At 41.4% G+C, this 72,089-nt stretch overlaps 1 protein-coding gene across 1 annotated transcript; it reads left to right on the top strand.

The window, feature by feature from the left end:
• The first annotated feature begins 12,833 nt into the window (after positions 1-12,833).
• LOC106885750 (amine oxidase [flavin-containing] B-like) lies at positions 12,834-70,803 on the top strand. Its single transcript, XM_014938198.1, has 16 exons — positions 12,834-12,956; positions 31,937-32,031; positions 33,052-33,189; positions 48,557-48,661; positions 49,396-49,487; positions 52,469-52,610; positions 53,926-54,075; positions 54,722-54,881; positions 56,327-56,423; positions 57,198-57,251; positions 61,606-61,663; positions 62,675-62,772; positions 63,870-63,981; positions 65,361-65,423; positions 65,832-65,992; positions 69,295-70,803. The coding sequence occupies exons 1-15, from the start codon at positions 12,911-12,913 to the stop codon at positions 65,985-65,987; spliced, it is 1,566 nt and encodes a 521-aa protein (XP_014793684.1). The 5' UTR covers positions 12,834-12,910; the 3' UTR covers positions 65,988-65,992; positions 69,295-70,803.
• Positions 70,804-72,089: the final 1,286 nt, after the last annotated feature.

Here is a 72,089-nt window from a genome sequence, read left to right as displayed (position 1 = left end):
ACCATCAGGTATCAACCATCCCCCAGAAGAGCATGAGAGAAAGCAATGGCCACTGCATAAGAAAGGAGGTAATCAGTCAAATGCATGTGACGGCTTAGGACCAAAATTTTAATCCCAACAGAGAAAATGCAGATGGCTCCCCTTGATTTTCTCGGCCATCTTCTGTGAAATGATAAATGCCAGAAGAAGGATCACTGTAGTTCTTCTCCCAAGAATGCAGACAGTAGGGTCAGGTGTTTGAACATGACAAGCTTCTGTTTTCACACCACAACCTAGATGGTTGATGATATGCTAGATTCTAGATTCTAGATGATATTCTGATTCAAGAATCTACTTCATGAAGATAGAGTCAGGACCAGGTGAGGTCTTAAGCTAAAATAGTTACAATTGCTCTCAGCCCTGACAACCCCATTCAGTGCAGTCATTAGCAACAAGAAACTGACTTTCCTTGAACTGAGAAATGGGACAAGAGACAAGGTCCCCTGATGCTGTCCAGCTGGTTGCTCATCTCTGTAAAATAACAGCATTTTAAAATATCCTGTCTAGTACTGACCTCCTCTAAAATCTGCCTTTTGTGAAAGACAACTCACAGTTGAGAAATGTGAGAGGAGATCAAAACATATTTTTATATGAAAACTATTGTTCAGTGTCTGTATATGACAGTAGTTAAAATTCTGATGTATCTAAACTCAATATATTTTTATTTCATTAAAACTAGAAGATTGGCTTCCGTAGATCTCTAAACATAAAGTGAATGCAGAAGGCTCATTTTGCAGAAAACAAAGAGACTTATGACTGATCCTAACTGCGCTATAGAGAAGTGCTAATATAAACAAAACACCTCTGCAAGTTAGGCTTATTAAAATAACCAAGCCTTTCAAAAGAAGCAGGCTATAAAATGGTGAATATAAGTGAAGACAGACCTAAATACTTTGAGAGACAAAAAATAGCATGGAGACAATATGAAAAACCATACACTTTGTTAGATAGAGATTCTATGGATTTTAAACTATTGTACATCTTGTAAGTGGATATATATGCATTTTTTTAATTCTCTGGAGAAGGTTTGTCTTTTATGGAAATGACTTAAAGGAAACATACAAGGAAAAGTTGATGAGGAGTTGGCCTGGGGAATTTATAGGGTAATTAAAGATTTTGGAGAAATGTTAGGCCTGAAAAGAGTGAAAAATTTGTATACAATAAAAAGGAAAAATAAGGAATATGGAAAATCTACCCCAAGCCTCAAAGATCAAGTCCTGGCCCCAGAGGATTTAGGACAGAAAGACTTGGATTAATCTCACAACTTTGCAATGCCAAGATTTTGAATGTTTAAAAAACACAGAGTGCAAAGGGCAATTACAAGATAAAAACTTGATTCTGGTCCAGCACACAGCTGATGCTGTTTGTGTCTGTGGGGGCTTAAAATCTGTGCTATGACGTTAATAATTAACAAGGCCCTATGTAAAGGAGTTCTTCATGCCCATTCAGGAAACTGTATCGGGGCACTAAAGGGCACTAATGAAAGGCATGGAGGATGAGCAGGACAACACAGGCCTTTGCAGAGCAAGGAGCCAATTCATCTTGAAGTCAGAACCTCCTGTTGCTTCTCAGAAGCAAAGCCAAGATTCTATGGTCTGTACAAAATAACCCAAAAGTGGTAAGTTTCCATGGAAGATTTGTATGGATGCCTCCTTTTCTTCAAGGGTATGAGTATTAGTTAGCAATTCTGGCATCTTCACTGAAAAACTCTATGAGTTGCTCTTTAACTACATACATGGAGCTCTAATAATCTGAAAGTTTATCTAATCTAAATCAATTAGTTAAGCATCCTTGGAGAGAATCAGCCACCTCAGGGGGAAATGTGTCCCACCTCTCTTGACTAACTATTCTGGTATAGTATAAATCAGTCTCTAGACCTACCTATCCCTTCCATTGCCCAGATAAGGGAGCATGTTGGCCAGTGCAGATAGTCAACATAAGGTGAAATGAATCACACCTGTAAGAGCTATAACCTCTTAACCTTCTCCTCTTTATATTTTTCACTAGCAACCATGTAAACCAATCGGTAAATTATTTTCAGGGCTCTTCATTGAAGTCACTTCAATTTATACAGGACCATCTTGGACTATGGAAGCGTGCACTGAACTATAAACGTGTTCCCCTAGCTGTCACAGCAGCATTACCACATACACACATAGTAATACATAATGCATGCATTATAGCCTCCTCAGTGATAATAACCTCCATATCAATACACAATAGCCTGTTGCTCATTATTTCAATGCTTTCCTAAGTTTGCGCTGCAGGAGCTTCCAGAGTATCTTCTTGTATGCTTTTCCCTGCAAAGGAATATGAGGTTTGCTACTGAGGCTCATCTATTTCACCACAGCTAACAATTAGGGAATGAGGCATTAGAAGAAACATGGGGGAAAAGACATAATTAGGGAATGAGGAACCAGAGGATTGCACACCTAGGAACTCCTTTTGCCTCCAGTTCAGGTGAAATAGGTTGGCAGCGAATTAATGAAGGCTAGCAGTGGCCAATCTGAAAGGGAGCTATCTTTCAAGTGACAGGTAGAAACTGTGTGCTGTGACTTCCATAGATGAGAAGCAGCAGGACCAGCATGATTAAGAAAAAATAAAAGGTCACCTGCCGTTATTCACTAAGAAAACATTTGACATAAGTGAGAGGTATAGCCTGCCTCTTCAGGAACTCTTCAGGTAAGTTTATTAGTGAAAATCATAGCAGACGTTTTTGTTAAAAGGATGAAAGTGTTTAATTTCCTCATGTTCTGAGGTATGCCAATGCATGTTACACAGGGCACTGTTTAGAGGTATGAGAATGAATTTCACTGCTGTCAGCTGCTTTGCATCTTCAGCCTTTGCTCATCTAATTCAAGAAAAAAAAAAAGCTCCAACAGACTCTAAACAAGAGAAAAGTTAGGTATTCCATCGCAAACCGCTGTTTTTCAGTTTAGAATGCATGCCTTCTGGTCACTGCTTACGAAACACTGATTATTTTTGGAGCGATAACCTTTGATTGCAAACTTAACTCTGTCTCTGTCTGAAACAGGAAGATACTCATTTGGACTGCTCTTTGCCATTCCAGGTCATGTCCTGCCTGATGGTCTCTTAGGCATTTAAGCTACAGGGAAACCGAAGGACGTGGGAGCACCTCATTCAGACTAGTTTTTCTACAACGGGGTGACCAGTGCTCCACCTTACCATGATGCACAAAAGGAGTTCAGTTAAGCTGCTGCTGTTGAGGTTTTTTTTCTTTTCCTTTTTTTTTTTTTTTTTTTCCTTCTAAAAGAGTTTAATTTTTCTACTGCCTTTACATGTACTTAAAATGTTTTTTTCCGTTCTGTCATTATCCTTGTCTACATGGGTCACCTGTGGATGTGTCTGCTAGGACTTCTGCATGGTGAGAACTGGCATTGCCTGTGAATGAATGCAAAGGGTTTTTTTTAAATTGGTAGAAGTTCATGTCAGGGATGCCAGATGTCATGCCACAGTACCACACACATCTAACAGATACCAATACTAATACCAACACTGTTACCAATACTGAACATCACGGCAAACCTGACTGTGGATTTCTTTTGGAGGAAAATTTTGTAAAAGAGAAAAATAATAGGGAATGGGACGAATCTAAACTGTGTCTAATGGTCAGGAAGAGACTAGCATAGTACAAGGATGATCCTGATGTTGGGAAAATAATTTATGCTAGTTTAATTTTTTTCCCCCTTCTTTTCTTTGTTGGCTATATTAGTAACTATGCATATGCATGTATTATTACCATAATTGTTAGTGATCCTTGCATCAGAATGGTGGTTCCATCAGTCACAGATTTGTAAAAGGGGGCCCATTAGCACAAAGAGTGGGAAAGAAAACTAGGAGTAGGAGTAGCTGGAATGGTTTGAGACAACACATCAGCTTCTCTCCACTCTTTCTTGGGGCTTCATTTCACGAGCAGTCTTGATGAATGAGTTCTCCATGGTACCTAACAAGGGGACATGTGATTGACTCCTCATTGTGTTAGAGCCTACATGGCCTCCCTCCACCGAATGGGAGGCCGCCTCTATATCCATTACAGATGCTTTTGGCCAGAAGGATACTTAAGTAAGTCTAAAATGACAAAGAGCTAATAAAAAGAAAGCCAAAATTATTTGCCGGTAGAATGCTGTGGTCTAGAAACTTGTGCACTTGTATTTAATGATTATTGTATCAGCAGGGACCCAATTTTACTGGTCTTTCTGACTAACCTGAAAATACGCAAAACAGTTTTCACTCAGCTTCAGGGTCCTGAGGGCACCACCAGCCCTGACTGCCCCATGTCAGCCTTCTGGGGCTCCCCCAACCTGCCCATGGCCCAGGACCCCACGTCAGCCCCCCAGGGCCGTCAGACCCTACCCCAGCAGCACCACAGCCAGTCTCAGCACCAGATCCCCACAGTCCTGCCCTGCCCTGCCCAGCCATGGTCTCCCCCTGAGCTGGGCCCAGCCATGGTCGCCCCCTGAGCTGGGCCCAGCCACAGGACCATGATCTTGCCTGCTCTCAGCCCATCCCCATCCTCAGGGATGTGCCCAGTGCCTGGGGGTGGGATAGGTGTGGGCTGCCTGGGCCTGCTCTGCCACTCTCTCATGGGGGGTCCTGTGATCCTGGCCCCAGGCATCTGCTGGCCTGGCTGCGCCATGGCACTCGTACCCTTGTCCTGTTCGTGCGCTATGGTTTTCGTGTGCTCAGGAGTAACGTGTTTGCGTTCACTCACCGCTTTTACTAATGGGCTACATCTTGTAGGTTTTACATTTAATGATCAGTCCTACTTTGAATGGAATCGGACTGATAAAATATTCATTTTTTTGCTTATTAGCTCTAGATTAATGTCAGACTGTTGCATGTTGGATTGAAAATCTTGGCTATTAACATTTAGCCCCTCCAGTTAACATTCGCTGCTAATCAAGATACATTTTGGTCATGGCTGATGCTGCTGTAGGGTGAAGGGACAGACTAGACAACCTCCCGAGACTCCTTGCAGCAGTTTTCCTTTATTGGAAAGCCTGGCATGGAGCTTATGCTCATTTAGTTGTACAATATTTAAAAAGCACTGACATGTGCTTTCACAATTTCTGCACTGATTGCTTTAGAGAAATTGGAAATTATGTAAAATATATGTTTAAAAATGTATTTAAACCTTCCTGTCTTCCGTAACATCAGTATTCAGCCGACACAAAGGTACAAACCAGAAGAACAGCATGACCTAGGTAAGCCATGTTCACCCTACCTTCAAGGGATTCTCCACCAGTAATGAAGTGCAAGCACCAAATTCACTGGGTGCCTGAAAACACCAAGTCTCAAGTGTATGCTCGTGGCTGATGGATGCAACCTTGCTCTTCACAACCAATCTTTTTGTTATCTTTCTCTTCACAATTTCTTGGTGACAGTGATGCCCTAAGGTTATGTCTAGACTTACCTGTGCCTGAATCTCTGACCATCGGCCTAAAACCTGTAAGGTCCTTATGCCTTGACCCAAGCTACAAAGGTCTGGAACCCACTGTAGTGTGCCATGCTGTCAACCCAGCCTGTGTGTCCTGTCTTTCTCCCTGTGTGGTAGGGGACAGTGGCTGTGGCAGTGAAGGGCTGGAGGCAGGATGAACACCCAGGGCTTGCTGTCATGGACCTGACGCAGTGGGAGTTTGCATCCAGACCCAGGGATTTAGAAGAATTCCTGGTTCTGATCATATCGCTGTTGCTGGAGCATCCTGGTAATATAGCTTGAAGGTAAGGGAGGAATCTATTCTGATGCTTTGATTAAAGGTGATGTCAACATGTATTACCTGCCAGCAGGAACTTTCAGCTGTGAAAACTGGCTTGTCCTGAAGCAGAGACTTTCCCACTGCATATGATGAAAAGAGACTGTAACACATAACAAAAAATGAGAAGCTGGCTTATTAAGTGCACTGCGATTTAAGGAGCAGAAGCTGAGAGGATGCGTGACTTGAAATGCCACACTATCATGTGCATAAATTCTACCTCTTAGTCTTTGTGTATTTGGAAATCTTTGTCTTTCACCCCTATTCCATCAGCTTCCCATTAATTTCTCAAAATTTATTCCAGGGTGGTCAGTACTTTTTCTACCAAACAGTATAGCTGTAGTATAGTATAGTATATACTGTATATAGTGTAGTATATTTATACCACCTCATTGCCACAGTGTCTAAGTGCCTAACAAAATTTATGAAAACAATATACTTTGTCTCAGGTAAGTTCTCTTCCAAGGTGAGAAAATGTGAAGGCTCTCAGTTGCTTTGTTTTCTCAGCAAGTTTGCTTTGTTTTTATCATTATGCATTCAAAAGATAATTCAACACAATCCAGGCAGAAGACTCTTTACCTGTTTAATTAGTTAGAACCACATGGGATGTGGGAAGTAATGGGGCCATAAAAGCCAAAAAAAGAATCCTAATATGATTAGACAAGAGGGTTCCAGACAAAAAAAAAATATCTTTATGCCATCAAGGAGGCTTTATTAGGATTATGTATACCATTCTGGTCATACTTGTTGAAGAGAGAGACTTTTGGACTGAGACAGGTGTACAAAAGAGCTATTAGGATCAGCAAATGTGTATCCCAGTATGTGAGGATACTCAACTGCTTGACAAGCATCAACATGACAAACAGAAAAGGAGAAAGGGGAATATGATATCTGTTTAAATGCATCATGGTGTAAACATTTTGGAAGCAGAAACTATCAAGATGAAAAAAATGAACCTTGAAATGGACATATTGTGGGAGAGAGGAGGGAAAAGCTATCAACCAAGCTTTGGGAGGGGTATGGCTTGCTCTAGAAAGAGCTACATTTATTCATTAGGATTATATAATGTGTCCATGATAATAGAAAACAAGACTTAATGACAGAGATGTTTGCTCTGTTGTATCTCAAGAGCAGCACTTAGAGGGCTTTGTGACCTCAGACACTCCCAGGGATGTTCACTGGGAGTTCACTGGACTACAGGGCATGCACCACATACCCTCAATTGCAATACAACCCTCTGTTTCAAACACTCACATGAAAAAAAAAAAAAAAAAAGGAAAGTATTATTGTTTAGACCCACCGGAGGAAGAGAGGGACCAGAGCAATCCCAGGAATAAATGGTACATATTGATGACATTGGGATTCTGTGGCATTTGGCATTAAGTACCTAGATGTAACTATAGCTAGCCTTGACAATAGCCCAAATAAAAACTTCTGCTTTTGGAATAGCCTGCCCTACCTTTCAGTGTTTCATATGGGGTTTGAAATAATCTCTAAAACTATTATTTCTGACAGCCATTTGATCATAGAATCACAGAATGATGAGAGTTGGAAGGGACCATAAAGGCCATCTAGTTCCAATCTCCCTGCCATGGGCAGGGACACCTTCCTCTAGACCATGTTGCTCAAAGCACCATCCAACGTGGCCCTGAACGCCTCCAGAGAAGGGGCATCCACAGCTTCTCTGGGCAACCTGTTCCAGTGTTTCATCACCCTCACAGTAGAGATTTTTCTTCCTAATATCTCATCTAAATCTCCCCTCTTTCAGTTTAAAACCATTACCCCTCATCCTATCACTACACTCCCTCATAAAGAGTCCCTCCCCATCTTTCCTGTAGGCCTCCTTTAGGTACTAGAAGACTGCTATAAGGTCTCCCTGAAGACTTCTCCAGGATGAAGAGCCCCAACTCTCCCAGCCTGTCTTCACAGGAGAGCTGTTCCACCCCTCTGATCAACTTTGTGGCCCTCTGCTGGACCTGCTCCAACAGGTCCACCTCCTTCTTATGTTGGGGGCCCCGAAGCTGGATGCAGAACTCCAGGTTGGGACTCACCAGAGCAGAGGAGCAGAATCACCTCCTTCAATGTGCTGGCTGCACTTTTGATGCTGCCCAGGATGCAGTTGGCTTTCTGGGCTGCAAGCTACAATGCCATCTCATGTTGAGCTTCTCATCAACCAACATCTAGAGATGATCTAGTCATTTCCTGTGGGTTAACAGGATGTTGAACAGATTGTGAAAGAGCAAAGACCAGAACAAGGAAGAGAATAAAGAGAAATGCTAACAAAGGATGGCTCATAAACAGCGCCTAACGACTCTACTTATTACAGAAGAATCCACCCATCTGGTAGTCGGGTTTTGCAAGAAGACATTGATTGGGCAAAAAGATAGCACTGGTGGACTTAGTGACCTGGAAGACCATCTCATGTTGAGCTTCTCATCAACCAACATCTAGAGATGATCTAGTCATTTCCTGTGGGTTAACAGGATGTTGAACAGATTGTGAAAGAGCAAAGACCAGAACAAGGAAGAGAATAAAGAGAAATGCTAACAAAGGATGGCTCATAAACAGCGCCTAACGACTCTACTTATTACAGAAGAATCCACCCATCTGGTAGTCGGGTTTTGCAAGAAGACATTGATTGGGCAAAAAGATAGCACTGGTGGACTTAGTGACCTGGAAGACCATATAAGCTGAGTGTTGCTTGTAATAAACGATTCTGGTTGCACCTCCGACCAGGGATCCGTGCCTTCATATGCTACACTTTCCCTCAAGGCTTTTCCCAATCCATCCTGTGCCCAGCCTGAACTTATGCTTGGGATTGCTGTAACCCGTGTGCAGTACCTTATACTTGGCCTTGTTGAACTTCATGAGCTTTGCACAGGCCCACCTCTGAAGTCTGTCCAGTCCCTCTGGATGGCATCCCTCCCCTCCAGTGCCACACAGCTTGGTGTCGTCAGCAAAGTTGCTGAGGGTGCACTCAATCCTACTGTCCATGTCACCGACAAAGATGTTAAACAGCACCAGTCCCACTACTGACCCCTGAGGAACCCCACTCAGGGGTGTCTCTCAGTTTGACGAGTTCTTGGAGTTTGATTTAATCATCCTTGAATCCGACAGATTCTTTTAATCAGAGTAAGAATATGTATTCCTGAGCAAAAGTTGAAAAAATGGCGTCTGCTATTAATTCAGCCACACCAGTCTCCTGTAACTTTTTATTCAGGTTGTTTGGAGAGACCTTTTTCTCTCTTCTCCATTAACCACTTATCTTACAGACAAGGAATTTCTCCATGTAAATGATCAATCATGTAGCATTGCTTCAGGCAGTGCAAGTATAACTCAGAAAAGCTGTTTTGAGAGGGAGATATTTATGACACTCTTAATGAGGCAGAGGTTCTTGTCTTCCCTATCTTCCAGGTAGAAATGCATAATAAAAGTTAAAATGTAGATAGTCTCATTAGCCTCCTTTCTTTTGTAAGAAGGTGATATGCATATGGCCTTAGGAAGGAAGAGATCACATCTATAAGTAAACAAAAAGGATAAGCAAGCAGGTAGGCAAAGGTCTAGAGACCAGACCTCAGATAAGGCATGAGAGCAATAGGGAAAAATGGGGTAAGGAGCAATTTTTTTTTTCACAAATTTTCATAATTTTTGTAAAGGAAAAGATCAGTTTGACCAAAGCAGACTTCACCGTTGCAAAATAGAACGGAAGGTCTAAAATTATCTGGAACTGCAGTTCCAGATACAGCCCGTAGCCACAGTTATGATATTCATAGCTACTACTAATACGTACTGCATTCATACGAGACCAAAATCCCATATACAATAAAATATCCTAGACGTTAAACACACTAGGTCTGGCACTGCAGCTTACTGCTGACCCCATCAAAACCAATATATGTACTAGCTAACTAGCAACCTCAGAAAGAAATCCAGTTGAAGTTCAGGTTGATTTGTCACATTCAGAAAATGAAAGGGGAATGAAAAAAAAAAAAAATGGGCACAGAGGAAGCAAATAAATTAGGGCCACTGCCTTCTCTTCCTCTTTTACTCCTTTTTCTTCTCCTATTACCTAGCCTCATCTCTCCTCTTACCAGCAACCAGCCTGAACTTCAGAGGTATAAATGAGGTAACTTCAGAGATACAGCATTCTGCTAAGCATATAAAAAGAAACAGTACCACATGTCCCTTGCCTTGTAACGAATTTCCTCGCTTATTCCAAGAGGTGACCTGACCCTCCATATGATGGCTCAATCCCTGGCACTCCGACATCCCTTGTCCCTCTGGCTTGCTTTCTCCCAGCCAAAACAGAAAGTACTGATGATCATGAAGGAATCGCATTCCCATGAAAGAGAAGTGTTGTGGTGCTGCGTGTGTTTTCTGGGTATCACTGCTGCAATGATTAATCTAGTGGTCACAAAGTAATAAAGATATCAGGTAAATCAAATGAAAAGTTCATACTTCAGATATGAGAACTGTGATAGACTAGTTTCAGCTAGATATTGCTCTTTCTCTAGTTTTTTGTTTGTTTGGTTTGGTGTTTGTTTTTTTTCCAGATTTAATCTTTCCTTTTACCCAAACTTCCCCTTATGCTGAAGTCATGGGGTTTAGTTCACTATTTCTTCAGGTTTTCCAGGGCTTTCATCCTAAAGGCTGGACGTCATCTGTCAGTTGGCACATAGCTTGGAGAAAAAGTGGGTAAAATACAAGGAGAGGAGGTATTCAGGTGAAGAGGGCTAGAAAAGGGATTTAAAAAGGGCAGGAGAAGTGTGGAGAGCGCATCTTTAGGGGATGATAGATGAAGCAGAGGTGGGGAGGAAAATGAGGTGAAAGCATATGGAAATTTTTTTAAGGAAGATGATGAGGGTAGTGAGACACTGGAACAGGTTGCCTAGAGAAGTTGTGGATGCCCCCATCATTGGAAGTGTTCAAGGCCAGGTTGGATGGGGCTTCGAGCAACCTGATCTACTGAAAGGTGTCCCTTCCTATGGCAGAGTTGGTTGGATTAGATGATCTTCAAAGGTCCTGTATAACTCAAACCATTCTATGATTCTATGAAAAATATAAGGGAAGAGAGAATGCTTGTTAGACAGCATACTTTTAAGATGGAGGGTATTTCATCCTGGAGTGTCATGAAGAGGCTAGAGCCTTAGCGCTTGTCATTAAACGTAGTGCCCATGAACAAAGTGTCATTCACTGTGCATGAGATATGTTTGCACGCTTCGACCATCCCCGAACCCAGTTCTCCTGGAGCCACCCTCGTGGTAAAGTAGAAACCCAAGTGATGGAAAATCCTGCTGGGTGTGTAGGGGACCAGCCTAAAGGCTCCAGGTTAATTTGATGACACTGTTGCTTCTGAATGAGCCAGTGCTTTTCCCTGTAGGTGAGTCTGTTGGGGGGTCTCCAGCAGATCACTCTCAGTGTGGAGGTCGGTCTGGAGGCGCACTAATGCATGTCACCATTGCACAGCACAAACTGTGCTGGCACAAGGTGCTGCTCATTTTGAGGTGCTCTCAAGGAAAGTGCTAACTGGTCTTCCAGAGTCCATACCACCAACCTTGGCAGCCACAGGTCCCCTCCGGTGGCCCCAGGGACACTGCAGAGAGTGCAGAAGCAGACACCAACATTTCAGCCTAGAGAAAAGGAAGCTGAGGAGAGACCTTATTGCTCTCTACAACTACCTGAAAGGAGGGTGTAGAGAGGTGGGGGTTGGTCTCTTCTCCCAAGTCACAGGAGACAGGACTAGAGGAAATGGCCTCAAGTTGCACCAGGGGAGGTTCAGGTTGGATATTAGGAAAAATTTTTTCACTGAAAGGGTTATCAAGCATTGGAATGGGCTGCCCAGGGAGGGGGTTGAAGCACCATCCCTGGAGGTGTTCAAAAGACGGGTTGATGTAGTGCTGGGAGGTATGGTTTAGTGATGGTTTTTTTTGTTAGAGTTGGGTTGATGGTTGGCCTAGATGATTTTGATGGTCCCTTCGAACCTAGATGATTCTATGATTCTATGATTTCCATGGCCTTTGGAGAGCAGAGGTTAGCGAGCTCGGTGGGCTCTGCTCTTCAACCAGGGGTACAAATGGCTCTCTCCCCAAGCCCTCTGCGAGGTAGGAGAGGAAACAGCAAGGCACCTACACGGCTCTCGCCGTGGGTGAGCAGGGCGAGGAATCACAGAATCACAGAAACTTCTAGGTTGGAAGGGACCTTAAAGATCATCTTGTCCAACCGTCAACCTAACTGACAAAAATAGACATCCACACAACAAACAAGGAGCATCATCACTAAACCATACCTCCCAGCACTACATCAACCCGTCTTTTGAACACCTCCAGGGATGGTGCTTCAACCACCTCCCTGGGCAGCCCATTCCAATGTCTGATAACCCTTTCAGTGAAAAAAATTTTCCTAATATCCAGCCTGAACCTCCCCTGGTGCAACTTGAGGCCATTTCCTCTTGTCCTGTCGCCTGTGACTTGAGAAAAGAGACCGACCCCCATCTCTCTACACCCTCCTTTCAGGTAGTTGTAGAGAGCAATAAGGTCTCTCCTCAGCTTCCTTTTCTCTAGGCTGAAATGTTGGTGTCTGCTTCTGCACTCTCTGCAGTGTCCCTGGGGCCACCGGAGGGGACCTGTGGCTGCCAAGGTTGGTGGTATGGACTCTGGAAGACCAGTTAGCACTTTCCTTGAGAGGGACAATCACCTCTCGGGCCCTACTCACCACGCTGTTCCTGACACAGGCCAGGATGCTGTTGGCCTTCTTGGCCACCTGGGCACACTGCTGTCAGGACTCAGCCATCATCCGGAGGGTCGGTGACCCCTCAAGCAGGGGCCCTGTTCGGCCCCCCCCCCGCCACCGGCCGGCCCTGCCGTCCCGCGGGGCGGTCTCCGGGTCCCCTCACCGGGCCAGCCCCGGCTCGGCCCTGGGGACACGGCGGGGCGCGTCGCCGCTGGCTCTCGGCCTCACAGGGGGCGGCAGGAGGCGGCGCCGGTCGGCGGAGCGGAGAGGAGCGGGGCGGGGCGAGGCGGTGTCCGCCCGGGGGACGGCAGAGCCGGGCCGGAGCCGCCGCGGGGAGGGAGCCGAGCGGCCGGAGCGGGGGCAGCGCCATGGCCGAGAGATACGACGTGGTGGTGGTCGGGGGCGGCATCTCAGGTGGGTCCGGCGGTCCGGGGCGGGGGGGTCCGGTCAGCGCCGGGGGAGCCCAGCCGGGGCGGGTGGTCGCCGGCTCGGGTCGCCCAGCGCCTCGCACGCCCGCCCGGCTAGCCGGGGGCAGGGAGGCGGCGGTACCGACGGGCGGGCGGACGGACGGAGCATCGCGACGGCGGGAGAGGCTGCGGTGGTGGCCTCCTCCTCGGCCTCAGCGGGTCTCCTCTGGCGAGCCCGAGGTGCCAGTGCATCCCGACCCTCTGGGGGAGGATGGCTGAGCCACCGCCGCACTTCAGCCTCAATGCTACAGTGTGTTATTACCTTTTATTCTATTATCTTTTATTCTATTATTTTTTCTATTCTTTTTCCATCATTTTTTATTCTGTTATTCTTTATTCTATCATTTTTTATTATAATAATTTGAAAATTTTTATTATTTTTCTATTGTTTTTATTATTTTAAATATTATTTTTACTCTTTATTTCATTCTTTATTTCTCCTTTTATCATTTTATTATTTATTTTTTCCGATTCTTCCACTGTCCAACCCCCAGCATCCCCCTAACCTGTGTAATTATCACCAGAGCCCTTGGAAGGAAGTTTTGGGCAGGCAAGGCCATACGCGCTCTCCCTCCTCTTCACCAGGTCTGCCTCCTCTTCACCAGGTTCAGGGGTGTTAGGCGGAGGCCCTCGGTCACGAGTGACTAATTTAAATCCTGTGGTTCCTTTTGCTTAGAGCAGGTAGAATCATAAAGGAAAAATGCCTGAAATCAGCTGGATCATTTAGTCAGTTTCTAGTTCCCCAATCAGCACAGGTATGGATTTGAGAGCACGAGCAGTCTGGCAGACAGGGACAGCAGGCATGGAAACCTTCTTGCACATGAGTGGCAACCTGCTGTTTTTAAAGTAATCCTGGCTAGAAGACTTCTGTGCCTGCCCAGATTGAATCTCAGTCATGCATTTTGTTCTGAGATACTTATGCCAAAAAAATTGTGTATGTGCAGTAGGGTTTTCTTTTTGTTTTTTGTTTTTTTCCCCTGTGCCTTTGATATATCAAACAGTTGCTTTTTGGCCTATTGGTGATGGAGTGTGATGCAGTGTGATAGATCCTGTGCTCTATGTCAGTCTCCTCAGTGCATAAAGAGTGTGCATATATCCACAGATCCAAGTAGTATCTCTTGCCAAATTGCAGACAAATTACTCAAGATGTGTTACAAAACATGATTGTAGTTGTCCTTTTTCTACATGGCTTTTAATTTCCACTATTTATTTATCTATAATTCTAGATGTCTGTTTAAGGTATGCAGCATGCAATTTGAACGATATACAAAATGCAATGAACAAAAGCATTGGCGTTATTTCCTGAGGGTGATTCTTTGATAACAATCTGCTGAATAATTATCGAAAGTTTCAAGTACGATTTTGCAATTGGCAAAAAACCAGCCATCCCTTTTCTACAAAGCGCAATTGATTCTGAACACAATGTTATGGCTAATTTTTAACTTAACCCGTGCTTCACAGTGAAAGTTGATTACAGAAAATTACTCAGTGTTAACTATCTGTTCATGCCTTCTAAACAAAAACGTTTCCAGCAGTGTGTTTTTGTACAGCCAGTAGTGTTACAGGTTCCCAGTGTTGAATGAGTCGGAGTGACAGAGTTAGTGTAACAGCTTCTCATATCCCCTTGTTTTTCGTGGTTGCCATGGGAATATGCTCATGGCAGGCCTGCACAGCCCACATAGGTTTTTCTGAAAGAGCAGTCAAACAGAGCAGCAGTGCTGTGCCATGTTAAATTGTGTGCTCTGCTCTTGGCTACCTGCAGCCAACAGCAAGTTGCAGGGGGGTGTAAGGAACCAGTTTTCTATTTACTCCCTTTTACGCCAGATCTTCACCAAAGCACTCTGGATTCATGCTGTAGCAGCTTTTCTCCTCCCACAAAGGCTGGAAAAATATACATGCACAAAAACTACTAATGACTAAGCACCTCTCTTCAGTCACTTTCCTTTAGCTGCCATGTACCACTCCTGATTGACCTCTGTCTTCTGCCCACACACTTCTCTGTAAATCATTGACCTTGCAGCCAGGTGATCAAACTATGGTTTAATATCTTCTTGCTTGTATTGAAAATCCCTGCTGACCTGCCAAACTGCTGCAGAGGTCTCATCTCCTGTCCACTGGAGAATGAAGTATATGCTTTTTAAAACGGGTTGCTCCTTGGAGACCAGGTTTGTTGTTGCTCTGGATTTGATGTGCATTCCTTCAGAAAGTCACTGGTTTTGAGGCGCAGTCAACTGAGACTCTACTGTTCCTGCCTCTAGGTGAAGAGAGCATCAGTCAGGGCACAGCTGTAAAACAGCAGAAAACTCTCCTAACCTTCAGGTGTGCTTGAGTTAGCCACGACAGCTGTCAGCAAAGCGGGTGATCACAGAAGAAACAGAGTTGCTGTGCCCATCTGAGGATGTGAACAAACACGTTGCAGAGAGCACTGCATACTGTTCATTTGCAGGGCTCTGGCCCTCTGTGGCAGCAGTTCTGCCCATCTTTTTATCCAGATTTAATTAGTAGGGTCAAAAATTTAAAGAGTACAAAACCTGATAATGGAATAACAGTGCAGAGACTTTCACAACCCTGTTCTCCTCTGAAGGGGCCGATGTTTTATCTGAAGATACCAGTTCCTTTGCTGAATCATTTTTAGTGTCCTTCATTGCAGGTTTGTTGAAAAGCAAAGAATAAAACTAAAGAACTGGCTAGTATAATGTTACATAATGAAAATCTACTCAAAATTAATCTTAATTGATTTCTTTCAAGTCTAAAAAATATGGTCTGTGGCTTTGCTGAAAATTTCAGATCACCTCAATACAGCTGATGACAGCAAAGAACTTCAAGGAATAGGAGGGCAGATAGGAGTAGGAGTAGATTCTGTTTCATTGGTAAAACTTCTGCTGAAGTCCTTGAAATTTTTGTGAATGGTGTAGATTATAAAAGAGTATTTTAAAAGAAAATTTCCCAACTTAAAAATGCATATATGAAAATGCTTAGCCGCACACTGTATATATTATGCCTGGAACTAAAGAATATTTATATCAGAATAATAGAAGGTCCTCATAGAGCTGGAACTTGTATCATGACAGGTTCTTCTGTTTGCTCAGAACCTTCTCTTTTGCTTTGAAGGGCTCCTCAAGCACAGGGATGGAAACGACTATGAGAAAACTATGACGTTGTGTCATCAAACTTGCTTATATTCTTAATAGAGACTCTGATGACAGAAATTTTCTTAAATCAAATCTTGGAATCTGTTCAGAGGTTTCATTTAAAAACTTCCTCCACATGTTTTCAAAAGTGCCTTCCTGTCCCTGCTTTCGCCATGGGGACCTCTTTCCTTTTTTTGTTTTCAAGTAAGTTACCAGATTTTATCCTAATGTTATGCCAGTCCTATTTAAGAAAATGCTTCTCTTAAATTTCTTGTGCACAGATTTTACAATCAAAGTGAGGTCAATTGTTTTTATTTTTTTTCCCTGAAAAGTGGAGCCTTTTCTTAGTTATGTTGAATGTTATTTGAAGTATGCTTAGTGTTTTTCTGTTCACAAGCAGCCTGTCATGTTCCTATAAGTTTAGAAGCAAAACCTCCTGCAAGATAAAATATTTCTCTTGAAACATTAGGTTTTAAAAATATTTAGATATCTATTATTGTGGTATTTATTTATGACTGTGCTCTGTACTCTTCTTCTTAAGCCTTGCTTTGCATTTGTATGATGATCTAATACACTGTATAATTACAGTAGCTCTCACTGCCATCTGTTGTGCCAGTTTCATATTACTTAAAAAAACCAAACCAAAACAACAAAAAACCCCAAAACCGGATCAGGTGTTTTGTGGGCTATTATCTGAAGAAGTTCAATCTGTTTTAAAATAGACTGAAACAGAGGAAAAAATTGTTTTTCAAAACCAAACTGGGACATGTTGTAAGAAAAGTATACGTGAGACACGTAACTTCCACTAGTTACTACTTCATTCTTTTTGCTGTCTGGCAGTAATTTACAGTGTCATAGTACTCTTCCTTTGAAAAGATCGTTTGCCAAACAAGACACTATTTTTGGAGAACATTACTAGTCTAGCAGTCCTGTACTAGATACCCATTTGGAGAGGAAAAACCCCAGACCAAAATGAAACATGGGCATGGATGAAATAGCTGTGCATGATGAAATGGAATGGATCCATCCATGGGAGTACTGTGACCCTCTCTGAGGAACGTGACCACCCTCTCTGTGGTGCACTCGGGCAAAGGGAATCTGGGACATTTCCCTGTCAGTTGGCATGAGGAAGCTCTTCATTCACGTTTTCAATCATCTGTATCTGCCATCAGGGAGTTCTTCCATGTATTCAACTGCTCTCATGGCTACTGCGAAGGAGTATGAGGCAGTTGGGTGGAGCCTGCAATTTGTCTTCTAGATTCTTCACAAACAAAACTTGGCAATGCACAGTAAACAGGACAGAAAGCAGCTGCATAATGTTGTGAAATAGTTTGGTAGCCTAGGCAGCAGGGACAGCACTTGTAATTCACTGGCTGATACCTCCTAATTGGTCTGAAAGTTGTTTTGATAAGAAGCTTTCCAGTTTACCTGCAGGAGCCATCTCATCTCCCAAGGCTCAGACTGATGCTTCATTAAGGAAAGCTTTTCCATTAGCTTATTTAACTGTTATAAAAGGGTAGTATTAGGGAAAGTTCATTCCATCTGCTGAGCAAAACGTGAAAAACACCCTGAAAGGGACAAAAAAGGTAAGTTAGGGTGGCAAAGCTTTGGGCAAGGGGTTCCTGGGTAGCTATTATGGAAATAACTGGTAGAGAACCCAAGTTTGTGGGTACCAGTTGATATTAGGGTTACAAACTGTAAAGTCCACAAGGTTTTCTTAGTTGTACTGCTGAATTGCATATTTTTTTGACAAACAAGATGAGACACAGGAGAGGCTGAAAGTTCTTTGTAAGAAAATGCAGTGCATTGTTTACTTGGACAGCCACCTGCCATGGTGCTTTTAGTTCAGTAGATTGGTCAGAGTCTAGTCTAGCGCTTGACTAGAACCTAATCACACTGCAGGTAGTGGTAGGTACTCATCTGCATTAGTGTATTGTTTTGGATCAAGTGTGTACCCTGAGCAAATCTCTTGGTTACCCCTACTTAATGCTCTACAGTGTGCAGGCTCAGAGCATATGCATTGGATTCCTTTTGGCATGACACTAAATGGGAAGACATGTTCTAGGAACTCACCTTTTGAGCTATAACTGCTAATGGAATGCTCAGCCTGTAGCACCATAGGAGAGCTACCTGAAATAAAGCCCCTTTCATGCATATAGTGTGGATACTGGGTATTTTACTTTGCAGATCTTCTGCTGTTCTGCACTTTTGCGAACATAGACACTGCAAACTTCCTGTCTTGGGATACTTTTAGTTTTGCAGGTCAAAGGTAGTAATGTGGGAAGAGTAAGCATTTCCATTTTGTGCTCATCTTCCATGAAGACATGGTTAAAAATTATTTACTTGGTCATCCTGACCACGGATGTGCATCTACATCCTCTGTCTCCACCCTCTATGTCTTCTCCTTGCCTATTTTTTTTTCTTTCTTTAATTTTCTTGTAGCATCAAGATGCTGACACATTCTGTCAACTTGTGGATTTAATTTTGCTCATTTTACTCCTTGGCACCACCAAGGACAGGAGTAATTTTAAAGACACGTGATTCAGCATGCTTCCCCTACTCTAGCAAGAGACCCTGGTGTCAGCCTCCAGCAAATAGCAAGATGTTAACCACCACAGTGATGTGAGTCTGGGTCAAATGCTGGTGCCTGCAGTCCCAGAGGCTGTGAGGAGCAGTCTGCTGCTCTGGCTCTATCCTGGGGGCTTTCAGGCTGTTTGACATCTCAGGAGTACCCGAGGACTTAAGGGCAATTGGTGAGTGGAGGTAGTCTTACGGAAAGGTGGAGAACCAGGGCATGAAAGCTAAGTAGGCATGTTTGTACTGCCTAAGTAGGCAGCCTGAGCAATGTGGGCTTGCACAGCCCTGATAGTCCCAGAGGTAAACTTCCAGCACTGCTTTTAGTATCATAAACCAGCAGAGAATTTGCTCTATATTTACATATCTTACACAGCAGCTAATGACAATGAATTAGGTCTTATGCATAATTTAGTCAATTGAGGAGGCTTTTTTCTTCTTCAGAAGTTACTATTCTGTATGTAAACAATCTGGGTGATTTTGGCACATTTCCCACTGGTGCAGTTTTCTTCTCTATAGCACAACTGACAGCTGTAGTTAAGTAGTTCTGTTACTTAAAGATAAAAAGCCATATTGTCTCACTGGCCCTTCCCAGAAGAGGATTCGCTTGCCTTTGTGTTTTGTCTCAGTTCTGTAGCAGCTAGTCACAGAGTGCACTGATACAATGGTGAAATTTAGCATGGTTATAAAAGTTTGCTGAGCAATGCCATAGTGAATTGAAGATCTTCCTTTGGTTTTCCTTTACAGAGAATGTGTCTTGATGCGCTTACAAAGCTCTCGGTTACATTTCTGAAATTGGTCATCATTCATAGAATCATAGAATAGTTGGTGTTGGAAGGCACCTACAAAGGTAATTTAGTTCATTCCCCCTGCAGTGAGTGGGGACATCTTCAAGTAGATGAGGTTGCTCAGAGCCCTGTCCAACCTGACCTTGAATGTGTTCAGGGATGACCCATCTATTACCTCTCTGGGCAAGCTATTCCAGTGCTTCACCACTTTCATTGTAAAAAGCTTCTTTCTTATATCTAGTCTATATCTACTCTCCTTTAGTTCAGAGCCATTAACCCTTGTCCTGTTGCAAGAGGCCCTGGTAAAAGGTTTGTCCCCATCTTTCTTATAAACCTCCTTTAAGTACTGAAAGGCCGCACTAAGGTGTCCCCGAACCTTCTCTTCTCCAGGCTGAGAAACCCCAACTTTCAAAACCTGACCTCACAGGGGAGATGCTCCAGCCCTCTGATTGTTTTTGTGCCCCTGCTCTGGACCCATTCCAACAGTTCTATGTTTTTCCCCTACTGAGGAGTCCAGAGATTTAGCTGGAATTCAATTTCTTGAGGAAATTCCATTCATCTCATTACAGTTTCAATTGTTTAATTTTTATATTGCCATTTTTGAACTTAACATGATTTTCCTTCTGGGCAGATAACCTATTTCGTCCTTGTAAACTTATGTCAGATATTAAGTTTCTTGCTGCCTTTTGAGGTGGTTTGTCAAAGTGTGATCATTCATCTAACTGACTAGCTTTATTTCCTTACAGACTAATTTGTGTCTAAGGTTTATAACCTTGTAATGTTGTGTGATCCTTGTTTAAATTTTTTTTTCTGCTGATTTCAGTGGTCAATAAGAGTGCTATACAGCATGTTGGTATTTAAACTGTGAATCTCTAGTATTCTTTTAAATAACCCACCCATGCACCTGGATTTTGTTAGTTTTCTGTTCGAGCAGCTTGCTTAAAAGTAATGTCAGTGTGAAGTCCCTTAGAAACTTTATTTGCTCCACAATCCATTATTATGATCAGTATTATGGAGTGCTGTAGGGAACAGAAAGAGGAATGGGTGTCAATATCTCAGTTGTGGAGACCCTGAGGTAGCAAAATAGGAGATGCTGGTAAGTGCCTGTCAAGCCACAGAGGAGTTGCATTGACTTACTCAAGAAACAGTGATAATATTATTTATGGGAAGAGCAGGCTTCCAAGGAGAGAGAGAGAGTGAAGTATTTTCAGGGACAAAGCTGCCCAAGGGAATTCAACCCATTTTTTTCTTCTCGCCCCTCTCTTCCTCCATCCCCTGTCCTCTTTGTGCTGCCCTCACTGCTAGACAGATGTTCCCACCTCCCTAGCAGATATGTGGGGCTGCTGTATGCCTGACACCCACAGCCCCACAGGACTCTGCTACCTGGACTTAGTGTTAGAAGGGATGCTCTTGGTGGCATCAGGAGCATTAGCACCTATGGGTAGAGAGCAGGGAACTGCTTAAGAAATCACAGACATCAGGATTTTTTTGTAGGAGGACTCTGTGTGTGTGTAGAAGAAGGGAGGGCAGGGGACAGGATTTGGGGACACAAGGTGCAGACCATCCCTGGAAGAAAGGATAGTGCAGTCTAGAAAGTTTCAGACCTTGTGAGCTACTTCTGGTAGCTGGTGTATATGGCAAAATACATCATAGATGCGCTGGTTTTTAACACTGATGTAACACTGAGGAGTCTCTGTGTTCATTAGAGCCTCTGTCATCTTGTAGTTACAAGGGTTAGGCCATGGTGGTGACCGCTGTTTGGCACTTCATGTTTCAGGTGATTAAAGAGTTCCATGAAGTTTCTATTAATTTGAAGCCTGTTCATCTTACAAATAAGGCTTTGTACTATACAAATTCTTTGCATTTTTCAGTTTCAACCATACAACTCAGCTGGGAGTGAGGGAGGTGGGGAGGAAAGATGCCTTTGTAGCCTCCTGCCTCCCAGCCAGCTGGTCTTTATCTTGATGGTATAATTCATATATAAAACATTGAATGCAGTCTGTTTGGTTGACTGCACACGGCCACAGCTGATCAAACAGCCAGTTCATACTATGCATCATGATTACCTGGATAGCTTGCATATAAACTCGCGTCCTGTTTGCTTGAGTGATAGATCTGTGTTTGAATGCATTAAATATTGGAGCAAGACACCTCTTTTGTTCCCATATGAGTTAATTTTTTATGAGGTTAACTTAACTAGAGGCTGAATCAGTGAGTTATGCTAAACAGCAAGCGCAAATGGAGAAAGAGATGCGGAAAGAGTGTAAATTCCTTTATTTTGCACCTTAGATACCTTAGATACTTCTCTTCTGTGCTTCCTTCACCTTTTATTTTTCTTTTTTCCTCCATGCTTTATATCAGAATGGTACAAAAATAACGGTAGCATTTTTTCTTTCATAATACTGATATTTTCATGAGCTGTTTGGCTCAAACTTTTTCCTGCCTGCATTAAAAGAGGGAGGGAAGACAGTCACTTGATAATATTCTTATTCAGTGGCTCCCTTTTGGGCTTCTCTGGATACCATCTATGTTCTCAGCCTTTGATGTCTCAGCCTGGTTCATCCTGAGTTGGCCATCAAGAAAAGAAGTGGTCTTTTTGGGATATCAACAAAGAGCTGACTGACATCTAAAGTGATTACACAGGATGCTGGGAAGTGGTGGGATTCATCTTCATTTTTCAGTTATTCAAATAGATAAAATGTTTAAAAATCCTTGTAAACTTTACAAGTGAGTAGTATCTAGCCTGTGTGTTAATGTGTGTGTACACTTACCTATGTATATGTGTGCCATGATGATGATAGGAATTTCCAGAGGGTCACTGGGGGATGAGTTGGTGGATATTTAAAAGTGCACTGAGAGATGCTCAATAGAAACCCATAATTATTAAGTGCAACTGGGTGAAAATAGTTGGCTGAAGATCAAGGAAAACAAGAAACAAGATGGATAGCCATGGAATGAGGGCATGGTGGCTCTGCTGGGGGCTTTGCTAGCTGCCACAAGAAGTGACCTTCTCTAGATAGATGCCTGTGAGTCACCAGATATTGAGAAATCTGGGAAATTACATGTTACTTTTCATGTCAAGATCTGAGACTGATAGTCTGCTTATTTTTAAAGTTCACATCTTCTATTTGATCATGCATTTTGAGCATTTACTTTTCTCGGGGGACTAAAAAAATTAGAATTCTTTCCTTGAGAACATGCAAGACTTAGCAAAACGGATAAGCTTTTCTCTTCAGAGGCAACTGCTGCATAATTTTGCAAAATTTTCCAGATGTAGCTTAGTATTTTTTCCCACATTGCTGTGTATGGAAGGCAAAACTCTTCTTCAGAGTAAATCTGTCTGGCGTTTTGTTTGCTTGTATATCTCTCTGCCTAAAAGGATGCTTTTAGTAAATTGCATATACAGTGCCTAAGCCAGTTCATTGTGTTTGTTCCAATGCTACGGTATGTTTGTTGTAGTTCTACCTTTTCTTTCAGTTCTCTGTATCTCCTCTACTACTTCCTTCTCTCTGTTATGCTTTGAGGCAACCTAGGCTGTAAACTCTAGGAAAGGGGTGACCTAAGGCAAAGGAGGCTCTGAGACCGAAGCTGAGAGGTAATATTGCAGTGCAGATGATAATAATAATAATAATAATACAATTAACTTTAACTCTTCAGTATATCCCGGGGCCATAACAAAGGGCATATGGAATGTGCTTTGTTCGGGTTCTTTTTTTTTACCTGACTGGAGCCTAGAACCAGAATTCTGACTCTTCCTTTCAAAGTGAGGTGGGAATTCAATGGGGATGCTGCTCCATGTGTAAGACATGACAGTGAAGTGAACTGAATACTGAATAAATGATCGATACTAGACGTGAAATGCTGGAGTGCCCAGTTTCATTAGTCCAAAGTTTAATTGGAAACTTCCATTGTAAAAATGCAATGGAAACTAAAGAGAAGCCCTGGGCAAGAGCAGAACAGCTGTGGCTTCAGTGCTTGAGCCTGGGCACCACCACACTGAAGGTGTTGGGTTTCCACCCAAATGCAACAAGCTTTCTTCATGCCATGCTTGGCCAGGCTTGATCTTAAGGTACCACCGCTTGAATTGGTGGATATTTAAAAGTGCCATATTTATAGTTGGTGGATATTTAAAAGGTGGATATTTAAGGTACCACCACTTTGCTCATCTCACTCATGACTGGCCATATCACTTAACCAGGTGCAATGCCTGGGGCAGATGTAGACTGAATGTTTTTAATGTTGGTTTTAAGAACTCTGCTTTATAAATGCTGCTCCCTGCACATCATCTAGGAGCACTTTCAGGGAGAAGAGATCACAGAAAGTTGGGACTAGAGTTTATGCTCCCGTAAAGTCACATTAACTCATGGGGACGCTCATACTGACCTCAGTGACAAGGTTTCAGAACCAGTGCTCAGACAGAAAAAACCTCATTGTCTAACCTTGGCTAGACAATGAAATGCTAATAGAAATAAATTTTATTTGCTCATAGAGTGCTGTATCCTAGCCAGAAATGTTATGTCCTTTGTACAAATATTTTAAGTAAATATACATTTTAAGCAGATAGGCAGATTGATAATGTCTTTTTCTACTCCTTGGGGTTTCTCAAACTGTAATTTTATTATTTTTTAAGTTCTCTGGTGTTGTGATATTCATTTTAGTGGCAATCATTGCTGCACAGTGATAAAGCTTAGGAAGAGAGAGCATCTCCCCCCATGGTCAAAATACTTGCATCAAAAGAGAGTTGCTTTGATATGTTTCACTGTACTGTTCAGCAAATGAAGATAAGGCATTGAGAATAACCAAGAGCGACAATTTACAGAGACCCAGCTCTACCATGTTTTTAGGTTCTGAACAATAATTCTTGTATCTTTCTTCTATGAGATTGAGTCAGATATCTAAAGTACTTTTGTAAAGGTGGCCCAAATTTGAGCAGTTAAAAGGTTACCTTCACCCTGAAAGCATATGGGTGGAGATGAGGGGCTAAGTTAATAAAAGCTATTGTTGGGTTGCAGTATCTTGTTGTCCTTGTAGCCCTTTGCTTTTCAGAAGTATTGTCACCTAGATAACTCTTGGAGCAATCTGGATGCTATGTACCTTGTCCTGCAGAGGACTAAGAAAGCAGTGGAGCGGGAAAAGCGACTGTTGTTCATGCTCACCATTTTTGATAGCAATGTGTCAGCCTGATGTGAACTGAGTTTCAGTCAGTGTGCTCTTACCTATTGCTGTTGTAGCGCTCCCGTTACGATTCTGAGCATGTTCCTTGAATTTATAAGGGGATAATATTCTTCACAAGAGCAAAATCCCTTGACCTTTCCGTAATGTGAGAAATGTTACAAAAAATGCCTCTCTCACCTTAACTCACCCAGACCCTGGGCCAATATTGGCTTTGCTTTTTTTGTTGTTGTTGTTTTGTTTTTTATTTTGCTTACAATCCTTATCTATAATGCCTTTGCAGGCATTATTGTCTCAAGCCATTATTTCAATTAAAACATTTTAGCTGGCTAATGATGAGTGACAGAGGTAAAGGTGACCGGCGCCAGGTTCAATCTCTCAGTAGCAGACCAGTAATCGGATTGTGTTCATTAGAGCAGTCTACACACACAAACCCAATGCTGTTAAATTGCAGTTTCTGACACAGTAATGCAATAAAGAAACTGTGGAAGACTTGAAGGAGAAAACCCACTGGTGGAAAATGGCTGCTAGCTAAGCAGATAAGAACATGCCTTTTCTCTGGTTCTGCTCTCCATCCCTTCAGTATCACAGCAGCATGCAAACTATATTATGCTAATGGCACTGAACTAGCAGAATGTTTTTAGGACATTTCTTAAAAGGAGGTCAGAGAACCCTGAGAATTAACAAGAAGGGTTTTTATTTGAATTTCAGAGTAATTAGGCCAAAGCAACAGGAAACAGGAGTCTTCCATTAACTGATATAATTTTTAGATGCTAGGAACTTACCCAGACGGTATTCCTTGTCAAAGGAGTGCTTTTCTGCTTCCCCCACAGTTCACCTCAACTGCTTGGAGCGTATTCCTCTTTATTTCTTCCTATTGCCCTAGGTCAAACACTGCAACTGTGTGGATCAGTAACAACGGGGTTCTCCTTAAAATTTATTCTGTAGTGTTAAGACTGAAGGATTTTGTTTCACTGGGTTCTGTGCATCGGTTTTGGCCAAACTTATTTATCTGCTCTATGCATTTTGTATGTATTTCTGAGCATCAGAGATGGTAGGTAAGGGTTACTGTATGAAGACATCTAATAGTGAGGGAAGTTGTGTTTCCCATGTGGTCCCACAGCAATACCCAGCCTCTGTAACTTTTTTGTAGGCTTTGACTGATTTGCTGGTTTTACTTAGTGTTTCAGCTGCTTAAGGTTTTGTGATTTTTTTGTGAGACTCATCACTTCCGTTAAGCAAAGAAATTAAATTCCTGGCCCCTCTGGTCAAAATGAGACATAGACTCAAACTCAAGAGTAATACAAATCTTGAGATTTCTAAAATAACAGCTTCAAGATGTTAAATGTCCATGGCCAAAAGTGGTCTGACTAATATTTTTGAATACTTACGTTAAGAAGTACTTGAGTTCATTTACCTTCTTGATCTTGGACTCCTTATTTGTTTATATATAATCAATTATGGTATGTTTCCCTTTCTTGTTATCAGTCTCGTGAAACAGTTTTACATCCCACAATTTCTGCTTTAGCCCCAGGGCAGGGGGGGCTTGTTATGCCATTTCCAAGGCACATTTTGTGACAAATCCTCACGTTGAGCCTCGTGCTGGGTTTGTTTACTGCCCTGGACCCCATCAAGGTGCTCAGGCTCCGCTACTGCGAGCTGCTGTGCCCGCTGGCCTTGGGTAAAGGAGCATCTGTTACCTGATGTCTCTGCAGACAGTGATTTAGATGTGCCCGAACAGGTTGAGAGCAAGGAAATAATCCTCAAGAAACTCATCATTTTTGGCTTTATTTACAAGGTTTTTTGCAGCAGCCGCTTCTCATGCAGACGTGCTTGAGCCTTCAGTTGGTTGCCTGGAGGATGACTTGCTTCTTAGCCCCTGCTTGAACACATCATGTCAAGGGGGACGCTGTCAGCAGTTAAACAAGCTGGTGCAGGGCTTGTTCACACATGTATGTCCAAGTCATGGAGGCACAGCAAAGTTAAAATCAGTTCCTTGCCGCTTTCAGGTGTTGGATGTTTCTAATCTACACGTACAGCCCATGTTTGGATGCGGAGTCCAAGTGTCTGGCATCTGTTACAAAAGCTAAAACTCCTCTGGGCAGTAGTTTGTAAACATATCTTTGATGTCAAAATAAATAAATAAATGAAGAGGAGGAGAGAGAAATATCAGCAAATTTAATGAATGTGAGGAAATCCAGGTGTGAGACATCTAAGTTCTGTAGTAAGACCTGCAAGTAAGTACAGTACAAGTAGGATGGCAGTTTATGTTCCTGCTCAAAAACAATTTTAGTTGGAGAGAGAAATTCTTAAGGTTATAAAGTAAACAGTTTTTTGACAGACATCTTAGAAGCAATTAAATGAATGGCAGTAGCTTAGAGGCTCTTTCTTTGCTCCCTACATGAATTTAAATGTAGAATTTGTAGATGATACTTATAATTACATATATGAGAGAAGAGGTGGGTTTTATTTTTTGTATCTTAGAAGGAAGAGAGTAAATATGGGGGAACACAATAAAGTAGTGAATAATACAGAGAAAGTACATTAAGAACTGCAGAAATGCCTTCAGAAATAAACTTTATTTACAGCTTTATAATCTATCCCCTTCCAAGTTACTTGCCCTGTCCCTTGTACACTAAAAGGGAACTGGGTGTAGCCCAAGGGAGAAATAAAAGCTTGCTAATTCACTTGCTGTTGTGTATCGGTTGTCTAGCTGTACAGAGAATGACAGAAGTACCCTATGAAAAAAAAACAACAAAACAACCCAAACTTAAATGGAAGAAGGCACAAGTATCATTTAGAGACACATCAGAGATGCAACTTCCAATCCTGTCCTTTCTTGTGAAATTTTTGTGGAAATGCTAAGGTTAAATGGCTATTTCAGTCAATTTGCTGATTCCAGGCAGAATCAAACTGGTGTTAAAAAATTTCAATGAGTTTTTTTAAAAATTTACTTTAAAATGTTATTTAGATAGTCAGATAAGTTTGACTGTAGGGCTTCATTGTAGTCCATAATACATGGATTCAGATGAAAAATGTAAGTCTCGTCCCATTTGTCAATCCAAATGTGAGTTTGGGTTCTGCCCTAGCACAGAAATCTAAGATTTTCTCTTAAAAAAAACCTCACACAACCAAAACCAAACAAAAACTGAATTAGTTGTTCTCTTAATATAAGAGAGATGTTAACATTAGGAAGTGAGGTTATAATGAAGCTGTGTAATCCAATGGTGCAATTTAAGATGGTTAGCAGGTACAGAGGCATCAATCAGGAAAGAAGTAAGTTTGAACTGAAGATGAAATAATTATTGTGATTAGTACAATTGAGTAAGATCTGTGTGAACATGGAGTGCTGCATGATGGGGAAATGATTTTCATGTCTTGAACTTGCACTATAAAAATCTGGGGGAGGCAATCTCTCACCAGTATCTCTGAGTGGCTGCGGTTGGGTACCGGGTTGCTATGGGAACGGATGAAGGCTTGGCTGGTTAAACATCCTCTAAGCACAATGGTATTTTCAGTCTCTGGCTTCAAATAAGACCTATCATCTTTGCTTCTTTGTTGTTTGCATTAATTATCTGCCTATCAGTTCTCTGAGTTGCACTGCAGGTGAGGCTGCTTAACCATATGTTTTCTGCCATATATATATATATATATGGCTCTTTGTTGCCCCTTGAAGAAAGCTGACCTACAATGGAAATTGGACCCAATTACTGGCCTCTGTGAAGCAGTGGCAAAAGTGGTGGAGCCCTTATATTGCAATTCAGATCTGATTGCTTTGAAATGGTCCTGGGGAGGAGGGGAAGGTGCCACTGGGTGGCAAAACATTGTGTGTGAAGTAGGAGTAATAACAGCATCAGTTATGTTTTTGGAAGAACTTTGCATTTGAATGTGGCTGTTTGCCTCACTTGTGAGGGATGGGGGCAATATTAAATATCTGCCTTTTGTTGGTGATGTGCAAGAGAGTGAGAGGTAAGCCGGAGGCAGTGCTGAAATGTGGCACTTGTGAAGGGTTAAACTTCTCAAGAAGAGATCTTACATCACGTATGACAGATTTTTCCAGGCTTTGCATTGCATGCTTCGTGTATGCTCTGTTTGTTGCAATTGGAGTATTAAGCACAAGAGAGGCCGCTCTGACTCTTGCTCTGGAAAGAGGTTGTGGTTTGTAGGAGTTTCCTGCAGTAATTTCTATTTTCTGAAAAGCAAACCTCAACTTGTCCTCCCATATTAATGTACGAGTATTCATTTCCATTTTAATATGTTTTTGTTGCTGTTCCTGGTGCCTTATCTGTCCTTGTATCACTTTGGCTTGGAGCTCTCCCTCTGCAGCATCCACTCCTCTCTCTGTTATTATAGTAGTCCAAGAGCCCATTTGGGGTCTTGGGCCCATCTCAAAGGAACGGGTGCGGGGTGATGTGTGAGATACCACATTGCAGTGCAATATTAACAGGCAAGAATGTTGCTATTTTTGGTATCTGTGACAGCAGTCTTGCCTTGTCCTGTACTGTGCTTGCTCTGAGACCTAACCTGGTCCTTCACTCTGACCCTCTTCTTCCACCTTTTTTCCCCGTTACACGCTTGTGGTGAGGGAGAGGAAGAGCTAGAGCCTGGCTGTGTTCCCCACCTGTGACAGCAATTATCTGCATAATTTCTCTGGCAAACTTTGGACCAGAATAGAGGTGTCATGTAGGTGAGAGAAGTGTGCTTAGTTTGGGAACCCTGTAGACAGCAACTTCCACTGTGGAGTCAAGCTCCAAGGACACACCTCTCTCACTACAGAGATCTGATTTGCTGGAGGATGGTCATGGGGCAGTGAGATATTAAAGAGCCTGATCCTCCCCTCCACACTGGTTTTGATTTTTTTTGTATTTGCGTCATCAGGAAGGAGTAAACTGTTATCCATCTCTAACAGGTACATTTGTGGATGGATGGAGAAAAAAAAAGATGGCATCTGCCCCAAAATAAACAGTCAGGAGTAAATAGTGGGTAGGTGCAACAGGGTGGTTGAAAGGTGCATAAGGAAACAGGGAGATGGCATCTGGGCTGACCACTGCAAATCGGCTGCGTTTCAGTTGAATCTAGAGACCTATCCTTTCACAAGATTCTCCATCTATTCAGCTCTTGGGAATAAACTGCCTTTGTTCCCAGCTGTACTTAAATGTTCATTCATTAAATTTTAATAAAGAAAGTCAAATTTCATATTCCTTAATCAGTGTTGGTTACTGAATGTTATTAATTGATTAGTCGGTGCCTGTTAGCTTGATAAGCCAACATAAACCTGCAGTGACAACAGCCTTCAGATTATGTATTGATTCTGTAAATTATTAATAACTACTGTTGATCCTCTCCCAACTGATGAAATATTTGTCTTTTTTGAAAAGCAACTTTTTTTTTCTTTAACTGATAAGCTATATTTATTTAGGAGGTTTGTTGCCTATTTTTCCTTCCGGAGTCAATATCTTTTTGCAAGTTGTTTGAAGGGGTGGTCTGTGTTTGCATACCATGACTGTTTTCTGTATTTTGTTCTTCCTTGGTATCTTCAAATATTTGTGAGTGAAGTCAAGGCCACTGATCCAGCCAGATGTTTTTGCAATATAATTTCCTCAATAAGGAAGTATGGAGAGACCTTTATCAGTGTCATTACTGTTTTTCTCACAAGTACTTATGTGAAAACCCAAGATAAATAAGCCCATGAAGCTAGAAATAAAAGCAGGACAGTATGATCTTTTAATGGAAACATCTGCTGCTTCTCTTCAGAAAATGTCAAATCGTTTAGATAGATAGGTCTACACCATTGTCTCTTTTTTTACAGATGGGGAAGCAAAGGGCTTATGTGATTTAACTGGCACAGTGCAGCAGGTTCGCTGCAGTGCTGGGAACAGGACATGGCTCTCTTACTCCCAAGCCACTACTTGATGACGAGGATGTTCTTTAGCACCTTTAGTAGCTCTTATTAATATTCTTTCTCTATCCAAGGCTGCTATATTTTCTTCATTACAATTTCATTCAGTCCTGCTATGGTTGCTTTGGCCATCTGTTTTTCCTGCCAGCACTTTTGCCATTTCTTCCATGGCTGTCTTATGTTTGGAACACTCTGCTTGGATGACTCCTTATCAAAACTACATGTACTAGGACACAGAGAGGAAACTGGTTGCCTTCTGATGGTGACAAGACAGAGAGCCAGAAAGGATTGCTCAATTGTGATGTATCAGTATGGCTTCTAGCCTGGCCTGTGCTGAACTTTATTCAACACATCCTGTCAGTTCAAGAGGATGATGAAATTCTCTAGAATATAACTCTTGTTGTCCCACTACAAATTCACTCACGTGGCCAAATAAGAGCCTCAGTTTATACAAATCTCAGTTTGTGTGCTGAAGTAAAAGGCAGAGATGATCTTAAGAAGTTGAGAGGTTACGGGCTGTATTTGCTCCATATTGTGCACCCTTTCTAGTTCCGTTCCTTCCATAGTGGCTTGACACGCTGTAGGGCCTGATGCTAATATTTTCCTCTGTGGATTTATGAGGATTCATGACATCAGAACTAAAACAAAATGTTCCCTTCTGTATTCCCGTTGTTCCCTCTCTTGTCGCAGCTTCAAGAATTGCAAGATGGAAATAAAACTGTGTGAAGAAAATGGATGAGGAATGAAGCAGGTTTTCTGGGGTACAGTTACCCATACTTTTTCTTCTTGTTGCCACACACAAGTGCACATTCTGTCTCTTCTGAGTCACGCCATGTGTTCTTCAGGAGAAGAAACCTGTGACCTGACTGTTTGGGAACTTTGCTAACGTGCTTTAGACGTCTGCTTTACAGCTCTGAATATTTTACGATAAGCTTCAGGAAAACTTTTGAAATTTAGGACAGTCCTATTAAAACTTCACTTCATCCTTTTTTTGTTTGGGTTAGAAAAGATGACATGCTGTTGTTAGAAAACAGAAAGCTGTCCTCCCTGAGTTCTCTGCCTGGCTGGATGACTATCATAGCAAGTGCTGGCTTGTGCATCGGAAGAGCTGATCATGTGGTGCAAAAGGTGCTCAACACATGTAAAATTGGACCACGAACTGTTTTAATGTGGCTTCAATTCTGTTTCATGCTTATTGTGGTTTTTTTTTTTTTTAATTCCATCTCACCACCTGTCAAAGTGTTTGAATGAAAAGTTCAGGACTTAGATGGATAGCTATGTGAGTGTTTACATGTCAAGTCAGAAAAGCCATGGGGTGCATATACGGAAGTATTCTTTAATTGTTTTTCTTTTTATCTTTTAGGTCTCTCAGCAGCCAAACTGCTGACTGAGTCAGGCTTGAATGTGGTGTTGCTGGAAGCCAATGACAGAGTTGGTGGACGAACTTTCACCGTAAGGGTAATTGTCTCCAAACCCATTTATACTACATATATGTAAATATATACTATACATCTGTATAATAATACACACATGTATGTGTTTATTTATGTATAATATGCATATACTGTATGAATAGTGTATATAAATGTACTTACTTACCTTTCCTGCCAGAGAACCTATTTGAGGGAAAATTTCTGGAGCCACTAGCATGTGGGAAATTTCCTGATATTTTACCAGGAACAGTAGGGAAAGACTAGCATGATGATGGGGACAGAATATTTCTGTGTGGTCTGCAGGCTCTGGAGTCATCAATCCTTTCCTCTGGGAAGGAAAAGATGATTAGCTAAGTTTCAAATCATTTTGCAGGAAGAGACACTGGAGAAGTCTCTATGAAAAAACAACCATAACAAGCCCCATGGGGAGTCATGTAGACTAGAGGACTGGTAGAAGTGGCTGGGAACTAGGACCTCCATGTCTAGGCTAGAACCACTAGAACTAGAACTGCTCCTTTACCTTCTGCCCTACCTTGACCTGGGAGACCCCGTCCCACACTACTCATTAGAAAATCTTACCTGTGCTACTTCCTAGTACGCTCTGTTTCGAACTACTCATTGGTGAGATGCTTGACTGAGCAAGAACCTCACATATATCTCTGACTGTCCTTCTCTCTCTGCCTGCCAGGCTGTTTCCTCTTGTGTTTGTTAAGGCTGTAATGTAACAACAGGCCCGCTAAGCTGGTTATGAACTCCTTATCTGAGATCCTCGGTAACCACCACACCAGAACTCTACCAAAGAATTCAAGTTTTCCATGGGGAGAGGAATCATAACCAAAATACTGTGGGAATGTTTCATTTAAATAATTCCTCTGGATAGCTCCTCTAACTTGTGTGCTATTTACAAAGCAGTTATCTTTTTTTAATCCTTTTTTTTCCCCTCCCTTTTTGTGTGTTGTGGGAATGTTTCATTTAAATAATTCCTCTGGATTGCTCTTCTAACTTGTGTGCTATTTTTTTTCCCTCCCTTTTTGTCATAAACTAGAATAAGCAAGTTAAATACGTGGACCTTGGAGGAGCTTATGTGGGGCCAACACAAAATCGTGTCCTGCGATTATCTAAAGAGTTAGGAATAGAGACGTATAAAGTGAATGAAGTTGAGCACCTGATACACCATGTCAAGGTAAGAGGCTCTCAAGCATGCTGCCATAGACAGGCAAATTGTAGTGATCTCCTTTCTCGTTGTTTTCCATCCATACCACAGTGCAGTATACCTGTTTAAGTATGCATCATCTGAGTCTCTTGGAGAAAAATACGTATCTTGATAATGAAGAACTCATACAAATTACAATATGCATGTATACCTACATGTGTACCCTGTAGATGCATCCTGTTAGCTGATGCCTTGGTTCAGGTCTGAGTTCTTAGTTAAAAGCTCTCAAAATCTTCATTGTGTATGAACAGAAAAACTGTGACTCTACTGTACAGGTCAGCTCTCATATACACTGCACAAGTTATCTGAAAGTCACTTTGAGAAGTCCTAGAAATATCTTCAATCAGGCTGAAGGTTTCTCAGGGTGGGCTTACTAAACCAATGAAAATTGTTATCCCAACTGAAAGAAAAGTGAGATGTTAAGTCTGATCTTGTTGATAGGGAAACTAACATGCAGAGTAGTAAAAGACATTGAAATAGTAATTACAAAAAGCCCTGGAAGTCAAACATTCTTGTGGAGGCAGATCTAAACGATATGTTCATGATCTGAAACAGGACAGCTATGGCAAAGCTGTTAAAAAGCCCACGAATTCTCAGTATTCATACTGTGCTTTCTCCAAAAGAACATCCTCTCTCCTTTCCTGATATAGAGCAGTGTTGTACTCCCACATAAGAGAAACTTTCTATGTTAGTCCTGTGGAAATTAACATTGAGTTATGAAAAGCCACTGTGCAATGACTGGCAAAATATTTGTCAGATAGTAGTTAATGTTTCATCAAAGGTTAAAGAAAACATTGACAGATTTAAAAAACAGCAATAGAGAAAAGGTGTTCTGCCATATGTTTTCCAATATTTTTCCCACTCAATTGTTATAAAAAAGCGTGTTCTCAAAGTGATTTGCCATGGTTACTGTCAACAATTAATTGTGCTGAGGTAGAACTGATGGGTACATCCACACTGTTCTGTTTCATCTGCCTCTGGCATCACCCTCAAAGTCAAATTTTCTGCTTGTTCATGCTATTCAGAGTCTCTTCAGTAGCAATAGGAGAACATGCCATGAGGGAAAACTTAATGGTCAAGTCCAGGCTGAATGGGGCTGTGAGCAACCTGGTCACCTAGTGGGAGGTGCCCCTGCCCATGGCAGGGGAGTTGGAACTAGATGAATTTTAAGGTTCCTTTCAACCTAAACCATTCTATGATTGATGTGGCCAGTCAAGCTGACCAGCTCTCAAGACAACCTTGCTGTCCTAGCATGGGGACATTCCAAAATGCTGCCAGAAGTCACTGAAGCCAAAGCTGAAGTTGACACGTGGGCCTGATTTATTGTCAGCTGCTTCTTTGGTAAGCCAAACCCCATTTTCTTTTAGGATGTCTAGGAACCAGCTTGTGTGGGGATATCGGTATTACTTAAGCTAGTTGAAATAGCCTTTTGTTTTCCAACAGGTTTTTAGAGTGAGGGAAACAGAATGGCACAAAGATAGAAGTTCGGGCTCTTGCCAAGGACAATTGGTCTTTCCCTTGACCCCAAGTGTCTTATGACATGAGTTGCCAGAGGTTGCGCGTAGCCTTTTACCATCATCTAAGGATACTTTTTAGCCCAGGGTGGTGAGTGCTGGTGTGAGTCAAGGCTCTCAGCTTTCCTGCCTACCGAGTGCTGATAGGACTTGCTGGCATTCAGGGGTGTATCCCAGCCTGCCAGAGAGGGGCACGTCTTGGCTTTGTCTGTACGTTGGGTGTAGAAATGGCCTTGAACAAGTCCAGGGAATCTACTATGGCTTGTATCCAGAAGTCTGGAGTTGGGGGAAGCCACTCTGCTCCTGGAACATTCAAGCCATCCAAGCCTGGAGAAATGGGGTGTTTGCTACTTTGGTTAATGCCTGGATCTGTGCAAACAGATCCTGGGGGAGCTGTGAGGAAGGCTGAGGGCCTCAGCTTCCTCCAGCACTCATGTGTCTGTGCTAGGACCTACTGAGAGATGCTCATAGAGGACAGGTTATGCCCTTACATATGCCAGGGTGATGGAGCATCCATGGCAATTTGATGCAGGCAAGTGGCTCGATCTGAATGCTGGCAGGGAAGTGTGAGACTGCACTATGCCTTACACCGAGACGCGGAAAAAGCTGCCCTGGAAGGGATCCTTGGATCCTCCACCCTGGGCTTGGAACAATGTCTGCATCATAGTTAGGTCAGGTTGCTTGGGGCCATTCCCAGTCAAGTGTTTAAAGTCTCCAAGGAGAGAGATCCCATGTGCTGGCTGAGGTGATCCCAAGGCATGCTAAGAGCCCGCAGGTTGGATTCAGACAGAGTTTGTAGGCTCACACTCCCAGTGTGGCTGCCTGTAGGATTGCTCCTGAAGAGAGGAGGGAGAGAAGTGTGTGCCAGGACTCCCTGATAACTATGCAGGAGGTAAAGAGAGGAGATATTCCACAGTCAGTAGTACCTCCTTTGAATTTCCTAATTTCATTCACTCTAAATCTTCCTTTTTGCTTTTGTGTTTATACAACCGTGGAAAAGTATTAACATAGTTGAAGAATTGCTCACAGTTAAACCATTGGAACACGAGCACTCTATAGTAGACGTTTGCATTGTTGTGTGGCCAAATCAGTGTAATAATCTTCAGCCTTTTGCATTTCATGTGTCTGTAATATATTCCTTACAGGTCTGTCACTTTCAGCCACGTGGCTTGACCATGCTTTCCCTGCAAATGGAGAGTGCTCTTGCGTGCTCCCTGAAATCTAAGCAGGACTCTCAAGTCATAGCTTGTAAACCAGATTCCAAAATAGACAAAGGTCTGTCGCCCCTGTGTGAATTTGAATTCACCTGCTGACCCAAGCTTTGTGACTGTGGCCAAAAATAGTTGAATTCTGGATCACAAAATTCTCTAAACCCAGAGAGGCAATGAAACCTAAAGGTTTTAATTCTTCTCTTGCTACACAATCAGGCATCACAGTGCATCTTGTAAAATCAGCTGCTGTTTTTACATATACCCAAAGGCAAAATCAAGCCTTTCATAGTTAATTAAATTCATTTTAGAGGCTTTTTAATACAAGTAATATATGCAGCTTCTTTGTACTACAAAATGAAAAGAATGCATTTTGTTGATCTCTGGGTGGGTCTTTGCTAATTAGGCTTTACCAACTTGATTGGGTTGTGTGTTTTTTCCCCCTTTAATCTTTTTTAATGTCAGGTTCTGTTGTGAGATTGGTCTCGCTTATATTGTGTGTGATATCTTCACAGAAACTCAAAATTATATTTTTGCCCTACATTTTTTTTTGTTCCTTCTACTTGTTCAGCAGCTTTTTTCATGGTCTTTGAAAAGAGATTAGTATGTTCTTTTCATTTGTGTAAATACTGGTTCATCAGCCTTAGTGAGAAAATTAGTATAGCTCTGCAAGTAGAATTTGGTAGGCAAATTGCTGCCTGAACAAACACCATTGGTTTTCAATAGTGAAACTGAAGTTAGGTTCCTAAATCCAGATTTAAGAAGGAAAAGCAGGACTGTCTGAGAAGCCATCATCTCCTAACAGTCTGCCCATTGGACCGGCAGGCAGATGTAAATCGCTTCTTAAAATAAGATAACTTTTCCTTAGCTGCCCAAGAGAGGATTCAGGGCCCTAACGTAGGTAGATTTGCAACTTTTAACTGGTGGTGTTTTCCTCACCAGAATGACAGCTTTTTTCATAGAAAAACAAACCAGACTACGTATAGTCCAGGTAATTTTTACCTTTGCCATGTAACAGTCCCTGGAAAGAAGCGTTGAAATATGAAAACATGTCAATTTTTGTGAAGGTTTAATTATCAATTAATATTCATTCAAATTGCACTTCACTTTTGTGCAGTCCCAATAGCCATGCAAGGTTCCTGCATTTTAAAACACAAATTTACTGATGTTATCAAATGTAGCATAGGTTCCTTTGCTAAGTAAGGTAACTGTGGAGCTGGTTTACTCTGCTACCCTAAATCTGTGTAGAGAAACATTTATTTGTATGACTGGTTTGCCAGATTAATCTTTTTCGGTTTTGATTCCTTCATATACACTAAGGATGATCTACTCTGTGTCCTGCTGTGGTGCCACCTCTCTACAACCTCCTTTCAGGTAGTTGTAGATAGCGATAAGGTCTCCCCTCAGCCTCCTTTTCTCCGGACTAAACAACCCCATTTCCTTCAGCCGCTCTTCATAAGATTTGTGCTCTAAACCCTCCACAAGCTTCATTGCTCTTCTTTGGATGCGCTCCAGCACCTCAACACCTTTCTTGTGATGAGGGGCCCAAAACTGAACAGTAGTCCAGATGCCGCCTCACCAGGACCGAGTATGTGGGGATGATCACTTCCCTAGTCTTGCTGGCCACACTATTTCTGATATAAGCCAAGATGCTGTTGGCCTTCTTGGCCACCTGGGCACACTGCTGGCTCATTTTCAGCCCACAGTCAACCAACACCCCCAGGTCCTTTCCTGCCAGGCAGCTCTCCAGCCACCCTTCCCCAACTTGTAGCGTTGCATGGGGTTGTTGTGACCCAAGTGCAGGCCTAGGCACTTGGCTTTGTTGAACCTCATCCCATTGGCCTAGCCCATGGATCCAGCCTGTCAAGATCCCTCTGTAGAGCCTTCCCACCCTCAAGCAGATCAACACTTCCGCCCAACTTGGTGTCATCTGCAAACTTACTGAGGGTGCACTTGATCCCCTCATCCTGATAAAGATATTATTGATAAATAATTGATAAAGATATTGATTTGATAAAGATATTGATGAGCCCTCATCATTGATGAAGATATTAAAGAGAACAGGTTCCAATACTGAGATCTGGGGAACACCACTTGTGACCAGCCGCCAACTGGATTTAACTCCATTCACCACTACTCTTTGGGCCCAGCCCTCCAGCCAGTTTTTTACCATGTGAAGTGTACACCCATCCAAGCCATGGGAAGCCAGTTTCTCCAGGAGAGTGCTGTGGGAAACAGCATCAAAGGCTTTACTGTTGGCTAGGTAGACAACATTTACAGGCTTTTCCCTCATCCACTAAGTGGGTCACCTTGTCGTAGAAGGAGATCAGCTTTGTCAAGCAGGATCTGCCTTTTATAAACGTGTACTGGCTGGGCCTAATCACCCAAGTTGTTCTGTATGTGCCACGTGATGGTACTTGAGATGATCTGCTCCATCACCTTCTCTGACAATAAGGTCAAACTGACAAGCCTGTGGTTCCCCAGATTATCCTCTCGCCCTTCTTGAGATGGGCATCACAATTGCTAACCTCCAGTTAACTGGGACGTCTCTGTTTAGCAAGGACTGCTGATAAATGATTGAAAGTGAGTTGGTGAGCACATCCACCAGGTCCTTCAGTACCCTTGGGTGGATCTCATCCAGCCCAATAGACTTGTGAGTGTCTAAGTGGTGTAGCAGGTCGCTAACCATTTCCCCTTGGATTATGGGGACTTTGTTCTGCTCCCCTTCCCTGTCTTCCAGCTCAGCGGGCTGGGTATCCCAAAAACAACTGGTCTTACTGTTAAAGACTGAGGCAAAGAAGGCATTAAGTACCTCAGCCTTTTTCTTATCCTTGGTTACTATGTTTCCCCCTACATCCAATAAAGGATGAATCATAGAATCATAGAATGGTTTGGTTTGGAAGGGACCTTAAAGATCATCTAGTTCCAACCACCCTGTCATGGGCAGGGACACCTCCCACTAGAGCAGGTTGCACAAAGCCCTATCCAGCCTGGCCTTGAACACCTCCAGGGATGGGGCATCCACAACCTCCCTAGGCAACCTGTTCCAGTGTCTCACCACCCTCACTGTAAAGAATGTCTTTCTAGTATCTAATCTAAATCTCCCCTTTTCCAGTTTAAAACCATTACCCCTTGTCCTATCACTACACTTCCTGACAAAGAGTCCCTCTCCGATTCTCCTTAGCCCTCCTTTTCTTGGTAATATATTTACAGAAACATGTTTATTGTCTTTTACGACAGTGGCAAGATTAGATTCTTGGTGAGCTTTGGCGTTTCTAATTTTCTCCCTGCATAATCTCATGACATCCTTGTAGTTCCCCTGAGTTGCCTGACCCTTCTTGCAAAGGTCCTAAACTCTTTTTTTTTTTTCTGTCCCTGAGTTTCAGTCAAAGCTCTCTATTCAGCCAGGCTGGTCTTTAGTTGTAGATAGCGATAAGGTCTCCCCTCAGCCTCCTTTTCTCCGGACTAAACAACCCCATTTCCTTCAGCCGCTCTTCATAAGATTTGTGCTCTAAACCCTCCACAAGCTTCATTGCTCTTCTTTGGATGCGCTCCAGCACCTCAACACCTTTCTTGTGATGAGGGGCCCAAAACTGAACAGTAGTCCAGATGCCGCCTCACCAGGACCGAGTATGTGGGGATGATCACTTCCCTAGTCTTGCTGGCCACACTATTTCTGATATAAGCCAAGATGCTGTTGGCCTTCTTGGCCACCTGGGCACACTGCTGGCTCATTTTCAGCCCACAGTCAACCAACACCCCCAGGTCCTTTCCTGCCAGGCAGCTCTCCAGCCACCCTTCCCCAACTTGTAGCATTGCATGGGGTTGTTGTGACCCAAGTGCAGGCCTAGGCACTTGGCTTTGTTGAACCTCATCCCATTGGCCTAGCCCATGGATCCAGCCTGTCAAGATCCCTCTGTAGAGCCTTCCCACCCTCAAGCAGATCAACACTTCCGCCCAACTTGGTGTCATCTGCAAACTTACTGAGGGTGCACTTGATCCCCTCATCCTGATAAAGATATTATTGATAAATAATTGATAAAGATATTGATTTGATAAAGATATTGATGAGCCCTCATCATTGATGAAGATATTAAAGAGAACAGGTTCCAATACTGAGATCTGGGGAACACCACTTGTGACCAGCCGCCAACTGGATTTAACTCCATTCACCACTACTCTTTGGGCCCAGCCCTCCAGCCAGTTTTTTACCATGTGAAGTGTACACCCATCCAAGCCATGGGAAGCCAGTTTCTCCAGGAGAGTGCTGTGGGAAACAGCATCAAAGGCTTTACTGTTGGCTAGGTAGACAACATTTACAGGCTTTTCCCTCATCCACTAAGTGGGTCACCTTGTCGTAGAAGGAGATCAGCTTTGTCAAGCAGGATCTGCCTTTTATAAACGTGTACTGGCTGGGCCTAATCACCCAAGTTGTTCTGTATGTGCCACGTGATGGTACTTGAGATGATCTGCTCCATCACCTTCTCTGACAATAAGGTCAAACTGACAAGCCTGTGGTTCCCCAGATTATCCTCTCGCCCTTCTTGAGATGGGCATCACAATTGCTAACCTCCAGTTAACTGGGACGTCTCTGTTTAGCAAGGACTGCTGATAAATGATTGAAAGTGAGTTGGTGAGCACATCCACCAGGTCCTTCAGTACCCTTGGGTGGATCTCATCCAGCCCAATAGACTTGTGAGTGTCTAAGTGGTGTAGCAGGTCGCTAACCATTTCCCCTTGGATTATGGGGACTTTGTTCTGCTCCCCTTCCCTGTCTTCCAGCTCAGCGGGCTGGGTATCCCAAAAACAACTGGTCTTACTGTTAAAGACTGAGGCAAAGAAGGCATTAAGTACCTCAGCCTTTTTCTTATCCTTGGTTACTATGTTTCCCCCTACATCCAATAAAGGATGAATCATAGAATCATAGAATGGTTTGGTTTGGAAGGGACCTTAAAGATCATCTAGTTCCAACCACCCTGTCATGGGCAGGGACACCTCCCACTAGAGCAGGTTGCACAAAGCCCTATCCAGCCTGGCCTTGAACACCTCCAGGGATGGGGCATCCACAACCTCCCTAGGCAACCTGTTCCAGTGTCTCACCACCCTCACTGTAAAGAATGTCTTTCTAGTATCTAATCTAAATCTCCCCTTTTCCAGTTTAAAACCATTACCCCTTGTCCTATCACTACACTTCCTGACAAAGAGTCCCTCTCCGATTCTCCTTAGCCCTCCTTTTCTTGGTAATATATTTACAGAAACATGTTTATTGTCTTTTACGACAGTGGCAAGATTAGATTCTTGGTGAGCTTTGGCGTTTCTAATTTTCTCCCTGCATAATCTCATGACATCCTTGTAGTTCCCCTGAGTTGCCTGACCCTTCTTGCAAAGGTCCTAAACTCTTTTTTTTTTTTCTGTCCCTGAGTTTCAGTCAAAGCTCTCTATTCAGCCAGGCTGGTCTTTTGGCACATGGGCACGGCCTGATCCTGCACCTTTCCTTCTTGAAGAATGTCCAGCCTTCCTGGACTCCTCTGCCCTTCAGGACTGCCTCCCAAGGAACTCTGTCATCCAGGCTCCTAAACAGGCCAGTCTGCTCTCTGAAAGTCCAAGGTAGCAGGTTCTGCTCACCCACATCCTTACTTCTTTGAGAGTCAAAACCTCTTATCATTTTGTGATCACTGTGCCCAAGATGGCCTCCAACCACCACATCACCCACCAGTCCTTCTCTGCTCACAAACAACAGGTCCAGTGGGGCACCTTCCCTAGTTGGCTCACTAGCTGTGTCAGGAAGCTACATTCCATGTACTCTAGAAACTCCTAGAATGTCTTCTCTCCACTGCATTGCACTTCCAGCAGACATCTGGTAAGTTAATGTCCCCCATGAAAACAAGATCAAGCGACTATGAGTCTTCTCCTGGCTGCTTGTAGAGTATTTTATCTTGCCTCTTCATCCTGGCCGGGTGGTCTATAACAGACTCCCACCACGATATCTGTCTTGTTGGCCTTCCTCCTGATTCTTACCCATAAACACTCAACCCTTTTATCACCATCATCAAGCTCTCAATAGTAAAAACACTCCCTAATATACAGGGCTATCCCGTTGCCTCTCCTTCCTTCCCTGTCTCTTCTGAGGAGTTTATAGCCTTCCATTGCAGCACTCCAGTTGTGCGAGTCATCCCATCATGTTCCTGTGATGGCAACTATATCATAGTTTTCCAGCTGCACAGTGGCTGCCAGCTCCTCCTGTTTGCTGCCCATGCTGCGTGCATTGGTTTAGATGTACTTCTGTTGGTGTGCTGATCCTGCTATCAGGGAGGTGCCCTGATTCCTACATGACTGTTCTCGGGCGCTTCCATGTTTTTTAACACATCAGTAACCCACATGCTGCTGCATGGTTTTTCTTTGCCTACCTCCACTGAGATGGCAGACTGAAGGACCTCATTAGCACACCATTCCTCAAACTTCGACATACCACCCCTAGGCTTATCTCTAGCAAGCCTGGTTTTATCCCTTTCCCCTCTTCAACTCTAGTTTAAAGCTCTTTCAATGAGCCCTGCTCATTGAAAGATTGTATATACAATCGGCATCTCTTAAGAAGAATGCTAAGGGGAACCCAGTCTGCACCATGTCACTGAAGGTGAAAATTTAGTCTTACACATGCAATACTTTTAACTAGGACTACAAATCTGCACTAATGTTACCGTGTTACATATTGATCTACAAAAGATATACAGAAAAAAACAATATAGCCCTCTTGGGTGTCTTCAGTACTATTGTGCTTATTAAAATGCAGTTTGCTGTGGTCTCATTCATGAATAAAAAATGTGATGGTCCTGTTGTATTGGGATTTAATTAGCAGCTGGATAAGTGACTGCTGTATCTAAAGTTATAGAATTTAGCGGCGTTTCTTCTGTGATATCACTGATATATACACTGAAGCTAAGCAATATGATTTATTTAAGCTTTTGACCTGCTTCTCTGCAAATCTAAGGGCAGTATCTCCTGGCATAGTATGTAGTATAGAGCATAACAGCTTAAATGGATTTTTGAATGACTAGATAAAAGTGCTTTCATTTTTCTTTGTATACCTTAATTAGAGTGCAGTCAGAGAATGAAAAGTCTCTGAGACTCTCAGTTGCCATCAACTTAAGCAAGACAAAATGGCATCACATCTTTTGTTTTTTCCCCTTTTTGCTGGCAATTTTTAAGTAAGAACTTGGGTAAATGAGAAGAATACATCTACATCTTTAAGAAGCTGAGTATCTGGTGTCTTGGAAAGGAAGCCAAGTAAATTGAAAAAAGGCTTAAATCGCTACTGAGCCTTGGTAATTTCACATGTCGTTACTGGAATGCAGGTCTATGTTATTTTAACTCTTTACTAGACAGGAAGATGCAGGCTTTCCCGTCACAAGATGCTGTGTGATTAATCACATTCGGTGGTAGCCTCAAAAGCGAGTCTGAAATAGGCTGAGGTTGGTGAAACCACCTTCCAGGCTCCCACAAGGGATATCCTCCACACTGTGAACAAAGAGCAGTCGTTGGCAGGAAAGGCTGGTCTCGTTTCAGTCTCATTGGACCTGCCCTGTAAATAATGGGGTATCTTCCCTTTTTTAGTGCCAGTCACCTGGCAGTAATTGCAAGCAGGAAGTTTGTAATCAGGCCTTTTTAATTAAAAATTGGATAATATTTCTATTACAGCAGCCTAAAAGAAGCAGGAGTACGTACAGCAAATCTGCAAAGTGATCTCTGTCAGAGGGGACTGTAAAACAAGGTCTCGCAAGGGACGTTTATTGATCAGGAAGATTGACTGGAAGACTGGCAGCTGTGACCTAATATTAGCATGAGGATGAAAGTAGTAAGAAAAATGAACTAGAAATCAAGTATGCATTTCTTAATTAAATCCGAATGGAAAGAAACTTCCTCAGTCCTAGCCCTCCTAGACCCCAGGGTCTGTTCCCTAGGAGATAAGGAAAAGGAGCTGTGCTTCCACCTAGCTTATTTAGTTGAGGCTGCTGGGAGAAAAGCTTCAATTGCACCTGATTGTAAGAACTGATTTTTGTTTCCCTTGAGGAGCTGATTGAAGTCTACAGAAACACAGAATTAGAGAAACGTGTATTTCATACAGGAACAGCTGGCTGAGCATACTGGGTTTGACACATCTGTAAAATTTTATGTAAGTTTTCATTTTTTTTTAGGTAAGAAATCTAATAACTCAGAATATCTCAGAAACAAAACTAGTGAGTCTGACACTGCCTTCTACTTTAAAGACAGTGTTTTAGTTGTGAGAGAGTCTGTGTGCTTCCTTATGTTACCTGTGGACAGAGTTTTTTGGATGGCTGTCTCCCAAATGCGACCCCTCTTTTCTCCTGTTTTCATTTATTTTTGCCCAATTATCTTCTTTTGGGAGGGAAAGGAGGGCTTTTTAAAGACTAATTCTAGAAATACTGATAGGTTTTCTATTGATTTTATCCACTTGGTTGGCAGGTTTATTTTAATTCGGGTGTTGAAAGCCACATTCCGGCACCATTTCAAAGACTATTAGGACCACAGTCCCTATAAATCTGTACTTCATAAGACACCTGAACGTTTTTTTAGGTGTTTAAAGGTGTTTTTTAGTGTCCAAAACCAAAAAATCTGGTTCTAGTAAGAAGGAGGCTTAGTTAATTCTTTTTGCAGCTGATTTGAACAAATAGCTATATTCAGTTTTAAATTCAGAGCAGAACTTCAATTTCTCTTTCTAAATCACTTCCGTGGTGTTGTTTATCTTGGTCTGCCTTTTTTCAGATAAGACAACTATTCCAGCAGTTGTATGACTGATGTTGTGGCAGAGAGAAGATAGACTTTATTTTTATGATATGGCAGAAACAAATTGTTCCCAATTAGATCATTTCCTTTTTAGGATGCATGTTTCAAGCCAATGTGTCTGGCTATGCTACACTTAAAATTGAATTACTTTTGCTGACCAAGTTTCACAAAACACTGGCATTCACGGCTGATGATCTCAAATTAGATATTGAAAGATATTAGGAGGATATTTTGGCGCGTCTAATGGTACAAAGCTACAATAGTATCCAGATTTTCTTGTGCTGCATTTCTATTTTCTAACCTATATATCTTTTTACCTTTAGGATATCTGTCAGTATAGTAACCAGCTGAGTGTATGAGCTCCTGAATAGTTTCTCAAAGAAGGGAATTCCAACAAAGCTCAACACTGTTATAGGCTTCTGAGTGGGCCTGTATACCTCTCTCAGCTTGGTCCAGCTAGTTGACATGTTCTATTGTGAATTATGATTACACAAGTGATGTGAAACAGATGGATGAGAAAATCCATTGGGAATTGTAATGTTTGTGACAAACACTGGATTTCTCATGTCCCCGTTTGTTTACTCCTGAGACAGCTGGGTTGCACGAATTTCCTCCCTGTAGTTTCAGCTTCTTCAGTGTGCTTTAGCCCACACCGCAGGAACGGTTTTTGTAAGCAGCAAGTGACCCATACAATAGCAGGTAGACCTCCAACTGCTGATGCTGGTGTTCTGGGTTTGGAAGCATTGCAGCAGCATCATGAAACAGGTTCTGAAAATATATATATGCCTGTCTTAAATACTACTAAGCCTTAAAAAAAAAAAAAAAAAGGTAAGAAATACTTCTAAGTGTTATAGTACTACTATTGAAATACATTGAATGATCAGGAGGTATGGAGAATGCTATTCCCAACAATATGGTAGGCAAAATTTGCCCAAATATCAATAAGGTTGCTGGTTTTGCAAAAGTGCAAATTCATTAGAAATAGAGCTGAAACATTTCAGTTTGTTGGAAACTACTCAGAGCTATGTGTAGTCTTTCTTTGGTGCTGCTATTTTTGTTTCTGTGTAGAGTCCAGTCTTGCAATTTCTTCTCAAAAAAAATTCTGATTGACAGCTCCTGGAGTTTTTTTCTTTGTAGGACATAGGATCAGGCCTGAGGTAATGTCTTAAGGAGCTCTTGAAAGTAACTTTCCCAGGAGACTCCCTAACTTTTATGATTATTTCTATTTTTCCAGGTTGAAGTTTGGTCTTGTGCTCTATGAGACTCGTCACCCCAAATTTCCGCACAAGAGACATACCCAAGATTTCCCTTTCAGCAGTTCAAATGCAGTGAAATAGAAGAATGCTAAACCAAAGATGTATTTTGTGTGTCTCTTAGCTGTGTGCTCATGAGGAAGCCCCACAGGGAATTCATAAGACTTGAGTTAACTCAGAGGGGGTAATTCAGTTAGGATTGCCTCTGGCAGAGAAGGAAGCTCAGAAAAAAATCAATAATTGGAATAACCCATTCTGATGCTGTTCTGGTTTTCTTGAGCACAGCAGGATACGTGTTTCATAAATGTAAATCTGGGAAATTCTAGGTACTTAAAACCCAACTCATATGCTCTGTCTTTGGTATACGCACACGATGTTTGCACTGGTGAAGGGTGGGTTCAGTGTTTAGAAGAAGGCATGGTAAAACTGAATTATGGCTATCATAGGAGTTAGTTATGGAATTTTAATTTGCCCTAAAAGGCTAAAAAGTAATTACCAACATAGTTCAGATGTTACTAGCTGGGACAGGAAGGTACCCAGTCTGAGGAGCTTTTGCTGCTCTTTCATAGCTCTTTGGCAGCAGAATATAAATGTGTGCCCCAGTTCAAATGAATTTCATGTTAAGAGACTCCATAATAGTAAACAGATGCCCATGTTGGGACCAAATGCTTCTGATGAAACAAACTCAATGAGTTCATGTCCATCTATAGGGATATGTTTTCCTGATTCCAATTAAATGTATTTTCATATGATTCAGAATGGGAGCTGTAGAAATGTTGTTTTGTTCCATGCTACATAAAAAAAAAAAGAAACGAAAACAAATCCTCCATTTTCTGGAATACTTGTGAACCTGTACTATAATGTCTATTCTTAAATCGAAAGTGCTAAGTTTTCAACCTTGGTACTACTGGCTCATGAAGTGACTGGAGATCTACTCTGGCTGAGAAAAACTTCTGATTGAAAACTTTTTAAAATGTGATGTTTTGGCATTTTATAAGCCATAATATCTCCTCAAAAGCACTGCAGAATGAAATTGTTGTTTTGCAGCTACTTCTTCATATGTCCATGTACCGAAGAATTAATTTCTTTCCTCCCACACTTTGCTTTCTTCCTAACATTCATTACCTTGGTGTTTCCAGTAAGGATTCCATTAGTCCTGCATCTGTATAAAGACTGGGTGAAAAAACAGTTTCCTCTTCATTTTCTCTAACCTGTTGGGGTTTTTTTGTAAATTAATTTTCTCTTATCCTTAGGTTTGATTTTTTGCTTTACAGTTTCTAACTATCTCTCATTTTGAATTAGAAGTCCTCAAAGTTACTAGCCAGCATTTTTCAAGGTTATAGCTCATTATGTTATTTCTGGACCAAGTTTTGAGTCTTTCAGAGTCCCTTTGTGCCCTTTTACTGTCTCCTCTGGTGCTTGCAAACACCTGCAGGTTTGAATAATGTGGTCCCTGTTCCTTCTTTCATGTTATTAATAAAGAGGCTAAATCAAATCAAGCTTGACACTTCTTCAAGTAAGTGGTCTTTGGATACTTCTCATCAATAAGACACAGTGGTGGTGGTGTTAACCAGTTATACATATTAAATCTTGATGCAGTGTTTCTTTTGAAGCCTGTGTAAATATTTTTTTAGTGATGGGTTGGTGTGGCATTGCATCAAATATCTGTTAAAAGTTAGCACTTCTACCAATTGACATTCATGCTGATGCATTGCCCACTTAAATACATAATTTAATATAAATTTTGAAAAATCGGCTGTGGCACACAATATGGCCTTTATTGTTTATCTATTTTATGGAGTCCAGAATGCATTGTGAAAAAATGAGTAACTACATAATGCTGATGAGCATTTCTTTGTGAATCTTTAAAGCTGTTATGCTGCCATCCATATAGTCAGCCAGGGAAATCCCATGTAAATAAATTAGTTCTACAAATTACCTGTCTTCTTCCACTCTTAGTTCAGCTAACCTTTCTGAGTGTCTAGTAGTGAAGATAGATATATATATATATCTCTATAAAATCTAACTGTTAAATAGATAATGATGTAATTAGGACATTCTTATTGGCCACACTATCATTCTCTGGAATTTATGGCCAGAGGTGTTGGATTGGAAGAATGAGTCATTATTAGTAAATGTAACATTTTCTGTAGAGCTTCTGCAGAGTTAGCTGAAAGTGTTGGTTTTTTTTTTTCCAAGGAAGATATCTAAGCTCTGATTTTAGTGTATAATAAAGCTCATCACAGCTGGTTTTGTCTGATTTTGAAAGAAAAAAATCCAACCTACTAAATACAATTGACAGTTCAGTCTTTGCATGAGCATTTAGAAGAAAAAAATGTATGTTTCATGTCTCAGGAACAAATAGCCAGTTTTTCAGCTCACTTGAGCAATGCTGTTCCATCTCAGTTTTTTAGTCTGGTCTAAATCACTCTACTGCAGCGTATTAAATTTGTGCTTTATTCCAGTGAACACTTAACCGTATGGTGCAGCTTCCTGCACGTAGAAGCCATGATTATGTATTTTGTTTTTATGATGTTTTTGTTTGCTTTTCATCTTGTAGGGTAAGTCTTACCCCTTTAAAGGTCCATTCCCTCCTATGTGGAATCCATTGGCCTACCTGGATTACAACAACCTATGGAGGACCATGGATGAAATGGGAAAAGAGGTATGGCATGAGGAATTACAGTTGAATGTCTCAGCTCAGCTTTGTTTCCATGAGGGGTGGAGTGAAGACAGGACTAGGATGCAGATGTGCCAAGCTGCTCTAGCTTGAAGAAACTTGGTGCTGGCAAGAGCAGCATAGTGCTGTGCATTTTGGTACGCACTGATGGTCAGAGCACATGTTATAAGTGGCATCCCAAAGGCCATGCTGCTGAGGCTGTTTGCAGTCATACCTTTGTTTTTCTGTGTTTATGACCTTTAGGATTTATGCATGTGATTTTTAGCACTTTGTCTGACGATTGGGTAAGTAATATTTTAGGAGACTTGTAGACCACAAACAGCCTTCTCCACCCTCAAATTCAGCTCAACCATTTTAGTTTGTTACCAGTAGTGTATGTTTTCCATTGATTGAGCTGCAAGACTTTGAGAAGAGGTTGCTGTTGCTTGTATAGATGAATGGGAGAGATGTAGAATAACTCAAAGACATTCCTCAGCATTGTACTTTGCATTTCTAGGCAGAGCTCTTAACTCTAAAATTATTCTCTGTTCTTAAATCTAAAAAACCAATCTTTTAAAACAAACAGACAAAAAACTTAAAAGCATTCTCTCTTAAATTCACTGTATTACCTGCCAGGAATTTACAGGCTGAATTACCATGTAAAGATGAGATTGTGTTTGTTGTCTCTTTCGTATGCCACTCATTCATTTGCTGATGAATGCTCTTCTACCCCTCCTTAGATTCCCAGTGAAGCCCCATGGAAGGCTCCGCATGCAGAAGAATGGGACAAAATGACTATGCAAGATTTTATAGATAAAATATGCTGGACAAAGTAAGAAACTTCTTAGTACAAAATATAATAGCTTATATTTATATACCTTAGAGCTCTAAATAGGCGTTACTGCTTTGCAGACAGATAAAATTACCACTAGAATACAGCCTTTTAAAGAAAAATGGTGAGAAAATCTTGTAATAATGGACCAACACAGCTATCAGCACACACAGTACATTCTGTTATATATCCATAACTTTTTAGACTAAAATAAAGATAAAAGGAAAATGTATTTGGGAAGGGTCACTTCTGAAGGCATAGGTAGTACCTCCATCTGTTATATGCACTTGCCCTGTCTTTACTGTGTTTAAGTTTTAAGAGAAAAATGCTTTGGCTACAGCAGGTTTTTGAATCAAACTTTTGATGAAACAACACACATTTATTCAGCTGATTTTACCCAAGTGCTATAAAAATAACATTTGTCTTGAAATAGCACTAAATCACTTTAACACCCATCATTCTATTGTTTAACTGCTGCACTATATACCACCCAGGGAAACTGAAAATGTTTTCTGTTTTTATGTATACATCAAAGCAATTTTTCTTTACTTGCCATTCAGCAACAGTTTGATTGATTTTCTTCGCGCTGAAGCCAAAAAAAAAAATAAATTAATTCTGCCTTGCTGTAAAGCAGATTGATTTCTACAGCAACCTCTTCAGAATTGCTAAGCACCCAACACGTGGCTGCAGTGAGCCTGCACGAGCACGGTGAAGAAACCTGCTAACACCCACTCAAGCTGACACTGCTGTTGAACAGGGGCATTTTTACGGTTTCAACCAGCCTCTGGAGAGCAACTTGATCATTGTTAATGGACAGTAGGCTCTTATCCAAAAACTTTCAATCTTCTGTCTGTTTTGTTTTAACGAGAGTGACAATTGCTCAAAAGCATATCCAAAGCCTTTCTCGTTTGTATCACCGTTTATATTTAGCAAAACCAAGTAGAAATGTATAGTGGCTGTTCTGCTGGCCATTTGACCCTCTGATTTGGTAAAGAACTATACAAGTAAGCAAAATGCCATGCACCGGTAGTCATTCAATATCCGATAGCTCAGGTGACTGCAGTCATATTTTTTCAAACTCTGATGGAATAAGACTTGACATTTTACCTGAATATTGGCATAACTGCCAGCCTCCCTTAATTCCAAGATGCTTTTCAGATTTTATATGTGCATCTCTGATTGATTTGCCTAGTTTGTTCAAGATTTAGGTAGCATGCTGTAGAAACTTCCCACCCTGGAAGGTAATGATCCGGAAGGGTAATCTTCTACTATTTCATCTCCTCTAACAGACTGTACAGAGTCGCTTTTGGCTAGAGTTGCATGCTGGAAATACCCCGAGTGCTCTTGATTGAAATCATACTGCCCTTTCTAGGTAAAACACTAGGAGAAACTGGGGAGCTGAAATGCTGAAAAGCAATGGGAGTAGGCAGCAGAAACTAGGAGAATTTAACCACCGTATAATAGCTTCTGCTTATTAAATATTAATAAAGACATATACTAATTCTCCCATTAGACAAAATATGTTTCCGAGTTGATCATACTTTACCGTATAGATTATACAGACAAAAATGGATAAATGCTTTCTTTATTATTTTTGGAGATTATACAGACAAAAATGGATAAATGCTTTATTATTTTTGGCTGTCAAGAATGAAACCAGAATGCACCCATATTTCAGAAAATGCATCAGCTTTTTGCCTCAGTGGGACTCTGCGTATTAGAAAGAGCAGAAGATGCCTTTCTTCTATGTAGATCTACAACTGTTAGTAGTAGTATGTTTGAGTTATGCTTTTTACTTTTTTTTTTTTCTTATTTTGAGAGTTTAAAGACTGAAAAAAGAAAGAAACAACTAAAAGTGGATTCTGTACCGGCTTTGGAAGTTATCGTCTTATTTTGAGAGTTTAAAGACTGAAAAAAAGAAAGAAACAACTAAAAGAGGATTCTGTACTGGCTTTGGAAGTTATCAATTGCCTGATGCCTGGCATATGAAATACCTATCGAATCTCAGTCCCTGTCAATCACAATGCAGTTAAGCTAAACATTTCCTGATCCTGTGCACATCTCTGACATCCTCCTCAGAGTGAGGGCAGAGGAAGTATTTACTTCTATCAGTAGGAATATTTCCCTGAGCCTTAATTCTGTCTTAGTGCACCCCATAAATCTTGCATAGGTTTATACAGTAATTTTCAGTAGAGGTGTTGTGAAAGCACCAACTGGAGGACATAAAGCATTGATCCTTTTTCAGACACTGGCCTCTTTTCCACTTCTGTGTTCATCACCCCTGTCTACCAGATCACTGTTTAAAATACTGAGTTGAGCAACCAAAAGTATCCTTTCCCTTTTCTTGCTAGACTTTTACATGAATGTGTGTATGTTCTCTCTTCATTTATGGCTTCCTACTTACATTTCTTTCCTTGTTGTGTTCCAGCTGCAGCACCCTGCCTGAGCACAGCAGAAGAGCAGACAGTGAGGGGATTCTGGCTAGTCCAGAGATCTGAAATAATTAGCTTAGACAAGATCCTTAATTTTTGTTATGACAACTGTTGAATAGTCTGTGCTGTGTGCTTGAGGGACAGGCATCAGTAGGTGCAAACAGAGCTGCAGATCTTGCATGTAACCCAGGAACTGTGGGAGAACATGGTGGTTTTGGAGTCCAGGGAAGACAGGAGGGCTTGCTTCCCTTATTCCTGAGACTAGGATGACAAGCTGACCTTGCATTAGTAGCATCAAGTGACATAACCTTTCGTGGGCTCTTGTGTCTCCTGAAGCCTTGATTGGGCTAGAATCCAGAGGTGTTTGATTAACATGTTTTTGCAGGGTTACTTGAAAAATGTCACATAAAAGGAATTGGTAGTTTCTTACTTCAACTGAAATTAGGGAATCCTTTATCTGCAGTGAAGAAGACGTTGCCCCTCCTAAAGAACAATCTTGTCACCCTTCTTCCGTTCTTAAATTAACTCAACTTCTTGTCTTTGATACAGAGCTGCCAAGAGTTTTGCAACTCTGTTTGTGAATGTTGACGTCACTTCTGAACCCCACGAGGTCTCTGCCCTTTGGTTTTTGTGGTACGTGAAGCAGTGTGGAGGGACAACAAGGATATTCTCAACAAGTAACGGAGGGCAGGTACAGTCAGCCATCACCTTCTGTGGCTTATAACAGGCCCTGTTTTAACTTCATTCTTTTGCTTGTTTATTTTAGGTCAGAGAGCCGACAGCGATGTCCTTATTTTGAACGGAGGGCAGGTACAGTCAGCCATCACCTTCTGTGGCTTATAACGGGCCCTGTTTTAACTTCATTCTTTTGCTTGTTTATTTTAGGTCAGAGAGCCGACAGAGACGTCCTTGATTTTAAGCCAATATCACATTGATAACTATTTCTATTCCTTTACAAGTTAACCTGTGTCTTGTAAAACTAGTGTTGAAGGCTGTTCCTGTGCTGAAGCCATTGGCCCAGGAATCTGTAGATTTGTGTCTGTTCCTGGCTCTGGTTAGAATATGTACTTTGCTTATTTGTGCCAAAAAAAGAAGTTCCACTTATGCTTATTTCTGTCGTGAGGCTGCAGCAAACCTTACCACTTCAGAAGCACTTAATGGAGATGGCAACGCTACCTGCACGAGTGTGTGGGGTGCTCCAAATTAATACTGAAAACGTTGCCCAGAGCTGGATTCCTAAAGGCACAAGCTTCCAAGGACTAAAACTATTAAGGTTTTAACATCAGTCTGAAGAAAATGAACACCCCTGCTTAAACATGCTATTGTTCTGAAATACTTGAAATCTGGTACATTAGTGCTGCTTCTGCATTTCAAGAAAGTAAAGACTCCATTAATGGTCTTCTACTTGAGAAGTGCAACTTTTACTGATGGTATTAGACATAATTATATTTTTAGAAATGCAAATTATTTAATGATAAATAAATAACAAAAATATAAATCTATTAAACCATAAATGCTTAAATGCATAAATATGCATAGGTAAGCAATAATTATAGATAATTAAACTGTCAATGTGTTGAATAAAATAGTTGAATTCTGTATTGTGTTAGAGGTGATTTGAGTTTAAGTTAGGTTAGATTATATGCTGCAGAAGACGTTTTTGGTGTGAGCTACATCACTTCTTATACCTTGTTATTTATTATGAGTATCAGGGTTCCTGCTTCTAATATACAGAGATAAGAATGAACTCAAAGAAAGGTTTAAAAACTACTGATAACTTCTAGTTTTGGCTGGTGGTCAAATATGGGAAGTATTTGAGGAGTTCACTGAAAGAGTAAGTAACATGAATATGTTTCTGGGTGAGACTGCCAAACTTCCCAAAAATGTTTTGATAGCAACAGAAGAATGGGATTTGTTTTGAATGCAAAGTGAAATGTTTGCCGTGATACTTCACATGCACAGCTCTGCTGAGTCCTATTTGCTGAGTTGTTGTTTCTGTGTTTCAGGAGAGGAAGTTTGTTGGGGGTTCTGGCCAGATCAGTGAGAAGATAATGGAGCGCCTGGGAGGCCGGGTGAAGCTGAGGAAACCGGTCGTCCGCATCGACCAGTCGAGTGAACGTGTCATAGTGGAAACCTTAGATCATGAATTATATGAGGTAGTATAACCTCTAACATGTAAGCAATGATTTGTGCCGGGATGGCTGGAAAACCTTTACTTTTTCCTTTTTGACTTCTCCAAAATCCTATACAAAAACGTAGCAGAGATTGAAGTGACTATGACAGAAAGTCACTCTTTCTGATTGTCCCGAAGTGATAGCAATTATAGAGCTTAAAAGTGATGCCTGAAAAGCAAAGTGTATATTCAAACTCTTCCTTTGCTAGCAGCTCTTCTTTGTGTTTAATTACCTTCCAAGTTAAAGGATAATTGTAAGGTGAACACACAAATGTAACTGAGTAATAAACTGTGAAAAGCATTGCAGGCTTTGCTTCCAAGTTGTAACAGAGGAGTCCAGTTGGAAGAGAGACCAATGGACTCTTGTAACACAGCACTTCTTTTTAAGCGCTGGAGAAAGAGCAGCTGCCCATCATTCAAACAGATGGCTGTTTATATAATGCTTGTTTGTTGTTTAACAAGCAGGATTTTGCAAGGGTTCAGTTTTGCAATTCTTACGCTAAATGCCAAAATTGCTTCAGAAGATACACCCTGCAGCCTCCCCAGATGTCTGCCAAGATCATTAGAGCAGTGCACTTAGGATGAAGTAGTGGAGAATGTATTTGGTTTATCTATAATTTCTTTTCCAGGGCAAATATGTGATCTGTGCCATTCCCCCAGCTCTTGGTCTGAAGATTCATTTCAACCCACCGTTGCCCCCAATGAGGAACCAGCTCATCAACCGAATCCCCATGGGCTCAGTCATCAAGTGCATTGTGTACTATAAGGAAACTTTCTGGAGGAAGAAGGGTATTACATTCTAATTGAAAAGAATAGTACTGACAGAGGGAGGGAAGAGGGTACATGGTAACGGTGTGTTTAGAGGATGCTGGATCCTAGAAGGAGACTCATACACTTCTATGCCATTTTTACTTTCCCCTGTTTGAGATACTTGAGAGATCCATTGGGATGAAAGGGTGGAAAGGGGGAAAAAAAAGGAGGTAGGCAAGAAAGGAGAACTCATGCATGTTGTTTATTGCCTTGGTTGTTCCTTGTTGTCCTTTCCTTCTCCTTCAGTTTCACCTCAGTATGAGATGAGTCTCTCCCACTTGTACAGTAATGTAAAGGAACAAGTGGTATCTGATGGAAGGAGGTTTTATCCCATCAATTAGCAGCCTGCAAAAATTCTGCCTTCTGTATGCACTGGGTGGGATTAATTGATGGTGTCCTCACATAGACATCCCTAGCTGGGCTAGTCATCCTGAACTCCCTTTACATGCTGAATACTTCATCATGATTCCTCAGCTCTCTTTTAGAAATTACTGAATCTAAGACAAACTGAAATGTAATAGCACCTGTTTCTCATCATTGGTTATAATGAGTCCACCTCTGTGTTCGTGTACAAATGTCATCCACCATCTTTGTGAATGATTTTAAGAGTTCTGGATCCTGGCATCTTCTGGCTATTAGGTTTGGGATGGATTGGCAAGAGGTGACTCCCATTTCCTGATAGAATCCATAGTTTACGTAGTGTGCTTTGCTAACACCTTTGTCTTCTAAGAACAACTGCTTTTTTTTCAAACCAATCTTTTAAGAACAATTGTATTTTCAAAACAATGTAGGAATATCTCCTATGTCTGACATAAATGTCATATATGGAAGAAACTGGGGCAGAGGCACTTGAACATCTTCAGTATCTGAGAGAAATCTGTTTCTGTGCAATTAATAATTACCTTTCTGACCAGGTTGCAGAATAATTAATTATTAATTAATTATTAATTAATAGTGTTGAATTCATAATAGAAAAATACCTTTATTGACTTCCTGTTTTAAATATGCTTGAAAAGTATTGTTAATTGCCAGCACATCTCAGATATAAACTTCTCTTCTAGAGAGGAACTTAGCACTTCTGACTCAAGGCAACACTATGCTGCCTTGCAGATCATGATGGGAGCTGTGTGCTAATCTTTGTCACTTAATGGGGGTCACTTTACTAGGGGTTTTTTTTTGTTGTTCTCCTTTCCTTTGTTTTCATGTCTCCCTGTATTAGAATCATAGAATCAGAGCATGATAGATATTGGGAGGGACCTCCGAATGTCATCTAGTCCCATGCCTTGCTCAAAGCAGGGTGAATTTAGATCAGGTTGTTTAGGACTTCTTCCAGTCAAGTTCTGAGTATTTCACATCTTCTTGGAAGCTCATTCCTACATTTGGATAGATGGATCCTAATTTCTTTTCCACCTTGTGCTTAACAGGGTATTGCGGTACCATGATCATTGAAGATGAAGATGCTGCAATTGGTTTAACACTTGATGATACTAAGCCTGATGGCAGCTTTCCTGCCATAATAGGGTAAGAGACAAAGAAAGTGTCTAGTTAATGCCTTTTTGTTTTGACTTGGCAACAAACCTGTTACTCATGAAGGGAAATACTTAAAAACAGTTCAAGGGTTGAGTTTCTAGGTGTGTCGTAAATATGTTCTATGTTTTTTTAATTTCAAAAAAAGTCTCTATGATTTAACTGCTAATTTTTAAAAAAAGAAATTCTGTATTTCTTTTTTTTTCTCACTGTCATCTTTTGCCTTTTTGTGTGGCAAAATGCAAAATTGGAGAAGAGGAAAGGAAGGAGAAGGAAAAAAGGGGGTGATTGCAGAAATGTAAAGATATCTCCAAATATACTGCCTCCCCCAAACCTTCCAATTCTTTAAGTGAAACTTTGTTTTCTAGAATTATGTTTTGTTTTGTTCTATTTCTGTTAAGCAGCCAGCAGTCAGAGAGTATGATCAGTATTAGAAAGTTTAATAAACAATGATTTCCAGTTCGATCCCAAGCTTTACTTCTTGTTGCTAGGTGCCTGCATTTACTGCTGTATAAAGTTAAGGTCATTGGGAAACAGCTAATACAAATATTTTAACCTGAATCTCAGAGTGGTTCCTTCCACAGTGAATCCTGCAAGTGGCAGGCAGAGCATATAACACTATGCAGAGAGGTGAAATGGGTATTTTGGATAGAGACTCAAAAGCTATTACTATGAATCACACCATCCCATCATAAAGCATTGGCATTCTGAATAATGCAGGAAATGTAATAACATAATGGAAGTAAATTGTTTGTGGTCTTTCTACAGTTTCATTCTTGCTCGGAAGTGTAGAAGACTGACAGGCCTCACAAAAGAAGAAAGGTAAGTACAAACATTGGAGACCTGTGTGGAATCTGAGTCAATGTTTGTTTTTTTTTTTATGAATGACCACAGAAGGAAAACAATGCCCTCAATTTGAAGGAAGTTGTCTATAACTTTGTGACACCCTATAGAGTTCCTACGAACTGGCAGCACATGTGGTAGCTAGTCCCTGCCCTTTGGAAACTCTCTGGGCCTGGTTCTTATTTTCCAGCAGGGCTGACTCTAACAAAAGAATTAATTTGAGATGCTGAATATGAACATAGTGTAGATATTCTCCTGCCCTCACTGGAAAGGGTCCGGGGCCAGCCTCGTCCCCCTGTACTGCTACACCTCTGGCTTCCTGCAAGTGTACTGAGCTCTTGAAAGCTTGTCAGAAGGGACAGGTTTGGCTACTATCCTTGATTTTTTTCTAATCACCCTGGAGGGTCCTTTCAGTGTCTGTAACTTAGTGCAACCTTGAGGCTGCTGTGGCTGCTGTGAACAATGCCTCAGCATCGTGAAGGGGTCAAAAAGCTGCCTCCAGCTCCCCACCCTCAGTTATGGGGAAAAAAATCCCTTCAGGCACAGGTTATGGTCTTTCTTACTGTCTTCTTGAAACAAATCTCTGCATATAGTAGTTCTTTTTCGTTTATAACTATAATAGAATTTAGAAAGTAATTTTTTTTTTCCATTACACTGATTCATAGTATCTGATCAAGTTAAAGATACAAGTAGAGAGTGTGGATATGAGGAGAGCCTTATTTTGACATGGAGAAAATAACATTTGTTTTTCAAGCATGCCACAAGGAATACTGTGTCCAAGTAAACATTTTTACAGTAATAGCTAGTCTGACTAGAGAAGATGTAGTCATCTCAGATTAGCTTTTGGGTCTAAATGGGGCTGTTAATGTGCCAGTCTTTCCAAATGACAGCCTGGTACCACAGAACTCTTTTAATTTTGGCAGGAATGGACAAGGCAGCCTTTTCCCCAGCACTCAGGTCTTTGAGATAGACCCCCCCACCAGGTGATTAATAATAAAAGTAGCGTCGTTCCCCAGCACTCAGGTCTTTGAGATAGACCCCCCCCACCAGGTGATTGATAATAAAAGTAGCAATAGTATTTTGAAATCCAGTGTGCCCAGCATTTTAAGCCATCATAAATACACCAAATGGTGTTTTATGCTGTGTGTCGGTACACTGGATACAGCTGAGCATTTGCAGTATTTGAGAACAGCTTCTCTTTTTGTAATACACCAAATGGTGTTTTATGCTGTGTGTTGGTACACTAGATACAGCTGAGCATTTGCAGTATTTAGAAATGAAGGGCTGTCCTGGCTGTTTGCAAGGCACCATGAAGGCAAGGTTGCTTTCCCCTGGGAGTTAAAAGCATTAGCAGAATTATCTGGTTCTGCTGCTGCCTATGGCCAAGATTTAAACAAAAGGATTTTGAACTCTTAGGAGAAACAAGGTTGCTTTCCCCTGGGAGTTAAAAGCATGAGCAGAATTATCTGATTCTGCTGCTGCCTATGGTCAAGATTTAAACAGAAGGATTTTGAACTCTTGTCTTAGGAGAAATAAACCTCAGACTAGGAAGGACTTTGCTTTGGTAAAGAATGGTTGTGAAATATGCTTGGGTTGGTACCTGATAGATGTACCCTAGTGCAGGGGTACCTCTCTGGCTTCTGTGGTCCTGGCCACAGCTGGCCAAAGCAGGAACCTGCTGGGATACACTGCAGCTCCCCTCCTGCACATAAGCACAAATCTCTCGCAGTGGAAATTGGGGTCCTGTAACTTCTCGCAGTGTACAGTCAGGGTGCAACCAGTTTGTGATGTTTGGATAGGGCTATGGTGTCCATGGTGTCTGTCTCTTCTGAGGACAGGCTTCTTGTGGCACCCTACAGAGGATGCATCTTGCTGAGGTGCTGTGCTCGCCTATCAACACAAGCTGGGCTCTCCATTTGTCATATTGATGACAGGGTGAGGTTTTTTGGTAATCCTTGGATATGAAGAGTAGGATGTAGAGTCTGTGGCAGCTGTCCTAAGGCATGGCTGGGAACAGCAGTTGTGGGAGGAGTTAGAAACCATTTTACAGCCTAAACCAAGCTGTGGAGAGTAAAACTCACTGCTGCCTTCCAGCTGGTCTTCCCAGGCCAGGTGCCAATGAGTAATTACAGTGGTTAGATTGTACCCTCCCTTTCACTGCTGTGCAACGAAGGTGATGGCATCACACACTGCCGTGGAATAAGAGACCAGGGAGAAGAGCTGTGTGTCTGCACATGCACTTCTTCCACACCAGGCTCAGTGTAATTCTCAACAGGACACTACCTGTGTAGCTCCAGGCATAACATTCCTGTTATTTACTGCTGGTGGCAATTTCACAGCTGAGTCCAAAGCCAAGGAATAAGGATTTTATTTACTGCACATTCCACATGCTCCATGATAGCATTAACCATAAATCCATAAATAAGTATTTATTTAAAGTGTTCTAGGACAAAAAGTGCAGATGTTGCAGAGAAATGTCCTCAGTGATGGATTACTGTTGGTACAATTCAGTCCTTTGGAAACTGCTTTTCTATGTGGTTTTTTTTTTTTTTTTCTGTCAAATAATACCTTATTATTGGTGAATGATTCTTTCCAAGGTCAAAATTTCCTAAGTATCTGAAGATACTCTTGACCTGAAGCTTAATAGTTTGTTTTGCATGGCTATCTTAAACTAATTTTATCTGTGTTTGCAATGTAGTTAGCAAACAGCAGTGAACTTGCACCTTCTTGGAGCCCTGCAGTTGGCTGTACATAAGAATCCCTGCCAGCCCCTGGTATGCCATTTCCAGGCTCTCTGGAGGGTCTGCAAGTCACGTGTGGAAAAAAAGGAAAGGCACAGGCAGATCTAGAGGTGTCCTTCTCATCTCAGTCTTGGTGCTGGGAGGAGCAGGAGCAGAAGCAGATGGGTCCCAAGGTGATAACTCACTTTCCTGTGGAGCCCCGTGGTGTTACAGACCTGCCCCCAAAGCAGGAGCTGGTGGGAATTTGTGAGAAGTGGTGGGCAGACTCCAGCAGAGGCTTTGCTGCATCATGCTGTTAAAATGGCTTTATTCTGTTCAGAGACTGGGTGGATGCTGGTGGTCTACAGGGCACGGTGGTTACCTTGCTTAAGGAGAGACACAGAGAGAGATGGAGGAAGTGATCCCTTTCGTTACGGCTGTTGTGGGATTCATGTCACCCCCTGACTTCAGAGGGATGTTCATATAATGATCCTGCAGCTTTTGGAGACCTCCTCGCCAGCCACTGTGTCACCATGCATTTCTGCTTCTGGAGCAGGCTGACTCTTGTCCTTTGCCTGGGAGCAGAAGGAAGGGGTTGCTTCCTTCCCCTCTGCTGCTGTGGGCTTGACACCTGCCAGCAGCAAAATCACCCCAGGGCCACCACTCTTCCTGACCTGCAGCAGCCCTCACTTTTCCTTCTCCAAGCCCCAGCTGGCACAAGAGGACACCTTCTTCAAGGTCTTCCTGTTCGTTTTTTTCTCTCCTCATCCCCTTTCTATAGCATTCTTTGAGTTCAGCTGCTCCTGGGTATGGCTGGACTCCTGTAGAGCTGGGTTGCTTCATACAACAGTATAGATACAGTTTCCTCACAGGCTTATGTAGCTGCAAGAGTAGCCCATACAGTCACAGAGCTGGGACTGCTGTGTTTCTGTGCCCAGCATGGATGTGGAGGACAAGATTTGCTTCCAGAAGTAAATGTCTTTCCTGCCTTGTGTTTGTGTGTTTGTTTTTCATAATTGTTGACTGTTATTTCATCTTGATCTTCTTGTGTTTGGGAATTGGTGCAGTGCGGCGAGCAGTAAAGAATGAGACCCAAAAGCTTGTAGGAACAAACTAAATTGCACTTGGGGTTTGCTACAGAATGAAGCATATTCATGGATTTATAGAGTCATAAACTAAAACAGGAGGAGATTTTATAGATAGAGAAATAAAGTACTGATTCCCTGAGAGCCTCAGGCTATCAATACCTGCATCTTTGTGGGAACAAACCATAAGTTAGACTATATGCCAAGACAAAAAAGTGCAATACCTTACTACTTTCTCTTCCTGACAGCCTAGAGAACTTTTGGATAATGTATGGATTTGGGCTGCTAGAGGTATCCTAAGGGAACAGCTTGCATAACTGCTGGTAAAACCGGCACTTATGCAGCACAGGAGTTTGAGTGAGTTATTTCTAGTGATGCAGAGGCTGAACAGCTAGGGTAAATCCCAAAAAGCTGTGACTTCAAGTTCAAGCAGATATTAATGCCTTTTCTCTTGAAGCTAGGACATATTAGAGGTGGTTTGCTTTCTCTTGCCTTACACAGAAGCCTTCTGTTGCTTTTCTCTTGCAGGAAGACGAGGCTGTGTGAGCTCTATGCAAAGGTTCTGGGATCAGAGGAAGCTTTACACGTAAGCACACAATCTAAACCGTGGTGTCTCTTGTCAGACTTGTTGAGGGAGTCAACATGTCTGGGGACAGGCAGAATGAAACTGGCGTGCAGCAGGGCTCCGGCACAGCGCTGCATAGCATTGTGGAAAAGGTACCTGCTACCAGAGCACTTGCTGCCCTCTGTAGAGGAGCGGAGAGAAGGTTATGACAAGTCTTGGGTTGCATCTGACAACGAGGATAAGAATGACTTTATGATGCAGTTAAAAGGTAGATACGTTCTTGTCCAGCTTCGTGGGTGGCATTCACAGTGCTCACCACCATACATCTCAACTGTTTTCAGATGCAACGGGTTTGCCTTTCCCTCTTAGTCTATGCTGAGCATAATGTTTCTTAGCTCTTCCTAATTGCTAAGATCCATTGCTGAATGTGTGTTGGCTTTTTTTTTTTGCCTTTCCCTTGCCTTCTCTTCCCTGTGGTGGTCAACAACTCGTAAGATTTGTGTGATCTCACACTTAGTTTGTGATCAATGCCGTTTATTCTTTAAAGGCAATTTTACGCAAGTTAAATGTTGTAGACACCAATCTCAAGATGACATCATTTTAAACAAACTGATATTGTACGCAGAACCATACAAGTGCCATACTTTGCATTTTTAACAGTATGTATTTGTATCCAATGTACACATTGCAAATATTATAACTGCGTACACCAGAGGTTAATTTTGCTTTACATGGCTCAAAGCATAAATTTGTGCTCAAAGCATAACTTTACATTGACAGGTTAAGAGGATTATGTTCTACATTGGCCAGATTAGCTAGTTTAAAAAAAAAAAAAAAGCTAGCAGTGTCTAAAATTAAGGCTTATTGTGTCAGATCCATGTTGCATTAAGAGACTTGTTAAATGTGCTCATCTTGTCAGACATTGACATGCAACAAATTATAAGCTATTCTTCTCTGCTGTCTCCTCAGTTCTTTTATTAGCTTCCTCGGGACTTTGTCTTTTCCTTGAGTGAATTAATCTCTGTTTTACAGCCAGTGCATTATGAAGAGAAGAACTGGTGTGAAGAGCAGTATTCTGGGGGCTGCTACACAGCCTACTTCCCACCAGGCATAATGACTCAGTATGGAAGGTACAGTGTCTATTTATAGTGGGCTTCAGAGTAGTAAGATAAGACCAAGTTAATAAATATCCTCAGAAAGGGTCATAAATCCTCTCTCACTGTTCGCCTTATACCTTTAAGATCACTGGGGAATATTTTAAACAGATATTATAACCTTCCACTAGTCACAGTTGGGCTTTATGATGGATGAGTACAGTATCATTAGGGGGTTTTATTTACTTTTTATATTTGGTGAATACAGCTGACTACGTTATTGGAAGGGAGTTGGAAAGTTTTCACAATCTGTTTAGAAAACTGGCATTGGATTATTTGAGATCCACGTTACCATTTCAGGCACATCTTTAGCTGGTTTTTCATAAATACTGTCAGAGAGTTAATTCCTGCTGTCACTGACAGTAATGAGTGATTTCTTTGGACTGTTGCTTTACTTTTAGCAGTCAAGTTTTAATATGATAATCAGTGTGCCATTGTATGCAGTCCTCTCCAACATAAGTTTTTGCATGAAAATAAGATTTACCAAAAAGAAAAAGGCTTATTGATCAGACCTGTGATTGGATTCAGAGACATAGTTTTTAATGTGGAGGCATAGCCCTAGTTCTGAAGTATATATTTTTACAATTTGAAAGCACTTAGAGCAATAAAGCAGTTGTAGTGAATAGCATATGGAGGCCTTAGTATTTAAAGTAATTTTAATGACAATTATTGCAAATTCTGGCAAAAATAGAGTAAAAAAAATCCTTTTTTTTTTTTTTTTTATTTGCTTGTTTCTTTAGATATCACGGTCATGTACTTCAGAATGGTACACTGTGCCAGTAATGCCTAGCATTGGTATTTATGATGCTGGCTAAAATAGTGAGATGGAGTAAGTCTCATCTCAGACTAATAATTGTCCTTTACTCCTACAAGCAGTGTGAACATTTAGAAAGTATGAACACTGGAGTGTTTACTGTAAGAAATGAAATGAAATTCAGATCCTCCTCCAGCTCAGCTCACCCAAAGTTACTATCTTTAAATGCTTGCTGTTATTTAAAACGCTTTTATTTGAATATTAACCCAAGAATTTCAGTTATTTTTTCTGGTATGATTTACTGTTTGTCCCCCTCCAGGATTATTCGGCAGCCTGTTGGCAGAATCTATTTTGCTGGCACAGAAACAGCCACAGAGTGGAGCGGGTACATGGAGGGAGCTGTACAGGCTGGAGAAAGAGCAGCCAGAGAGGTACAGGTGCAAGCCCAAATCAGGGGGCACTGTCAAATACCCTATGGAAAATGAAAGATCTTTTGGTTGGAGTCGAAACAGCTTCAGGTGTTTTGAAATCTTGATGCAAATCCCCTAGAAGGGGATGGACTTCAAAGAGGATGAAGGTTTGGCACTTAAACTTGAAATTCTTAGGACAGACTCTAGGTATTTCATCAAACTCTTTTCTGTTTCCAGGAATGAAATACTTTTTTCTTTAGCAGAAATGCCACATTCTCACCTAGACATTTTTTTTCCCCAAATGGGCATTTTGTAATCATACTGAGAGATCATGGCAGTTAGCTTCCCTAGGAACAGCTCAATTCTTCAGCTCTGCAGATCAAGCCAATCCCTTCCTCAAGTGTTTCCAACAGTTCCATTGACGCAGTGATACACCATCAAGATAGCCTTACATAAAGTCATTAGACCACAGTTTAAATATTTTACTTCTGAGAAAATGCCGATTTCTCAAATCTTTTCATGAATATTACAGTTTATGGAGCAGCAGAAGAGATTTCATCTTTGTTTTATGAGCTGAAGGGAACCTTCCTTGTGGCTAAACCCTACAGTTATAGAACAGAAATTGGCCTGGAGGGGATCTGGAGAGTTCGTCTAGCCTGTAGCCCTGCTCCAAAAGACAGGGATCAACTGTCCCTAAACTGTCCCATTTGTGATGGTTATCCCTAATTTCTTCCTGAAAACTTCCAGAGGTAGTGCTTCATGACCTCTCTAATATAAAGACATTACAGCAGAACCTCTGTAGGTTTCGGCAGAGAAGTTGGCAAGTGAGCTTGACTGGTAAAAATTTTGATGTTTTCCTTTCCTCATGTATTTGTGAACGGAAAATATGTTTAAAATCCAGTGCAAGGGTGTTTCTCACACTCCTGTATTGAAAAGTTGAAGAGGTCCATGAATCTTGTCTAGAATAAAAGCCCATCGTAAAAGACTGCAAATCTTGTTAAAGCTACAAATGCCTGGAATAGGAAAAATATTAATATCATCTCCATTTTATTTTACTGTAGAAGGAGATAATCTTGCTGTGTTTTATGACTATCACTTCAGATGATCTTTGCCATCCTACTCATCTCTGGTATATTTGATATTTTAAATGGTTACTTTTCCATTGTGAAGGTTTTCTTTTTAGTCTTGCTTTTCTCTGGCTGAAAGTGATGGTCTGTCATCACTCACAGGATTCGGTTCCTGTTCCAACTTTGTGGTAAAATTTGCAAATTTGAATACACAGAGATTTATGTGCTCAATTGTTATCTTCATCATGCCATTTTAAAACAAAAATTGAAGCCAGCTCTTTTTCCTTTTCAAAGAATACATGGTACTTACTAGAGAATGTTATTTATTTTCAGATACTGTTTGCTATGAGGAAAATCCCAGACAGTGAAATTTGGAAACCCGAACCTGAATCAATTGTAAGTCTTTCTGCAGATTTAATGGTTTATTTTTTTATCTGTTTTACTGATGAGATAAAATTTTTTTGGCTGTTTTTATTTATTAAACCAAAGCCACAGTAAACTTTCCCTTACTCAGCAAAACTGCCCCCCCCTAAACAGGAATATGATAGAAATTCAGCAAAGGCACCCATCTGACAATTCTGTAACACAGGATTGTAAAGAATTGCACTTTTTAACGAGGCTATGAATCCTTTCCTTCTGTCTCTTCCTCTTCCCTTTAACTGAACAGAAAACTTTAATACACGGTACTTTTTTACAAAGTGAACTGCTTCAACCCAACTTTATATCTGCTGCGAGAATATCTTGATTTATATCCTGCCTTTCACAGTGGAGGTGTTATGTTGTTAATGGATGTTCTCTCCGCAGGATGTTCCAGCTTTGCCCATCACTACAACCTTCTGGGAGAGGAACTTGCCGTCTGTGCCGGGACTGCTAAAGCTGATTGGATTTTCTACTTTCGTCACGTCTGTGGCTGCCGCAGGATTATTTGCCTACAAAAAGGGACTTCTGGTTCGAAACTGAAAAAGGTGCCAAAGCAAATCCTCACACTTGAGTGTTTTTCTTTTTTTCAGAGTTTTTTTTTTTGGCATGTACTTCCCTTCTCCAAAATCAGATCAGAACTGGGGAAGAGGAGAAAACAGGAGAGAGATGAGGCTGGAGGGGAGGGATAAAGGAAAGAGCATTATTGAAAAAGAACACCTTGAATCCAGGTGTGCTCCAGTAGTTTTTTTGTTGTTGAATTTCTAGGATACCTTGCCAAACATTATCACCTTGAGGTTTTTATCCAGGTCTCGTAACAGAAGTGACAAAATGAAGGCATCTATGAAGCCTGTTCTGATGAGATTTCAAGTTGTTTTTACACTTATACCTGAACCAGACCCTGAACTCCAAGTCTTCGCAGGCACTTCCATCTCTAGTTGTAAACAAAAGGTTTCAGCCTTCCTGTGTGGTAAACTGAGAAAAGAAATCCAAGAATAATTAACTAGCTCACGTGAATTGCTGGTGAGGATCTTTTCAGTGTTTTTGTTTTTCACCCAGATGTCCAGAGCCAAGGCAGCACCTAAGGGACAAGTCAAGCAAACTTTTGAAGTAGGGGGTCTACATTTATCTATCTGAACTATGCAGCTGTGTCATAGAATGATAGAATGGTTTGGGTTGGAAGGGACCTCAAAGATCACCTAGTTCCAACCCCCCTGCCATGGGCAGGGACACCTCCCACTAGAACCAGGTTGCTCAAGGCCCCATCCAGCCTGGCCTTGAACACTTCCAGGGATGGGACATCCACAACTTCCCTGGGCAACCTGTTCCAGTGTCTCACCGCCCTCATAGTAAAAAATTTATTCCTGAGATCTAATCTGAATCTTTTTTCTCCCAATTTAAAACTGTTTCCCCTTGTCCTATCACTACACTTCCTGGCAAAGAGTCCTCCAGCTCTTCTATAGGCACCCTTGAGGTATTGAAAGACCGCTATAAGGTCTACCCGGAGCCTTCTCCAGGCTGAACAATCCCAGCTCCCTCAGCCTGTCTTCATAGGAGAGGTGCTCCATCCCTCTGATCCATCTTTGTGTCCATAGGTTGTTAGCATTTCCAGTGGCATATTTGTCCTACAGTGAGTTAAAGGACAATGTTTTTACTGCCTTTGCAATGTAGTTAAATTTCAGACTCCCCAGCTGTGTTCGCACTACCTAGAGCAGCAAAGCTTGTGTGTTCCTGTTGAGTCTGTCCCTGTGCAGGATCAGATCTCCTCTGCCTAGAAAACGTGGGCTCCCGACTGTAGCTGATATGTGCAGAAGTATGGCCAATCATGCTGTCTGACCCAAATGTGAATGGGGAACCTTGTGCTAATATACAGACACAGCCTTTCAAAGCTTTTTCACCCTGTCTGACATCTCTTTGCCTCCAAGGTCCTCTTTTAGCTCCCTAAGTTGCTGCAAGATAGCAACAAATAACTTCTGCCTGTGCCAGGAAGTTGTAAAGCCACCCATTAAAAAATATTTTACATTATTTTTTTTCTTATCTCCTGCTTTCATCTTCTTTCATCTTATCTTCCTTTCTTTGTTCTACTTAAATTTCTATTTTGAACACCTTGAGGCTGTCTCTTGGCTGGTAGGGGAAGATGTAACATTAAAAACCCCTAACAAACCCAAACCCCCCAAACCTAACTACCCACCAACACCTGCTTCATGCTTAACACAGCTTAGCTGGTTCAGAGCTTCACTTTTGGTAACTAATCAAGAAGCTAAATGAGAGAGAGATCCAAGGGAACTATGGATAGGATAGTCACATGCAAGTGCTTTGCCTCAAAAAAACCCCCAAAAAACCAAAAACCAAAACAAAACAAAGAAGAAACAAAAAAAAGCCCCACCCACGAAAACCTTAGGTGGCATCCTGTCAATATCACGGTACCTTGTTCTAGGTATTTCTCCTGTTTTACATCTCCCTGACAGAAAACATAAAGTCACAGGTACAGCTGAGAACAGGATTTGGTGCACATGAAGCTTGAGAAAAGTTGTATGTCTGGAATTTTTCTAAGCCCCTTTGCTGCACTTCAGCCTGTGATGATTTATATGTGAAAAAAATTACATTGCAGTAAAAAGCCATGGAGGAAAATGTAATAAGGATATATTCAGCAACTGGTGTGAGCAGACGGTAGAAGAACTGTATCACCACTCTCAAGCACACTTTTTGGGCTAGCATCTGATCTTGCTTGTGCAGAGTAGTGCTTCATTCTCCAAATAGTCCCATGGAACTACTTACAAAGCTGTAATATTTGTCAGCAGTGCGTAAGTTTCTGGCCCTTAGGTTTCATTCTTTTTAACTTGATGTGCCAGTTAAAAATCCTGTAGCAGCAGCTTGGATTTTATCACAAATGAATATCCTCATAATAACCTCTTAAAATGGATAGGGGAACTTTACAGACATAAAGATCTTTAAGTCAGAAGAACAGTACAGCAGTGTACATATGGCCTTTCTCATTGTATCACATAGAGCACTAATTGGCTGGGACATTTGCCTACCACAGAGTGCTTCTATGTAGCTTTCTCTCTGGGTGATTTATTTGCTAAATGACTTAAGAACCAAAAGCTGAATGGGAACTGTGTAAATTCAGAGCTTTTGCAACTGAGACAATTCTCAAGCCAGAAATAAACATAGCAACCTAAATCTGGGAAGACATTTTTGAAGTCATGGCCCAATATTTGTAAGTGCTAGACAGTGAATACATACTTAATATATAAAGAACTGCTGCATTTGCAGATGTTTTCTCTGCCAGAATTGTTTGGAATTCAAGTCCTGCTTCTGCCCTAGAAATATTCTGCAGGTCTCTAAAGGGGAGCAGATCCATGAGACTAATAAGGATAAATTTGTTTCATTCACGTCCAAAATGCATCTCTCTCTTCTTTGCTCCTGAATCTGGCAGAGGTTTTTCCCAGACTAACAAGAAAGTGTTGGGTACCAGGGGCAAAAAATTAGGAAGGAAAAACAGAAGCTAGGTGTAGTTAGAACTGAACTGAATCGTAAGCAAAGCTTTTTATGAGATTGGTCAATTTAACACAGAAGTGTATGTAGTTATAAATCTTTCTTATTCTTAGTTTGAAAGATAAACAAAAATGGAAGAAAAAACCACAAAGCATTTCTCATGTTATTCTGCCAAAACTAAAAGTAGGTGTGACTTAAAATCTCTAATTAAAGTTGGGTCCCCTGAAATTCCTAGCCAACTCTGGTTGAACTGCAAGGTTTGAATTGCAACATGTGTATTAGCACTGGAAAGTCTCTGTCTTCTTCCCTCCAGACTGCCAAAGCATTAGGAATGCTCTCTTTGTCTTTACAGCTGTGTCGTGCTACGATTATGCTGTGGAGCTTATCACCACAACGGGAATAAAAAGAAGGATTTGCTGCTGGTTTCTCGACAGCTTCCACCTAAAAGGAATATGCGGCACTTTGTGTATGTGGATGCCAGTGTGATGAGAAAATTGACAAATGTAGGCAGAGAATCAAGTGGTTTCCCCATGGGTAAAGGGAACTGTTAGTACCGGCTCACATTTTTAAATTTCCTTCGTGCTAGCCCTTCAAAGACAGGAATGAAGTCTGGTTTAGTGGGTAACCAGTCGTGCTTAATTTATTAACATGTTTGATGAGAAATCTGATACCATGGAAGTTCCAGCAGTTTACCAGCTTCTTAACATGTATTATAGGAACAACCGTGGAAATAATTGTATTTGTCTCTTACAAACTGATTTGTGTTATCATGCATATTTTGTAAGGCTCTTAAGAGTTTGCAAAAAAAAAAAAAAAGAGGTTTTCTTGCTTGTACACTGTTCTGATAGCAACTGTATATTGCAAAGGATGTTGGGTCATGGCATGAAAATTTGTGTTAACCAAAGTACTTGAAAGCTAATTGTATAAACTACTCAACAATAGCAATGAAGTGAGCAATCTGAGGCAGACCATGTCTTTCCTTTAACTAGTACATTATTTTTTTTCTCAATCCAGATCTTGATTCCAAATAGCACATCTGCTGTCAGTACAACAAAGACATTAATGGCAGTTAAGAATATGTCTGAGCATTATGCATCACTGGAACCCAAGGACTGGAGAAGTTAGGGACTTGTATTAAAATAACTTTCCTGTGACCTCAGTGGGACTATTGTTTCACTGAGATAGACTTTACAGAAGTGCAGAAATTTTAAGCGGGGGTTTGGGGTTTTTTTTGAGACATGAAAGAAAAATATTTTTGAGGAAGAAGGAATTGTATTTCCTCCAAAAGTACTTGGAGGCAAAAGGGAGCCAGTATTAAATGATGACAGATCTGCCACTGCTCTCAGGCAAGAAGCAAACCCACTTAAAATCACAGATTACAAATGCTCCCAGATAAACTTGACCTATATTTAAATGGACTAACATTCCCACTCCCATCTCTACCACCTTAAGATCACCTTGATCCTGCAATCTGTTCTTCAATAGAGACAAAACCAAGATGGCCAAAGCACTCTTGCTTTCAAAGTATCTCTCCAGTCAAGTCGTTTAGGCATTGTCATAGACTGCCGCTTATAGCGTGTTCTCTGTGGTCATGTACAGGTCAGTGTTCAGTGGTGCCTGCCTCTGTGTTTTGGAAAAAAAAAGAGTGACTTCACTTTGCAGGAATATATATGCTGTGTGTGTGATGAATTTGTGCCTTTTATAACTGTAGCATTTTCTCAAGTGCCTCTGTGGTGACTGTCTCCCTTGGTTTCCTTCTTAAGTTCCCTTTTCACTAGGCTCTGCAGATATTTTTATCTGACAGCTGTGAACTTTTTTTAACCTTAATTAGAATCAATAAATATTGTCATGTCACATGTCACATTTACTGTTTGAGGCTTTTCTTTTGTGGAAGCTCCTTTTGACTGGGTTGTGATGGTGAGTATTACTTAGTAACACAACATTTTTCACTTCACACTGAAACCAGTGAGATATTGTCATCTTTTCTCAGTAAAGAAAACTCTGTAAAGAAAGAGAGGATAAAAAAACCCAAACAAACACCCCCCAAAACCCCCAACCCTGTCAAAAAAACAAACACCAAAAAAATCAAACCACATTTGGTAATAATTCTTCCTAACATATAGATGACCAACTGTCTTGCACTTAAGGATTAGTTTTTATTGCTGAAGGTGTACTTGCACGTGTTCATGGTAGTCCCCATCATGAACACAGCTCTCTCACAGCACCCTGTTTACCAGAACACGTTTTATAGCTGCTCATGAAAGTTAATGGTAACTGAACATAGAATCATAGAATAGAATCATAGAGTGGTTAGGGTTGGAAGGGACCTCAAAGATCATCCAGTGGGAAGAAACAGGCTTTGTACCAAATAGTGTGTGGTGTAAACACAAAAAAACCCCAACCAACCAAACAAAAACAAACAAACAAACAAAAAAAAAAAAACAAAAACCAAACTGGAAGGAGAGAGAGAGACAAAAATCACTGGCTTAATTTAATCCAGCAGCTCAGTGTCAGTGCTAGAGAGATGATGTAACTGAAGAACAAACTCAGCCTTGAGAAGGGATCTGTGTTTCACAAAAATGTAGTCTATCAATACTAGAAAAAGAGTAACCATTCTTGTAAAAAACACATCAAAAGCATGCAGTGCTCTTTGTATAGGCTTAACTTTCAGTATTACTTACAAGTTATAAAGGAGCATAAATACCATGAAAGCAAATATCCTCAACTAATCCTTTGCATGCTCTATAAAGCATCCATCCCCCAAGACACGTATCAGCACCAGCAATGCATTTCACAGACCCTCAAAGCAGCTCACAAATGGTTGTGACTCTGAAACATTGCTGCCTTGGGTCAGATTTGAACTACCTCTTTAACCCTTTGTTCAGACATATCCTGTGGCGTCCCAGAGGAGGTACTGAAATGGTAGTAGTAGTAGAAATATTATTCATTAATTTAAAAAGCTTTCAGTGTGCATGTCGGAGACACTAAGTCAGCCAGGAGGCATTTTGTTATGTCCACAGTCCAGTGTATGGAAAAGCAACTTAGATTAATACAGGAGAAATACATTTTGTATAACATGTATAGAAGATACTAATATGATTTCCTGATAAACCAATTAGAAATCCCACTCGTTGTTTAGGAGAGGAC

This window comes from Calidris pugnax, unplaced genomic scaffold (assembly GCF_001431845.1).
Source record: "Calidris pugnax isolate Ruff unplaced genomic scaffold, ASM143184v1 scaffold25, whole genome shotgun sequence".
NCBI lineage: Eukaryota > Metazoa > Chordata > Aves > Charadriiformes > Scolopacidae > Calidris > Calidris pugnax.
This window is presented reverse-complemented; position numbering and strand designations above follow the sequence as displayed.

Bases quoted from the DNA above. Each gene is read 5' to 3' on its own strand.
- LOC106885750 (XM_014938198.1), top strand. From the start codon at position 12,911: ATGGCCGAGAGATACGACGTGGTGGTGGTCGGGGGCGGCATCTCAG. The intron at 33,190-48,556 runs GTAAGAGGCTCT...TTCATCTTGTAG, and splicing joins ACCTGATACACCATGTCAAG to GGTAAGTCTTACCCCTTTAA. The intron at 49,488-52,468 runs GTAAGAAACTTC...TCTTTGATACAG, and splicing joins GATAAAATATGCTGGACAAA to AGCTGCCAAGAGTTTTGCAA.